This window comes from Tenrec ecaudatus, chromosome 5 (genome assembly GCF_050624435.1).
Source record: "Tenrec ecaudatus isolate mTenEca1 chromosome 5, mTenEca1.hap1, whole genome shotgun sequence".
NCBI classification, from domain to species: Eukaryota; Metazoa; Chordata; class Mammalia; order Afrosoricida; family Tenrecidae; genus Tenrec; species Tenrec ecaudatus.
The window spans coordinates 19,897,642-19,969,730 of record NC_134534.1 but is presented as its reverse complement, the minus strand read 5'-3'; the positions used below and the strand labels follow the sequence as shown (position 1 = coordinate 19,969,730).

General features: G+C 41.6%; 1 protein-coding gene across 1 annotated transcript; it reads left to right on the top strand.

Moving 5' to 3' along the window:
- Positions 1–15,090: 15,090 nt before the first annotated feature.
- COLEC10 (collectin subfamily member 10) lies at positions 15,091–64,545 on the top strand. Its single transcript, XM_075550582.1, has 6 exons — positions 15,091–15,238; positions 49,177–49,248; positions 52,349–52,420; positions 58,807–58,860; positions 60,649–60,744; positions 64,154–64,545. The coding sequence occupies exons 1-6, from the start codon at positions 15,091–15,093 to the stop codon at positions 64,543–64,545; spliced, it is 834 nt and encodes a 277-aa protein (XP_075406697.1).
- Positions 64,546–72,089: the final 7,544 nt, after the last annotated feature.

Sequence of the window (72,089 nt, the reverse complement as noted above, 5' to 3'; positions counted from 1 at the left end):
TGTGGGAGAGTGACACAGCAAGAAGGCACTTCCTCCAAGTGTTCAGTAACCCGAGTGAGGGATCCAGGCTACTGAAGTTGATCAAATGAAAGCTCCTTACAATTTTATTTCAGGATTAAAGGGGATTGTGATCCCTCTTGAGACCCTCATGGGCCAACCGCTCTAGCATGAAAGACAAAATTATTTTTGAGAAAGTATGGCTGAAGTCTGACCCAATAACTTTCCATAAGACGTTAGGTAAGTACTGACACCTACCTTTCAGTATTACAAGCCAACTCACTGCCATCGAGCAATCCCATCAAAACAACCCTAGATTTGAGAGTAGACTGTTACAGTGGATTTTCAAGACTGCACCTCCTTACGGGAGTAGAAAGCTTCCTCTTTCTCCAAAGGAGTGTCTGGGGTTTTGAACTACTGACCTGGTGCTTAGCAGCCCGCCTCATAATTTCTGTACCGCCAGGGTCTCTGCCTCAGGGTTACAAGCAATACATGAAACAGTAGCCCCTAGAATGGGAGGGTGCACATATTTTCACACACAGAATGACATCTTTCCTTCATTCAATCCATCTACTTGACATCATTATTTTAGTGGTGCAACTTGTGAGTGTGTTGATTCATCAAGGGAATTCTTCCTATCCACAAAGAGGTCATGAGAGCATTTTTAAATGAGAGACGCTGAAGACGTGGGTATAGGAAATATGTGGTGGATATCAGAAGCCCCTAACCAGAGATATCAGGAACTTGAAAGTGGTCTGAGTGGAACACAACACAAGAATGGAATGGGTTGTCCTAAGATCCTAAAACATGACTTTCTGTACCTTAGGATTTCCAAACTCCTCCACTGAATTTTTGCATAGATTCCAGCTTCCAACTTCTGTGTGATGTATTCTTGGCTCTGAAAATAACTTATTTGGGCAAAAAATACTTTAGCAACAGACAGCTCATTATTAAACAAAATTCTTCCCCAGAATTGGATAGAGTGTGGCATGTTCTTGGAAGCTTCTAGAACCTTTGAAAGAGAAAGCAATTACTCGAGTCAAAGAGGCCTGTGCCTGTGCGTGCCATGAAGTAGATATTGGAGGGTCCTTTATGGGAACTTAGAAAATAATGGCTATTTCCCTGATTATGATGCTTAGGATTTCTCAAAAGCATCTCAAGGAAATATGTTTTGAGAGTTATATAGGATGTTAGCAACCCAGATTCCTGTCTTGAACCCTCTAAAAGATAAACAGGCCATTAAAAGGGGGAATACATCATTTATTAGGCACATGCTTCCCGGCACAGTTGAAATAAATATTTATATCTCCATAAAGCAGGAAATATTTTCCCAGGAATGGGTCAGATTCTGTGTTTCATCAGGTCAGCAAAAGGCCTGCAGGCTTCTCTTCACGCCTTTGCTTTGCAGGGCAAACAAATGCAGCAGCGTGTCAATCTCACGGAAACCCCCGAGGCGTCCCGTTTTCCAGAAGCAGTGAGTAAGGGGGCCGTGGGCAGGAGTGATTGTCCTGAACACACTCATTGCATAACTCTGTACAAGCGAAGAGACAAATTACCGTCCAGCTGATGCAACCCTCTCCCGTCTGGCTCCTCTCTCGCAAGAGCCCACGTCCTGTACACTCAACCCACCTCCACTTGGAGACCATGGGGCCAATTTCCACATGTGCAACATGGAAAGCAGGGATGGAGACGGGGCGTATGGTTTTCCCAGAGGTGAAATCTGTAATAGACTTGAGAGCTGGGCCCAGACCTCTTGACTATTGAGGTACAGTGACAGTTTCACATAGTTTCTATTAACCATATTCAATTTAATCATCTATTTGTCCTAGAGAGCATAAAGCAATTTAAAAAGAGATCATGTCTTTGAGCTGACTACAAAGAATAAAAATGCTGTGTCAAAAAGGGGAAAAAAAGTGGCATAAAGTATTCATTTCACCTCTGTGCTGCCAAAAGCATCAAAGAATCTCTCAGTTATAAAGCCTGCGCGTGCTTCCTGTCTCCCAGTGTGAGGAGCTACCGATCCTGCGGCTGCTTCCTTGAACTCCTGTGTTCCCCCTCTCCATTCTCAACCTCTCACACACTCCAATGGCGTTCATTACAATCTGTGTGCAGTCGGCTTTCGACTCTCTGATGAGCACTGCTTTTGAACCGTGTATATGCTAGAGCAGTGTAACTCAACCTATCCAAAACTTAATTCATCACTTCTGCCCACGATTTCCATTCCCGATCTCAGTCCATGGCACCACATCTGCAAGTGACTGTGGCGGCCTTTCCTTCTGTGTCCGAATAATCAGCAAGTTTGAACAACGCCACTTAGTATCTTTGAGTTCATCCGTTTCTCCTCCGCCTTACATTTATTACTGCTGAGCATCACCCCACTCTCACAGATCCAGGCACTGCGGGTTCCCTACCCAGTCTCCATTGTTCCTCCAGTGCCCTGGTTTGTCTTACTGAAACTTCAAATCCCTTCATGTGTCTTGATTCTACTCCTGGTTGTAATTCTGGCCAAAGAGATGTAAGTGAAGTTTACTCCCAGAAGGCTTCAGGCAAAGTTCTTTTAAAAATTGCCCAACTTATCCATCCTATTTCCTCGACTGTCCCCTTTCCTTCAGCTTGCCTAGAATGATGATCCAACGTTTGAAATTGTAACAACCACTTTGTGATGTTATGGGGGAAATGTCTATGTGTCCAAAATAGGTAAAGCCATCAAGGTGGAAGAAATCTCAGACCTAGATGAGAACATGGTCCTACCGTGTCAAGATTTTCTTCCTCCAAATTTCTTATCTGCACCACAAAAACAAAAAATACCTCTTACTTAATGAAGCCATGATATCACGATTGTTGGGTTTCCATGGAAGCCAATGGCAATTTACTCTTACTACCACATTCTGTTTTACATTTACAATAGTGACAGCCCCTTACTGAAAGTTCTTCCTGGACTTGTATTCTTAGCACATTTTCAAACTCTGGAGATGTGCACACAACACTGTTCAGGAGCTAGTCGTTGAAAGAAGTATTTGCCTCATCTACTCATGGGTGAACTACATTCAGGTCCCCTCACACATCTGGATTTCTTAACCTAATTATCGGCATATTCTATTCTGTATGTGTGGGAAAGTGGCCTTTTATTCCTCCCTTGACAGGTTCTCCCAAATCCTGCTTAGGAACCTTCTCCTAGAAGAAGTCTTCTTTGGATGTTGAAGACGAGGGCAGGTGCCTCAGCAGTGTTAGCTCTGTTGTACACAGTGTCCGTCTGAGTCAGGACACACACGATGGCACCTAAGAGCAACAACAGCCCTCTCAGGGTCATAATAAAATGGTAAAGGCAAGGCTATGTCCACTTATTGTGAAAACTCCAGAGTTTAGCACAATATCTGATAAGTAAAAACCCCACTGCTGTCAAATTGATTCTAATGCCATGTGAACCAGTAAGAATGGAGCTGCCCCATAGAGTGTCCAAGACTTTAATCTTTACAGAAGGCCTATTATGTGAAAATTTAAAGGTACATACACACCGTGGTTTATAGAAAGAAACCAACTCTAATTTGGGATGTATATCAAAACATGATTACTGTTACCGTCGTGTGAGGTTAAATATGTTTGAGTGTGTTTGAAAGCCTTTCTTTAATGTACCCTATGCATAGAAATGTACACTACATGCTAAGACAAACGTGTCCTTACTGGCCTTGGAGATAAACTGTACTTAACTTTCTAATTTAAAGACAGAATTAGGAACACAACCAATTCATAAGCCAAGAGCTACCTGCATTTGCAGTTCCAACTCCAGAAGAGTTCCTCTGGAAGAAAGGCAATCTGATTCCCCAAAGTGATGACTTTGAAACCCCAATGCAGTAGTTGTACTTTGCACACCTGGGACCGCCAGGAGTGAGTCTATGGGATGATAACAGCAACATCAAAAGCAACCAAACTACTCCTTACTTATACACATTTCTAGAGTTCTGCGATTGCATGACAGATTTTTCAGTATAGTTTTATCAAGGTAGAAATTATATACCATGCAGCCAAGTAATTATAAATAAAGAGTTGGTTTCTTTTAGGACAGCAGTGATGACAACTGTCCAGTGTTTGAACAGGTCATCACCCCTAAAAGTTAGTTGAAATCTGCTTCCCATTTGATCCTCACTGATCTGTCTTTAGAGTCAGAACTTTATTTAAAATTCCATATAAAATAAGACATATGATCCATAGTCACACGTATTTGGTTTCTTTCATTTAGAATAATTTGGAGTAGATGAGAGTATATGGACCCTGTTGTTTTTGTATCAGTGGTCTGTTTCTTCTTATTGCTGAATGATATCCCTGTATGAATACATTACATTCTGTCCACTCACTGGCTCTGATGGATATTTGCATGACTTGCAATTTAAGGATATCAATCATAATGCTGCTGTAAACGTTCTTGTGCAAGTAGTTTGTGGGCATAGGTTTTAACTTCCCATGGATCAATATCTAGGGGTAGAATTGTCAGGACAGTTCAATTTTATGTTTTAACTTTTCTGTTTGTTTGTTTTAACTTTTTAAGAAACCCCTGAAGTGCTTTCAAAAGTGACTTAATCATTTAATATTCCTGCCAACAATGTATGAGGGTTTCAAGTTATTCATCCCAGTCAAGACATAGTATCTGAAGATGTTTTAATTATTATCGGTAGACTTGCCTCTGTGTATAATTATCTCATTATAGTCTAGTGAATAATAATGTTGGGCATTTTTTCATATAGGTATTAGCTATTTGTATAAGTTCTTTGATGAAATGTCTACTCACATATTTCCCCCACTTTTTCCATTTGGTTATATTTCTCCTTACTTAATTGGAAACAAGGTCTTTATCACATGTATTTTCTGCGTACAGCCTGTTCATTTTCTACTTGTATTATTTTAATCTTTTGGAAGCACACATATACAATTAATGTCTTTATAGCCACTCAGTGTCATATATATTTATATATATATTTGCTTTATTCAAGTTTACTATGAGTTTTTTCTGAGGTTTCTTTCTGTAAGTTTTATAGTTTTACCATTTACATTAATCTCTATTCACTTTGAATTGCATTGTGTTCATAGTAAACCAACTCACTGCCATTGAGTCCTTTCCAAGGTTGTGAAGCTTTATGGGAGCAGAGCTGCATCTTTCTTCACCAGAGTAGCTGGTAAGTTTGAACTTCTGACTTTGAAGTTAGTAGCCCAATTTATAACCCACTAGGCTACCAGGGCTCCTTTTGTATATAGTTTTAAAAACAAAAGAAAACTCAAACTCACTGACTTTGAGTTATTCTGACTGACAGGAACGCTAAAGCAAGTTTATACGTATATGATCATAGGTATCAAAATAAGTTCATTTCTTTGCATGATATCATATTTTCCAAGTTTTGTTTATTGGAAAGACTATTATTAATCCTCCTAAGTACATGGTGGCCAACAATCAGCTAATGATTAATGTATTTACTTTTGTGCTCTAGTGTTTTACATTAATCTATATGCCTATCTTTGTCTCAGTTCAACACTGTCTGTATTATTATGATGGTTTAATCATACATTTTGAGATCAGATAATACAGGCTTTCTGACATTTCACTTAAAAAAGCATTTTGATGTTTAGGTCATTTATATACACCAATAAATTTTAATATCAGCTTGTTAGTTTTTTGCCAGTACAAAAAAAATGCCTGCTTAGCACTTGATAGCTACTACATTAAATCTATGGATACATTTGGAGAGAATTGCCAGCTTAATGTTGTCCTCCATTCTGTGTCCCTGATATATGAGGGGTCCCTCTCCACAAAGCAGGATTTTTTTTCAAAAGCTATTTAAATTTTTTATAAAACAATCTTATCACCTTCAAGGTGCTCTCCATCGCACTTAATACATTTGTCAAATCTGTGATTTCATTTTTGGAAACATTTTTCATACTCTTCTGTTTGGATGGCTGACAGTACCCCCCCCCTTTTTTTCCCTTCACCTCTTCAACTTCATCAAATCTATGTTCTTTCATGTCCTTCTTCATCCATGGACACAAAAAGAAGTCACACGGAGCAAGGTCAGGTGAGTAAGATGCATGGGGCAAGAGAGACATGCTGGTTTTTGGCAAAAACTGACATGCAGAGATGGCTGTGTGAACAGGGGCATTGGCAGAGTGGCATAACCAGTCCCCTGTCTGCCACGAATCAGGCCTTTTTTGTCTTGTTGTTATGCTCAGGACGTCTAAATGCTCATAGAATGCTTGAACAGTGTAACCTGCTGGGATGAACTCCAAATGCACTGCAAGTCACATTTTCATCTCTTCAGGAAGTTGACAGACATCCAGAAGGAGATTTGTCATCAACTGACATTTCACCTTATTTGAAATGAAAACCAGTCATACTCTTGGGCTTTTCCCATAGTGCTGTCCTTTTAAGCTCTGTTCAATATCATAACAGTTGCTGCTGGCATATTTCCAAGCAGGAAACAATTTCACAGCCGGACACTGTTCTCTTAAACTGGTCATCACAAGAAATGAAGTTTGAGCAAAACTGCTTCTATGAAAAAAATTCACTCTGACCAGAGAAACTTCCCAGGCAATGCCACTAGGTGCACAAACTCAAAGCAAATGCAAGATGCTTGCTGTGTTAGACAGGGTTCTCTAGAGAAACTAGAATTCTAATAATTTTTATATATTTATACAGATACATAGATATATAACATAAGAAATAAACAGTTAATTAAATTATAAAGCAGTACAAATGGCTCAGTGCAACTCACTCCCACGAGACAGTTGTGAGACACTGGCAGTCCTTCAAGTCTTGAGGGCCACTGGGTAGTCCTCTGTAGAGCAATTCAGGCTATCTGGGCACAGGCAGCAAGCAACAAGACAGGTCACCAACAGTCAGCCAGATGACAGTGTCTGACAGTCCCCAGCTCAAGAGATGTACATTCCAGTAGTGTGGTGAAGCAGGTCTTGAAAGAACCTCAAATTACAGTGACACAATCCATGGCTTAGGTGTCCCACAGGTAGTGTAGCTTGCAAATCGAGGCAAAGAACAAACAAGGAAGCTGCACACGGGCCCAATGATCAAAGAGCAAGAGACAAAAAAGGCAAGGCTCGCCAAGCCATTTATCTCTCTGCCTTTCAATTAATCCCACATGTGTCTATCTGCTTAGTTGGCACAATAAACTAACTACCTCACCTGCCTAGCAGGAAAAATGTGTACTATGAAAGCTCCTCCAAGTGGAGCTGTTTATCGTTTTGGGGGGATTTCTCCATTTTTTAACCTTATTATAATGTTACTCAAAAATACTTTGTATTTTGCATTATTGTTAGTTGCGCTACAGTCAATTCCAGTTCATGGTAACCTTATGTGTGCCAGGATAAAACCGTGCTCACAGGGTTTTTAAATGTGTGCTTTCAGAAGCAGCTTGCCACGCTTGTCTTTGTCTTCAGGGTGTCTCTGAGTGTATCGGAACCACCTACCTTTTGGTTATGATTACAGTGCTTGATCCTTTGTGTCTCTCGGTGACTCTTAGTTTCCAGTATACAAAGTTTACATTAAACTAATCATTTTATTGGGAGCTCCTACAGCTCTTATCACAATCCATACATACAGCCCTTGTGTCAACCACATTTGTACATAGGTTGCCATCATCATTTTCAAAACATCTTCTTTCTATTTGAGCTCTTGGTATCAATTTATTCCCACCCACCCACCCACCCCTTTCCCTACCCTCCCTCTCTGTGTTAGTCTGGGTGGAAACTGGGAGAAACAAATTTATAGACCCACATATGTGTATAAGGAAGAGGTTTATATACAAGAGCAATTGTACATTAAGAACCCATTCCAACTCAGTCCAGTTCAAAGTCATAAGTCTGTTATTAGCCCATATGGCTGATACCAATCTATAAAGTCCTTTTCAGGCTCATGAAACACATGCAATGAAGTCAAATGCAGAATGATCACAAGCCAGTGGGTAAAAAGTCTTTGGGTCCAGTGGCGTTGTAAGCATCTCAGCACTGGCAGAGGTCTCTCTGTGGCTTCTCTGGCTTCTGAGGTCTGGTGCATCCATGTGGCTTGTCTTCTGCAATGTTTCCCAGGGAGCAGCAGCAGAGAGAGGTGTCTATTGCTTCCAAGGAGGAAGTACCAGATTTCCCAGAATTCTCAGGAGAAGGCCATGCCCACATAGAAGTCTCATTGGCTGTTTCCAGATTGACCATGTAGACTCCACCCATACACTCTTAATCCTTAAATTGACACCAGATTAGGTGACTACCACAGACCACTCCTTATCAATTTAGCACTTTCACATAACTCTTTAGCCATATATAATTTTCAAACAATAATAAAATCATATCTGTACCTAATAGTATAAAACTAAAAAGCACGCAATTCAATATGTGCCACAGTCACTTAAACATAACATTCTATAGGTGAACAAAACCAAAAATATCCTATACCTAACAATTGCAGTTATGTAACACCTACACCTTAATCGTATAATCTTATGAATATATATTCCCCCGCCTAGGAAAATTTGTAAGCCAATCATTTCATGCTTTTATCCCCACAAATTTGGGTATCCAATTTCTATACTGCTCACTTACATCAACCCAGTGCTCTCAGGAAACAATCATATTCAGTGGCGTGAAGAATCTTCATTCCAGGTTGAACCTTGTGAAGTCCACATCCATAAGCAAAGTCAAATCAGGACAGGTCATCCATAAAGTCAGCAATAATATGCACCAGTTCACAGGCTCAAAAATCTTCTCTTCATCTGGTCGGGTTCTAGTCAACTCAATGTGGGCTGCCTCTCTTAGCCTCACCAGGGTGTCCATTGGTCACCTTTCCTTAGATCATGGCACCATCACATATTTTCAACAACCCCAGCCCCTTGTGCTAGGTCATGAACTTCAGACCAGTCAACCCACTCTCATCTTCTCCTCTAGTTCCTATAAACCAGGTCCACAGGTGTCAATTGCCAAACTCAACCCAGCTCTTTCTTGCTGCATTTCTCCCACTTCCACTCAACAAGTCAATCCAGGTGGTCACGTAACAAGCATCTCAGCCTCATGAACCCTTGATAATTTAGAAAATATTATTTTTTTCATGTCTTACACCAACTACGGTCTCCCTTCACCCACTTTTCTGTTGTCCGTCCATCTGGAAGGAGCTTATATGGAAATCATTGTGATTGGTACCCCTTTTCTCCCCACCAGCCCCATTCCTCTTCCCCTCCTGGTATCGCCCGCTACTCTCATTATTGGTCCTGAGGAGTTTATCTGTCCTGGATTCCCTGTGTTTCCAGCTCTTATCTGTACCAATGTAAAAGCTCTGGTTTAGCCAGATTTGTAAGGTAAAATTGGGGTCATTATAATGGTGGTGAGGGGGAACACTAAAGAGTTAGAGAGAAGTTATATGTTTCATTGGTGCTATACTGCACCCTGACTGGCTCATCTCTTCTTTGTGACATTTCTAATTGTCTACAGATGGGCTTTGGGTCTCCACTCTGCCTTCCCCTCATTCAATTCAATATAATTTTTTGTTCTGGGTCTTTGATGTCTCATATCTGATCCTATCGACACCTCATGATCACACAGGCTGGTGTGTTTCTTCCATGTGGGCTTTGTTGGTTCTCAGCTAGATGGCTGCTTTTTTATCTTCAAGCCTTTAAGACCCCAGATCCTTTATCTTTTGATAGCTGGGCACCATCAGATATCTTCACCACATTTACTTATGCACCCATTTTGTCTTAAGCAATTGTGTCAGGAAGGTAAGCTTCATGGAATGCCAGGTTAATAGAACAATGTGTTCTTCTGCTGAGGGAGTACTTGAGTCGAAGCTCAATGTCCATCTGCTGCCTTAATACTTAACAAATAAATATATGTATTTTTAAAATATCTCTGTCTTATTTTTTCTACTGTGAATAAAATTGCTTCATTTCATTTTTATAGATTCACTAAGACTATTTTCAAACAAGATCATGTTGTCTGTTAGTAATGATAGTTTTACCTCTTTTTTCCTTTCCAATGTGTATGCCTTATTTTCCCTGCCCGATTGTACTGGCTAAAACACCAAGTATAGCATTTCATAGAAGTGTCACGAGTGAACATCCTTGCCTTGTCTCTTACCTAGGGCTAAAGTCTGTCATCATGAAGGATCATGTTAATCTATGCTGCTGCTGAATGGAGTGCTTACTATAAATCAATCACTTTAGTTTTGTAGATAGGGCCAGTCATGTGTCCTCTATATCTTTATCTAATCCATGCAAGAGTTAAACTTCACTATTGTAAGACCCAAAACAGGGGTTCTCAACCTTCCTCATGCCACAACCATTTAATACAGCTCCTCATGTGGTGGTGACCCCAAACCATAAAATCATTTCCATTGCTACTTCATCACTGTAACTTTGCTACTGTTATGAATTGGGTGACTCCTGTGTAAGGGTCATTTGACCCCCCCAAAGGGGTCGTGACCCACAGGTTGAGAACCGCTGCCTTCAGGCCTCCATCCTCTACCAACTTGGGGATGGTTTGATAACTTTGTTCAAAGTTGAGCTAGTTTCAAGCTGTCCTTGCTTTTATTTTCTTCCACAGACGCTTAGGTTTCTCTACGTGTGCATTATTTTCCCGCACATTAGAACTGCATCGAGGGTTTATCTAACCCTTTTGTGCCTCTCTCATTTCTGAGGTTTTCCCATGAACTGGCTAATGTCCCAGTTAATGTCTGAACTGAGATGAATAAATCTAGCAAAGAGTTGGTTTTCCCCATTCATTTCCTACCAAATTCACTACTTTTAGTTGAAATATTAGTATACTTTCGCACATTAATCCATAGTGAGTCACCTCAATGGAAGCTAACAGTATGTTCTACAACTTCCACATAACTGACAATTCTCAAAGAACTGGTAGTTATTATTGGAACATGGGAAATTAAGTAGATGCATAACTACTGACTTACAGAAGACAAAATTAGTACAAAATGTAATCATAGTGTGCCAGGTGGCTCAGGGGTGACATATTGCTACCAAGTCATTATAATATGAACAATGGATGGTACATGAAGCTGATATTATTGTTCAATTGCAAAGACAGAAGGAAGGGAAAGTACACAGGAAACCTAGCAATGAAAGAGAGACACATTTCCATCCTCCATATTGAGAAATCAATAAACACACAAATAGAAAAAAATCAGTGTTACTTTAAAATATTACAGAAGTTAAAAAAGCACTAAGAATATTAAAATAGATTACTCAGGGCAGTAGGGGGGAAACAGCAGGAAGTTACAGTTTTATCTCTGAGCCTCCTAAAGCCATTTGCTTTTGAAAGCTTGTTGTTATAAATAGGAAAATGAAATGAGGGGGGGAAACCTTTGTGTGTGTTACCATGTTGCTTTCTCAACAAGTCATCTTAAAAAGCCATTCCGGAAACCTTCGTTCCTTACTAATGACATTACATTTAAAATAAATTAAGATCTTTATTAAACGCACAAGAGAGAACTTTAATCCAGTGAGGTACCAGGTAAATGAAACAATCAAAACCAAGCCCAAGGTGGGATTCTATCACTTTGTAAGAAATCATTTTAGGCAATGGGACAGTGATTGTGCTGCTGTTCTGTTTTGATCAGTTAAATACGTCTGCCTTAGGATGGGTTTGCTTCATACCCTGGATTTTTATTTTCCCTCTAGATGTCTTTCAGGCTGGATGAAGCCATGACAATCGAAATTCATGAGGACAGATGTTGCTAGGCCTTTGTCAGACAGATGTTTAGATGTGTCATTACTTCCAGTAACTTTGAATGAATCTCAAAATAATGGTACGTTCCTTCCCTAGGGCTGTGGTTGTAGATTACTTCAGACTTGCTAGCTTGAAACAGGAAAAATGTATTCTCTCAAAGTCCTGGAGGCCAGACTTCAGGTGTCTGTAGGCTTGGGTTCCCTTTGTAAGCTCCAGGAGAGAATCCACCTTGTCCTCTTCCAGCGTCTAATCACTGGCTCCAGGCGTTTCTAGGATGTGACTGCAAGACTGCAATCTCTACCTCCATTTTCACAGATTCCCTCCACCACTCCTTCCCCTTTGGCATCTCTTAGAGGGACACTGGCTTTAGGGCCCTCCCTGACGATCCAGAATAAACGCATCCTAAGAGCTTTGATGACTTAAGCAGATGTGCAAAGATGCTGTATGTAAATAAACTCGCATGTACAGGGTCCAGGAGGGTAGGATATGGACCTTGTTATATGTATCATTAAATTTAAAAAAAGTTGGAAAGAGCAGGAAGATAATATCTCAATGAAAAATACTACAGGTAATCATTTGCTTCAAACTCTTATCAATGGATTTCCCTGTCTGTATTTGCTGGTTTCATTTCCCTGTCTGTATTTGCTGGGTTCAATCAGTGCATGCCAAGGAATGTGTAAAAAATAATGAAAAGCGAGAGGATTTAGAATAGTCTAAACAACATCAAGCATGCTGATTTACAAAGAATCATAGAGTTTGGAAAGTTCACTAAATCTAAGTCACTGTCACATTGTGTGCCTTGTGGAAACTGAAGTTGAATGACTTACGTGATGTCTGATTGGCTTATGACAGATATGGAATTTGAGGCTTGTAACACCAGTCAATTAATTCCCACTGTGCTCCTCTCACTGTGAACATACAAACGCCCTCGCTTGGGTGTCTTAAGCATGGGTAAAACAAACGCCTCCTCAAATCTTGAGAATATTTACCTTTGTCAAAACTAAATATTTTAAAATCAAGACTTTCTAAAATAATGTGGCTGTGAGTTTTATTCTCTTATTTTTCATCTTTAAAAAAAATCAGGGCATCCCTTTTACAGTAGACAATCTTAGGACATCTGCTTAAAATTCTCTTCAAAGAGCATCAGTTTCTTTGTCTCCAGAAAGAGGGACTCTTATCTCTGTTATAAATTATTATTACTTTGTCATATTTTACAATGTCCAACGTCTCCCTTCACCCACTTTCTGTTGTCCATCAACCAGGGAAGGGTTATATTTAGATCCTTGTAATAGGTTCCCCCTTTGCACCCCACCTTCTCTCTACCCTCCCGTATCACTACTCTCACCACTGGTCCTGAAAGGATAATCTTTCCTGGATTCCCTGTGTTTCCAGTTCCTATCTATATCAGTGTACATCCTTTCATCTAGCCAGATTTGTAATGTAGAATTGGGATTATGATAGTGGGGGTGGGGGAGCATTTACGAACTAGAAGAAAGTTGTATGTTTCATCATTGCTACTCTGCACCCTGACTGGCTTGTCTGCCCCCACCCCAAGACCCTTCTGTAAGGGGATGTCCAGTTGCCTACAGATGAGCTTTGGGTCTCCACTCTTCACTCCCCGTCATTTACAATGATATGATTTTTTTTTTTGTTCTTTGATGCCTGATAACTGATCCCTTCGATATTTTGTGGTCACACTGACTGGTGTGCTTCTTCCATGTGGGCTTTGTTACTTCTGAGCTAGATGGTTGCTTGTTTATCTTCAAGCCTTTAAGACCCCAGACACTATATCTTTTGATAGCTGGGCACCATCAGCTTTCTTCACCACATTTACTTGTGCACACATTTGTCTTCAGTGATCATATTGGGAAGGTGGGCGCACAATGATATGTTTTTTGTTCTTTGATGCCTGATACCTGGTTCCTTTTACGCCTTGTGGTCACACAGGCTGGTGTGCTTCTTCCATATGGGCTTTGTTACTTCTGGGCGAGATGGCTGCTTTCAAAGCCCCCTTGTATAAGTCTCTATTTCTTACTTTGCCTATTACTTGTAAAAGTATAAAGATCACATCTCATCAGTATTTATCAGATGCACTGACCCACCCAGGACAGACTACCAGGCATGGGATGCTGGGACAAAGGATTAGGACAAGGAAAGTTAGTATCCCCAGAGCCAGACTCCTTCCCCAAACTGCTGTTGCAGTCACATGGCACCAGCCATCTGTGTTGTTGGCTATCGCCCTACATTAAGCTTGTGTCAAATGTTAGGGTTCTGTAAAGCCCTTCTCTTCCAATTTCAAGGAAACTAGGTCTCAAACCCCTACTGGTCCACCACTTACTGAGCATCTTCTTTCAACAATGGGAAAGTAAGGAGTCTTTCCTGGGATGTGATTCTGGAACTAGATCATTATTCTCTTCCTAAGGCCAGCTGGGCTTTCAGGTTATGAGTAGATGAGGCAGAAAGATAAAAGAGACAGATGAGAAGAGAGAGGTGTCGCTATATATCTAGATTTCTCCTGTGATTTTAGAAATGTACTATCACAAGATTTCCCCCATTTTATCAGAAACTTGCTACTCACATCAACTTAATCAACTTCTCTCGTCTTACTTTCTCATTTGTTCATAGTTACCATAATTCACCCATCATTCACATACACCTAGTCAATGGATATCCTCTTCCCATTAAGCCACCTATTTTAAAAACAAAGCTTTGCCCACATTTCAGAACATTCCCTTATGAGAGTGCCCCAACCCGGCAATTAGGAGGCCAAAGGCTATAAACAGTTTTAATATTCTTGACACTTGACTGTCAAATTGCTTTGCAAAGATGTCCGCGCGCTTTCCCCATGAGTTTAATCCCAAGACGCTTGTATGGAGCAAGAGGAGGAAATGAAGGTCAGCATTAGTGTTTGCCTCTCACGGGCAGGCGTGAATAATTCCAGGGGAAAAGCTCAGCGCCATGTTTATACTTTCACAGAACAGGGAGTTGAAGCTGACCCACGACCTTCTTTGGACTCGGCATTTCAATGCAAGGTAAGGTATGAGGTTGTCAGCTCAAGTCCTGAGTAGAAGGCAGCTCTGTCCTTTGCTCTTGGGGATATATCTGTTGACCCGACTGCTTAGCTCAGAGATCACTTACAATAAACTCCTGTCATTTGCATGTAAACAGTCTGGTTAGTGTGCGGTGCATTTGGAGGACTGGGAAAATAAACAATCTGGGACACACTTCCTGCTCGTCTTTGCAGGCCACTTGGGAACGTATGCTCCAAATACTTCACTTTCTCCCCCCCCCTTCCCACCAAGTAGAAGGTTTTATTTAAAATAAAGCTGTTTCTTAGGCACTTCTGGGTGACCCTTTTTGAAAGAAACCACAGCAATGGGTGGCTTCAAAGCGCTCTTTCGAAGACACCAGTTCAACCTCCTGCTGCTCCTTCTTATGCACATTCAGCATCTGGGCCTGGGCACCGATAGTCATTCTACCTCTGATGTCTGTGCGACACACACAATTTCCGCAGGAGCCAAAGGTGAGAAAGGAGATCTAAGATTTCTATCTATAATTAATCCGCTCTCTTCTCTCAGCCCGCGTCCCCACCTTAGTCTCTCTCTTCCTTTCTGTAGCCTTCTCCCATTTTTCTTTCAGTTGGAAAAGACAATAGCTTGTTGCTTATTTAAAGCTTTCCCTTGTGTTTGATCAGAGAATATTGGTCTGGGCAGGGGTAGGAAGCAACCCACCTAGGGCAGGGGACAGTCCCTCTTCTGTAGCATGCTAAGGAAGACACACAATGAAGGCTTTAGTCTTTAGATGTCTTTCTTGAAAGGAATCTCTATTTTTGAGCTATTTTTATTCCAACTCATTTCCCTTACTGATTCTGGTAAAGCTATTCGGTGACAGGCTAACAGGGTAAAAATTAAATCTTTGTTAGGTTTCATAGCATAATGGGCTCCTGACTGCCAATGAAGATGCTGGGAAATTTTGTGGAGGGCTCGAAGGTAGTATATAAATGAATATTTCTTTATTTGGGACTGGAGTCTTTAGGGTCAAGTGCCTTCAGCTGAAGGATGATAAAATATTGCATTTTTTTTTTCAAGTAGAGCCAAGGTCTAAATCTGCTTCAAGCAACTGCTTGATTAGAAAAGAGACCGTTGTTTTTCTTACTTCAGCCCTTACCCTTTTGTTCTGAAAGCGGCCACCGCAGTGCAGATTGGTGTGCCCTTATTAGTGATCCATGCTTTTTCTCCAGGCTATGGGGTGGAAAGATGGAAGCTGCTTCAATTTTTAAGTAGAGAAAAGGGTCTTTCCAAAAAAACATCAGAACCATCTCACCCCATGTATGTCAGTTATTTAAATGCGTATTGCTTAAAGTGCATTTTTTAAAATCGGTGAATTAATTTCCTCCTAAGATTGCAATCCATGTTTTAACCTTTGATACCATAAAATAAATGCAAGGAGGAACAATGAGACCTCAGGGCTTCCAAATAATTTCTTGGGTGAATAAATGAATAATCTGAGGGCAAATGTTCAGAAAAGAAAGTTTTGATTAGAAGTAAAGTATTTACTTAAAACCATGATGACTTTCTGAGAGTACAGCAAATTCTAAGATCCTTGGAGTGTTGGAGGAATGGGGAGGTATGAGAGGGAAGAGGTCTTGAAATTTATGTTTCTTTGTCCCTGTGGATGGGAAAATCCATTTGAGAATGACACTGTTAGATATTTTTCCTTGCATAAAAATGGCAACTTTCAAACTTGGGGGGAAAATAAGGCTCCAAACGCCATGCATTCTGCTTCAATAGTTACATCCATTCCAATGCAACCAACTTAGTGAATCCCGATGGAAAGCCAAGCACCGCTTTAGGCTCTAGAGGTACAAGCTTGAGGCACAAGAGAGTGAGACATGTAGGGAAACACCTGCACAACAACAATATATAAAATATATGTATTCGTGCATAGGGCAATGGAGAGAGAAGTCAACTTAGCAGAGAGCAGAGTGCAGAGGAGATTTCCTGGGAAGGGGATTAATTCTTTTAGGCAAATGGGATGGGGGAGGTAAGGCCTTTGGGGGAATGAGTAGAGTTATTAGACATAAGAAGAAAAAAATCTGAAGTATGCGCTTAGAGGGGGAAAATATCCCATTAATCCTAGCTTTAGAGAGTTTAGAAAGTGAAGATAAAAATCTTAAATCCTTCCAGGAATCAAGGAAGATATGTGCTTTTAAAGGTTGTTTTCAAAGCCGCTTTATCTCCTTTTATCGCTGTGCACTACACATTTCTAGAATACCAGTGAGGTGACCCTGTGAGACTTTCTAGCAGGTAACCTGGCTCCTGCTAAAAGCTCTGACCATTGGAACCTCCTCAGGCCTCTTCCTGGGACTTTGTAGAAATGATGAAGTGATTGCAAGTCAGACAAGTGACAGAATGAAGATGTGAGCAGTCCCAGGGTAGAGGCCTGTGGGAAAGGATGTTCTAGAACTTTGTGTTTGACAACTAAGTCTACAATGGAACCCAGTGTGACCTTCAGCTCTTCACGCAAAACCTGGAGACTTTGGATCAAATCCATGATAAGTTTCCTTCTCATATGAACATTCCATGATTCCGGAATATTATGAACCTGTACTAAGTCCCAAGCATCATGTTAGAGGTTAAGGATATGAAACTAAGGAAAACATAGCCCTTGTCCTCAATCGTGTGTCTGCATTGCAAGCTTAGTATTCATTGCAAACTCCTGAGGATCAGGGCCCAGTCAACTCTTTGGTTGTTTTTTTGTTATTGGTTTACTTTGCAAATTGCCTACCTACTCATGTCCTTCTTCTCGCTGCTCCAGACCCAGTGAGTATACCAAATAACAAAATATGGCACCTTCTACCAAGATGTCGATCTCAACCCAATTGCCATCAAGTTAGCCTTGACTCAAGGCAACTGAAAGAGTGTGCAAGTAGAACTGATCTCTGTAGGAATTTCAATGGCCGATTTTCCAAAAGTAGGTCACTAAATCTTCCTTCCTTTGGTGCTTCTGGGTGGACTCAAACCTCTGATCTTTCAGCGACAATGCAAACCCATGAACTGCTGTACCACCCAGGGACTCTAGATTTCATCCACCTTACTCTATTTCCTTGTAAATGAGATGACATGCATTCCCCACCCCAAACAAAGCATATTTGTATTTGTTTAGTTCTGCAAAAGTGTAGTGCCTACATAATGATTTTAAAGACCTGAATTATTGTTTCTGTTCATCAAACTTTTCCTAAGACCAAGTGGAATCGGTCTCTCTTGTTTCCTTTATGTTGAATCATCTCAATACTGTATTCGCTAGTACTGCTGCTCTCAGAAACTTCCAGATCATTTGAAAAATGTACAGGGAAAGTTTTCCCCCAGTTGATATCCGATACTGGACCTAAGTAAATAAGAGATACTATTAAGAGTGGCATGTGACAAAGCAGTCATGCTGACCAGTTGTGTCATTCGCTGTCCCGGGCACACACACCAGTTTCACTGTATTAGCTAGTTCCATAGCATATCATCATGGAAGGAAACAGACATTTGATTTAATCGGTATGATCTTGAGCATATTATTATACTTATTTATGCCTCAAGTTCCTTATTTACAAAATGGACTTTCATAGGTTTGTTTACCTGTAAACAGTATAAGCTATTCAGGCATCTCAATAGATATTGAATACAGTCTTTCCTCCTCTATTTATCTGAGTCTACCGAGTAACGATTTGGAGAATTCCAGTTATGGAAACTTCTTTGTTGAAAGCCATCTTTATTGTTCTTTGTACACTGTCAATGTATTGCTGCATGCTGCTTAGTAGGAAAGAATTTCTCTCTCTTCCTTCCGGTTGTTTTTTAAAAAAACAATTTATGTGAAATTCTGACCTCTAGTGGTTTTACTTGAAAACAACCCTGATGAGAAATTGTAACAAATATTTCAAAGAATTTTAAGATCAATAAGCAACATCAGAGTCATGCTTTAGGATTCTCTGCGTTCTCACATATGTTTCATGGGACTGAATCTTCACTGTGGCTCACAAGTGGTGGCAGGGTCTTTCAACTTAGACAACGAAAGATGGTAGAACTCTCTTTAAATTCAAACATCTCCTGACGCCACCTAGGTTATCTGAAGGTTGTGTGGGGTGTAGTCCCTTCATGCAATTTGAACTTGGCCTCTGCTGTTTGGCTGGTCTAGACCAGTGTCCTCGCCCATTATCTACTCATTTATATTAGGGTCCAATTTGACAATACCATTTAGCAGCCCCAGTGATGTGATAGGAAATGGGCAGCATGATGCCTAGGCAGATGGTCACGTTTTGAATTTGCCATGCCTTGCTTTTACTTTTACTTTTCTGTGTCTGGGAGAGATCAGAGGCCGTGCAACCTCACCGCCTGACACTGCTCAATATTATGTCGAAAATGTTAACATGTCTCACCTGGGTTACTTAATTCCATGATTTCTTTGGGTTATTTTGGAAGTCAACACTATTTCACCTTATTCTTTATTTTGAAGTTGGCTTGCTGCCTCTGATTGTGCTCCTACCACAACCATCCTGCCACCTCTGCGTGGGTTGCCCAGGATGAAATCACAGGATGGGAAATGGCTGTCTCCTCTTTAGCATCACTAATGGCAGCTCCGACCCCCAAAAAGAGTTACCGGCTCAGAAACCCACAGGGGCAGGTCTCCTGGTCTGATAGGGCAGCTATGAGTCAGCACCGATTCCACGGCAATGCGTGAGAATGGCAGGGTGGGAGTACCTGGGTGGTGGCCAAAGACCAATGCCCGTCGCTGATAACTGAAAGAGTGGAGTCTACCCAGAGACACCTCGCAAGAATGCTTTGGTGAGCTACTTTGGGAAAATCCACCGCTGCAAACCCTAGGGTGTGCAGCTCTTCTTTAACAACCAGGGGTCACCCCTGGACTTGGAACAAGCAAGTGGCTTTGTGTTTCATGACAACGTTTCTTCGCCACGGCTGCGGTGGGAGCAGTAATGGTAACACCTGTTGGGCCATTGTCATTCCCCAGGCCTGGCAGGAATGCTGTCTCAGCATTCTTACATTTAATGATCTCAGGAAACTTTGAAGAATAACACATTAAACGTAGAGGAATAATACATTATCGTTTTTATCTGACAAGAGGAAAAACCTGAGGGTCAAACTAGGAAGTCATTAGCCCAAGACCTCACAGCAAGGAGGAAGTAGATTTGAGCTCTGGCTAACTATTAGGACAATGGGCTCCCCGTGGGTGCTCCCCGGAGTCTGTTCAAGGGCAGAGTAATGTGCGGAGTGAATGAAGTCGCTCTGTTAGATTTAGCTACAGCTCCCACAGGTCCCCCTGGATGGGACACAGCATCCTTCAGACAAAAGGAGGCGTGCACAGCTACCTCTTCTTGACAGAGGCTCTGCCCTGGGACACCTTGGACAACTCACCTCTAGCATGTGGGATACATATTTGCTCAGTAAACCCCTTAGCCTCTAGTAAATGGACTTCTGTTTGGCCGCCTACTATTTTACTGGATACGGCTAGGACCCCAGTGATTAAATGACTTGAGCTCTTGCCCAGCTGTCCCCTCAGCTCCCAGTGCAAACAAGACTTTCCGTGACTTGACCAAACAGAAGACCAGAAATGCCCAGGAATATCAGGCCCTTTGTCAACACTCAATTTAGAAGCTTCATTTCTTATCCCAGAGAAAACTTAGTTCAACCCCAGTTATTTCACTTCTTCCTCCCAAAGAGGTAAAATACCTGGTTCTAGGTCATTCACCTTCTGCCTCGGGGCGGGGCTGAACTAGAACCAAGTCTTAGCCCGGCTCATTCATTTTACCATCTCTGGGTGTCACACCATTGTCCTCACTTTCTGTCACTCTCATTAAGTGGCTTTCCCTTCAGTTTTAGAAATTAACATTAGAACAGGAGTTCAGTGAGGTCAATTTATAAACACGGTGCATGATTATTTTAATGGAATCCCCTTGATGTGAATTAAGCTGTTAGGCTCTCTCTGATGACTTCATCATAGAGGCTAAGCAAGTAGGGTATTTTCCTAATCCTCTGTATTAACTGCACGGATTCACTGGTTCTTTCCTTATGCTTCTTAACAAGGAATGTAGGCATAAGGACAGTCTAACATTTTAGGTCACTCGGATGTTTTAATGTTTACATTTCAGTGCGTGGATGTTCTGCGCTGCTTGTCCTCTCTTTCCTCTTTGACGACAAAGAAGAAAAGGAAAAGGAAACATGTGTCGCCATTGGATCCCTTCCAATTTATGATGACTCTTGATGGGACAGAGAGCAACTGTTCCACAGGGTTGTTGTCTTGTTTGGTGTTGCTGTAATCTTTGCAGAAACAGGCAGCCTGACCTTTCTTCCTCAGTGCCACTGGCTGAGTTCCAACCGCCAACCTTGAGGTGAGTGGTAGGGGACAAACCGTGTGAGCCAAATTTTGATGATTTGCACACAAGCGTTTCAAGGCTATCTAGGAGAGGAAGATGGAAATTCAAGTCCGTGAAAAAGTAGCGAAAGACCAAAAAATTTGTTTGCATCATTTTAATAAAGCTATTAGAAATGATGTCATTTCTCTCTCCACTTCTCTTATGTAACTTGGGCCTGTATCATTTGATACTGGGCATCATCGCAATAAGCACTGGTGTTTCGGCAAACATCACGGGTTGTGAAGACATACATACGGTACAGTTTGAGCTCTACCACTGACCAAGTTAAGCGGCCTTAAATGTCTGAGTCCTCTTTTATTATTTTTTTTGGTGTTTTGTTTACAGTTTTATTGGCACCGAATCCATATATCATATAATTCAATAGTTCAATCATATTAAGAAGAATTCAATAATCATTACCACAATCAATTTTAGAACAACCCCCCCACCTCCCACCCCCATGGTTAAATCACTTCTAAAATGAGTTCTGTAATCACAGTCAGTCCTAGTGTTCCCTCCCCACTCCCATCTTCATTGTTTACTACTAAAATCCCCTGATCCTCCATCCCCTAGAAAGCCTTGCACCCTTATTATCTTTATGCATTTACTCCTGTGCTTCACAAACTGGGAAACCCAAAAGATAGAATAGGAAAAAAAATCTAAGAAAGAAAAACCTGTAAATAGATAAAGATCTGATTTTCATCTCTAGGTGTGTCCTTCAGTCAGGGCCAATGGGGTGCCAGGTGTAGAAGAGACCGGTTGACAGACATCAAAGAGCTAAAAACCATAGCAGTGGGTGCTCACCTTCCTGACACAACCACTAAAGACAAACGTGTGCATACGCAAATGTGGTGAAGAAAGCTAATGGTGCCCGGCTATCCAAAGACACAGTGTCTAGGGTCTTAAAAGCTTGAAGATAAACAAGTATCCATCTAGCTGAGAAGCATCAAAGGCCACAAGGAAGATGCAAATGAGCCTGTCTGACCACAAGGTGCAGAAGGGACCAGTTATCAGACATCAAAGAGCTGAAAACCATATCGGTGGGTGCCCACCTCCCTGATGCAATCAATGCAGCCAAACATGTGCATAAGCAGATGTGGTGAAGAAAGCACATGGTGCCCAGCTATCAAAAGATATAGCATCTGGGGTCTTAAAGGCTCAAAAATGAACAAGTGGCCATATAGATCAGAAGCAACAAAGCCCACATGGAAGAAACACACCAGCCTGTGTGACCATGAGCTATCGAAGGATCAGGTATCAAGCATCAAGGAACATAAAGTCATATCAATGAAAATGTGGGTGAGTGCAGAGTGGAGACTCAAAGCCCAATGGTAACCAACCGGACACCCCTTGCTGAGGGCTTGTGGGGAGGAGATGAACCAGGCAGGGTGCAGGGTAGCAACGATGAAACATATAACTTTCCTCTAATTCTTGAAGGCTTCCTCCTCCCCCACTATCATGATCCCAATACTACCTTGCAAATCTGGCTAGACCAGAGGATGTACATTGGTACAGAGAGCAACTGGAAACACAGGGAATCCAGGACAGATGACTCCTCCAGAACCAGTGATGAGAGTGGCGATGCCTGGAGGGTGGAGAGAATGTGGGGTAGAAAGCGGGAACTGATTACAGGAATCTACATATAGCCTCCTCCCTGGGGGAGGGGCAGCAGAGAAGAGGACAGGGGGAGACATCAGACAGTGTAATATATGACAAAATAATAATAAAATATGAATGGTGAAGGGTTTATAGGGTGGGGGAGTGGGGAGGGAGGGGGAAATGGGCAGCAGATATTAAGGGCTCAAGTAGAAGGCAAATGTTTTGAGAATGATGATGGCAACAAATGTACATACGTTCTTGACACAATGGATATATGTATGGATTGTGATAAGAATTGTATGAGCCCCCAATAAAATGATTTAAAAAAAGAAAAAATTGAAATAAAGTGGTAAGGATTAAATTATAATAAAATTAAAATGCCAGCAATGAGTAAGGAAGAGAAGAGCACCATCAGTATTTTAAAAGCCAGGGAAGAAAGTTTTGTCATGAAACACACAAGCGATATTTTCACTTAGAATAAATTCAGGTTGGGTCAATAGGGAGGTCAACTGATCAAGTATCAAGTTCAAGCCAGCACGATCAAAATAGCAATGATCTCTGTCTGATAGGAAGGCTATCCGAGACCCTTGCCTATGACTAGTGGGGATCTGCTGGTGCCTCGGTCTGAGTAAATACTCTGCAAATGGGGTTTGGGCTCCCAATTGGGTGTTCAAAGTTTTAGCTCTTCCACTTTTCCCTTCACCATATTTGAATCATGTTATTGTCATCTTTGTCACACAAGCCAGTGTGCTTCCTCCATGTGAACTTAGTTGACACCTCACTTACATGACTGTTTGTTTGAATACAAATCTTTAAAAGCCCAGACACTATTCCCATTGATAGCCAGGATGCCATCATTTTTCAAAGGAAGGTAAAGTTATCACCCCATCCCAAGTGCATACCATGTAAATTAAAATATTTTTTGCTTATGGTTTCTCTATCCCTATGTCTTGCACCCGCTCCAGGTTCCAATAGAAAGACTCCAGGATTGTGGGGTGGGCCCCTCCGATAGAAATCACTGGGCCACACCCCAGCTATTTCCTCTTGCTGCAACCTCCGGCCCACTTCTAGTCCCACACCAAAGTGGACTTTTATTAAAGACTGCCTTGTCCTCTCCCTGTTGTCTCTGCATTCCAAGGCAGGAGCCGTGACGGTGTAGTGTTGACGTGTAGAGTTGCTAGCCACAATGTCAGCAGAACTCACAATTCTGGAAGCATATTAGGGAAGTTACGGTAACAGGCTACCACCAGTCAAGATGAGCAAGCCCAAAGGAGACATTAAATGGTCCACATCGAGACTTCCCCTCAGGCAGCAGCTACGTCTCTTTCCATCCCTCAGTGTCAGCCACGTGGACTCTTAGATTCTTCTCTGTTGACCAGGAAGCCAGCCTGTCTCTCTACCTCACCGTCCAATTGTCTCAGCACTGCTCCCGATTCTGTCGCATAGTCTCTGTGCCAGTCTCAGGTCTCTGGTCCACTTCCATCACTTCAGAGAGAAATCTGAAACATTTTCCTCCAATCATCTTGGGATTTCTCTCTGGGACCATTATAGGTTTTATAAATGAGGAATGATTCAGAGTGTGGCTTTTGTCTTTCAGCAGCCCCTAGCCCCAGGAACCCCAAGCTAATTGAAGGAGGTCACCCCCTCTACTAAAGTCAGGGCTTAATCCCACCTTAATCCTGTCCATTAGTATAACAGAGAAAGCCTCCAAATGGGATTCTAGCCAGAGGCATAGAGTCCAGAATTATAATTCTTCACAAAAGGATTATGACTAGAAGGGACATATTAATTGACCACATCTCAAGGAGAAAATAAGTGTTATCTTACCTACTTTTAGGTGAGTAGGATTGATCTTTTAATAAGATAGAGCAAAAATTTATTTATTTTTCCTCCACAAGCTCCAATGGTTTCAATGTAAATAAAGCAATTATGGCTTGTTTTTTTAATCTAATTTCTTTTTAGTGAACCATGCAAGGCTTTGTTTTGTTTTTCAGTTTTCATAGTCCTTCTGTAAAAATTGAAATATTTTCACATCACATTCTACCAGACAAATGATAGTTTCAATCAAAAGAGCCGATGCAAAATTTTGAATAAGAAAATAAGATAATTAGATTTGTCTTTCAGGCAGATAAATCTCTTGGCAGCCTTCAAGCTAGACTGAAAAATGTTAGAAGCTCCTGGTGGGACATGAATTGAAAACAAGACTGTAAGGATGGTGAGAACGGGATGTAAAATAGAGAGGCTTTTTGAAAGCAAAATTAGTAGATTATGAGTTCTAAAGTGTGTTTGAGCTGCCTGTGGAGATATAAATGGGAAAATCCAGCAGAAACCCTCAAATAAAATATGTCTCAAATAACTATGTCTCAGCCATTCCTTCTCCACAAAAGCTCTTTGCACCCCCCACTTTCTCCCCCCCTCCCCGAGTTCCGAGTTCCTATGTCTTGTCTCCCTTAGCCATGGTCATCTGAGAGAAAAGACTTCCTCACTTAAACTTGCAGAGTCCACGAATTGGGATGTTAGTGTGATATCACAGTTATGACATGCTTTAAACAATCATAATGTTCATTTAGAAAGCTATGTCGGTCCCAAAGAAATGGGAGACAAAATATTGCAGAACACATCCATTTGGTTGTTAGGTGCTGTTAAATGATTTCTGACTCCTAGTCACGCTGGGGTAGCGGCTGGAACCCTGCCCGGCCTGGGCCACCTTCACAATTGCTGTTTTGCTTGAGCCATCGCTGCAGCCTGAGGAGGATCTTCCTCTTCCTGGGAAACTTCTACCTTAAACCAGCATGATCTCTGTTTCCAGGGATTGGTTTCTCCTGGTGACATGTCCAAAGTTCATGAGAAAAAGTGTCACCCACCTGGCTTTGAAGGCGCCTCCTGGCTGCGCGTCCTGCAAGACCCATGTGTCTGTTGTCCTCGTAGTCCGGGGTCATTCCAACACTCTTTATCAACACCGTGATCCAAATGCATCGATTCTTCTTTGATCTTCCTTATGCATTGTCCAGCTTTTACACGCTTATGAAGCAATTGAAAAGACCAGGGCTTGGGTTGGGTGTGCCTTAGTCCTCCAAGTGACATCTTTGACTTTGAACACTTTGAAGAATTTTTTTTGCCCAATGAATTACCTTGTTTAATTTCCTGAACATGGCTTCTGGGAGCAGTGATGGTTGATTCGAGCAAAATTAAATCCTGAACAAAACTTGAATATTTTCTCTACGTATCATGATGTTTATTAGTTCAGCTGTAGTTTCGTTTTATGTTAAGGTGTAATCCAAACTGAAGGCTGCAGGCTTAGATTTTCATCCGCAAATGCGTCAAGTCCTCCTTGCTTTCAGCAAACAAACTCATGTCATCTGCACATCCGCACAGGTTACAAATGAGTCTTCCTCTAGTCCTGATGCTGTGTTTTTCAGATAGTCCAGACTCGGGGAATTTTCCCTTAGCATGTAGACTAAATAAGTCTAATGAAAAAATACAACCCTGATGTACATATTTTCTCATTTTAAACCATTCGGCATCTCCTTGTTCTGTTACATCCATAAAGTGTTGTATATTTTCTAATATCAGAAGCACAAACCTTCTAAATACAAAAATAAACATCAGCTAGACTGTTAAAAATCAGCATAGCAGTAGATGTACTAAAATGAGGTATACTTTGTCTCTTCTTTTTTATTCCTCTAACTCATGACCAGTGTAGCAGTTAACACTCAGTTGTGGTCCCAAACATCAGAGATTCAAGCCCTCCACCTGCTCCTCTGGAGAAAGGCATGACAGCCCATGTCCTCAAAGATGCTATTGTGGACATGGATCAGATTGTGAACCGGAAGGACCATGCTACTCTACCCTTTAGGGTTGCAATGAGCAACCCAGGAATCAACTCAGGAGCAACTGATAATTTCTGAACACTTGAGTAATACAATCCCAGGCAATATGTAGAATGTTCACTATATTCCAAGCACTTTTTTATATTCACATTATCATACTTATGTGGGAAGCATTGCATTGTTCTGAGTTCTGATGAAGAGATGGAAACTTAGAGAATTGAAGAGAGTTGTTATCCCACAGCCAAACTTGAACCCCACACTTTGACTCTACAGCCCACTCTCTTAGCCGTTGCATTGCATCGCCTTGTATGGCACCACATTGTGGGCCATTCAGTACTAGATTGATGGAATTCTCCCCTTCTATTTGTTCTAGTTAGTAGCTGAAACTGCGTTTTAATAATGAACGACATATGAAGGCATTGAAAACCTACCTAATCTTGTTGTTGTTGTTGCTAGATTCCCCTGAATTTTATCAACTCGTAGCAAATCCATGTACAGAAGAATGAAATACTTGCAGGGCGGGCGGAGAAGCCAGGCAGTGTAACATATAACAAAATAATAATAATTTATGAATGATGAAGTGTTCGTGAGGTAGAGGAGAGTGGGGAAGGAGGGGGGAAATGAGCAGCGGATATTAAGGGCTCAAGTAGAAGGTAAATGTCTTGAGAATGATGCTGGCAATGGATGTATGTGTGGATAGTGATAAGAATTATATGAGCCCCCAATAAAATGATTTTTTTAAAAGAATGAAATACTGCCAAGTCCTGTGCCACCTTCACAATTGTTGCTGTCTGTGACCATTGTTGCACCCACTGGGTCAATCCATCTTGTTGAGGGTCTTTTTCTTTTTGCCGATTCTCCATTTTCCCAGCATGTTGTCCTTTTCCATGAACGGTCCCTTCCGATCACCTTCCAAGTATGTGAGACAGAGTCTCGCTATGTTCACTACTAAGGAGCATCCTGGTTGAACTTCTCCCAAGACAGATCTGTTTGTTTTTCTGGAAGACCACAATATAATTAATATTCTGTGCTCACACGATAATTCATATGCAGTGATTATCCTTCATCTTCCTTATTTGTTGTCCAGCTTTTGCATGCTTATGAGGTGCTTGAAAATACTTTCATGTCATATTTTTTTCACTAAGCAAAATGTTAGTGTCTTTGGCTCTCTCTCTCTCTTTGGTATTCAAACATGTCATGACTGCAAAAAAACTTTGGGCCTCCAAGTGGTAATTCATTTTAAGCCAAATAAGCTTGAGAACAAAAATCATAACTGTTTTGTCATTGAAGTAGGAGAGTTGTTGGGTTCTTGAAAGCCCCAGGGTTCCTTGTTGCTCAGCCCCAGGGTTCCTAGTTGGGCAGGCACCAGCTGCAGGGAGAACGAAGCTCCTCAAACCCTGGAATTGGTGAAATGCCATTCAGATATTGGTCAAGAGCCTAGTCATTCTCATGAAGGACTTGGTAAATGGTGGGACCATCTCAAAACCAGTTTCTGTGAAGTCAGTCCCAGCTCATGGGCCCTGGGTTGCAGAGTTCTTTATGCAGTGTCAATGGCTGACCTTGAGCAACAGGTCTTTCTTCAAAGTACATCTAGGGAAGTCGAACCTCCAACTTTTTGAGAAGACCAAGGGGCTACTCTATGGTTGAATATAGGCAAGGTAGGTGCCACAGGTATATTTTCCCACCGTTTTTAAGCTGTATGCTAAGCAGTTATCTGAGAAACTGAACAGGCTGAAGAAAAATGCCAAATGTAGCTGACACAACCTTGCTTCCTGAGAGTGAAGAGAACTTGAAGCACCTCCTGATGAAGATCAGAGACTACAGCCTTCCGTGTGGGTTACACGTCAAGGAAAAGAAATAAAAAATTCCCCTCTGATGCCATGACCCTGAGATCAGAAGACCAAAATGATGCCCAGCTACCACTGCCAACTTCTCTGAACTGAATCACGTTAGAAGGTCCTGAACAGAAGAGGAGAGAAAAATGTGGAAGAAAACTCAAAACCATAGAAGAGACAAGACTGAATGGTTGGAGAAAAATTGGTGGAACCCCTGTCACTGTGGTCTTTATTTGCCCTTCAGACCTCCAATGGAACTCACTCCTATGACTCAATTTTCAGCTAGACAATAAACAGTTCAACAAAATGAGCAATAACCCTAGGTAGAAACACCCTCCTTAGAAACATTAACTACTCAAGATCAATGAGCAGCATTTGTTCTAGGACATAGTTCAGAAGGCAGGAAGGATTAGGCTAGAGGGAGCAATGAAAGTCCAGGGAGGAAGTGGGATTGGAGATACAACATTTTGGAGATTGCAATTAAGGATGTAAAATAAAATGTGTATAAATTGTTAAGTGAAAAACTGTTGAGTTCAATAAATCTTCACTGAATTCACACATAAAAATGGTTAATAAAAAGGAAACAAAAAATTGTTATAATTAGACCAATAAGCAATATCATGATAAATGGAGAAAAGATTGAAACTATCAAGGATATTATTTTACTACAATCCATAATCAATGCCTATAGTAGACATCAAATTACATAGTGCATGGGGCAAATTTGCTGCAAAGTGCATCTTTCAAGTGTGAATCCATCAAAGGTGTCACCTTGAGGACTAAGGTGCCCCTGACCCAAGCCCTAGTATTTTCTGTGTCCTCCTATGCCAAAAAGAGTCTCAAACAAGCCACAGAGGAAGCTCTACTCCATCCTATAAAGTTTCTTTGAGTCGGTGTCGATGCGATGGCAGTGAATATTTTTTCAAATGTGTAAAAAAGTTGGGTGAGAAGAACAAAGAAGAATTGATCATTTAAATCATGGTGTTGGCAAAGAATAATGCATATGCCAAGGACTGCCAGAAGAACCAAATCTGTCATGAAAGATGTATAGCAGAAATGGTGAGATTTTGTCTCGGGTAGCTTGGTCATGTTATCCAAGTACCAGTCTCTAGAGAAGGACCTCGTAGTTGTGGGACCCTATTTAGTAAAGTGAGAGGCCTTCAATAAGTTAGATTGACACAGTGGCTACAGTAGTGGGTTCCAATAGCAATGAATGTGAGCACGGTTCAATGCTGGGTAGTGTTTTGTTTTATTGTACATTGAGTACTATGAATTGGAACTGACTTGACAGCACCTGACAGTAACATGGGTTTTGGAAATGCATAATGACATATGTCTACCATCACAGTCGTACGATCTGAATTGCACTGGGCTGAGGGAGCTTTGCAGTAAGCATTTTTCCACACTAGGTGAGCATCACAACTCCCTCTGAGTTAGGGAACCCAGTGGCGTTGCCTGCGGAGGTTTTCTCTGGTCACAACGAATTGTGTCATAAAAGGAATTTTGCTTGAACCTCATTTTTTGTGATGGCTGGTTTAAAAGAACAGCTTTGAAATTTTGTTTCCTGCTCAGGAAAAGTGCTGCAGAAACTTTTGTGATGTTGAACACAACTTACAAAGACAGCACTGTGGGAAAAACTGAAGTGTACGCGTGGTTTTCTCATTTCAAAAGAGGTGGAACATCGATTGATGACAAACCTTGTTTTGAATGTCTATCAACTTCCCAAAGAGATAAAAATGTCAACTCATAGTGCATTTGGAGTTCCCTCCACCAGGTCAGACTGTTAATCATGCTTCCTATTCAGAGGGTCTGAAAAGATTGCGTAACACTGTGTGACAAAAAATGGCCTGATTTGTGGCAGACACAGGACAGGTTTTGCTACTAGGACACTGCACTGGCTCACACAGTCATCTCCCTGCACTAATTTTGAGCAAAAAACAGCATGCCCCTCTTGACCCTCCCCCCCCCCACCTGACTCACCTGACCGCACTCTGATCCATGCAACTTCTTTTTGTTTCTATAAATGAAGAGGACAAAGAAAGGACAGTGATTTGACAACTTAGAAGAGGTGAAGAAAAAGAGGAGGGAGGTGCTGTCAGCCATCCAAAGAGATGAGTTTGAAAAATATTTCCAAGAATGGAATCACAGATTTGTCAAATGTATTATGTGTAATGCCAAGTACTTTGAAGGTGATAAGGTTGTTTTATTTTTTTAATTAAATACATAGCTTTGAAAAAAAATCCTCTGGGGAGGGGGGTAATCCCTCGTATGAAGAGTAATTTCAGTACCCTAAAAATACTCTATGTTCTAGCTGTTTATCCTTCTTCACTGGTCCCCAGACCATCAGTGATCACTGACCTATTTGCAACCTCAGTACTTTTGCCTCTTTGGAATATCCTATAGTTGGAATCATACTGCATATGTCTGTTTCAGGCACCATTCTTTCACTTAACAATATGAATGTAAGACTCCTCTTTATGTTTTTTTATTCAACTTCATGATGGTAAACTTTCAGATTATTCACAGGGGTTTTTTGTTTTGTTTTGCCACTAGAAACAAATGTTCTCTTATTTATCTATTTATATATTTATTATTAGGGGCTCATACAACTTCTATCACAGTCCATACATATATCAATTGTGTAAAGCACATTTGTACATTCATTGCCCTCATCATTCTCAAAGCATTTGCTCTCCTCCTAAGCCCCTGGCATCAGGTCCTCATTTTTTCCCCTCCTTCCCCACTCCCTGCTCCCTCATGAACCCTTGATCATTTATAAATTATTACTTCATCATATCTTGACCTGTCCGACGTAGCCCTTCACCCACTTTTCTGTTGCCTGTCCTCCAGGGAGGAGGTCATATGTAGATCCTAGTAATCGGTTACCCCTTTCCAATTCACCCTCCCTTTACCCTCCAAGTATCACCACTTACACCACTGGTCCTGAAGGGATCATTCGTCCTGGATTCCCTGTGTTTCCAGTTCCTACCTGTAGCAGTGTATATCCTCGGGTCTAGCCAGACTTGCAAGGGAGAATTGGGATCATGATAGTGGCGGGGGTGGGGGGGGTCCCAGGGTGGAGGGGGAGGAAGCCTTTACTAGAGGAAAGTTGTATTTTTCATCATTGCTACATCGCACCCTGACTGGCTCCTCTCCTACCTGAAACCCTTCTGTAAGGGGATGTCCAGTGGCCTACAAATGGACTTTGGGTCTCCACTGTGCACTCGCCCCATCATTCACTATGGTAAGATTTTTTGTTCTGATGATGCCTGATGCCCGATCCTTTTGACACCTCGTGATCACACAGGCTGGTGTGTTTCTTCTATGTGGGCTTTGTTGCTCCTGAGCTAGATGGCTACTTGTACAAACACACTTTTTTGTATATACATTTGTTTTTTATGTGAGGCTCCCTAAGGTAAAATGGAGTATGTGCACTATTTCGATAATTACTTACAAATTCTTTTCGAGAAACATAGTACAATTTACCTTGCCAAGAGCAGTGGTTGAGAATATCCTGATCACTGCATCTACAGTGTTCTGGGGTATTATTTGTCTTTGTAAATTATTACTACATCCTGAGGGTGATATAGGATATAGATACTTACATACATATTTCCCTCACTAATAATGAGATTCACTCCTTTTTCATCTATTATTTCTTATTTATATCTTAGACTACTTTTATTTTTTAAACATTTTTTGTCTTTTGTACAACAATTTGCAAGAAGTCTTGTACATTAAGAATATGGATTATATTTTGACTCATGCACCATGTATTGTTTATAAATACTGTGTTTGAGGATGGATCTTTCCACCTTATATAAAAAATTTTACTTGTCATATAGTCATGTAGGTTTATGGCTTCTTGTTTCTTCTCTGAGAAAAGAAATGTGAGATGGGGAAATGACCTTTCAACAGAGGCAAGAATTAAATGACGGTTTCATTGATTGTGAAATTAACAGGGCACGAATAGAAGGTGGTACAGGTCAATAGTAGACAACAACTCTGGAAGTTGCACTGATACCGCCCTGTGAGAGTCCAAGTGTAGTGAATTCATTTGTACCGTTGAATTGTTTTGAATGGAGAAATAGCATGAAGAAAAGGTGATTTATGAATATAATTTTTCCAGATGAATTAAAATATTTCAAGACATGAGTAAACCAATAGTTCAACAAATACTGCTTCAGCAGACAGTATTTAAGCTTCTGGGTGCACATCAAGAAGACCATTGAGATACCTCCAGAAAGTTACAGGGATTACAGGGTAAGAACAGAAAGTAGTACAATAATGGCAGGGGAGATGGTCTAAGGTCTCTGGGGAGTACCAATTATTTGCACTCAACTCCTAAATGGCCTCTGGTAGTTCAAACCTACCCGGGGCAGAAAGAGAGAGAGAGAGAGAGAGAGAGAGAGAGAGAGAGAGAGAGAGAGAGAGAGAGAGAGAGAGAAAGCCTGGCTAACTGCTTTCACAAAGATTCCAGGCAAGAAACCCCCAAGCAATAATTTGTCTCTATACCATATTGGGGAACCATGAGCTATAATTGACTAAGCAGAAAACAGATGAATTTTGAGCTTTTTGGCAGTTGTTTTTTTTTTTTTTTTTTAGGAGTGAGAAGGGAAATAAAGGATGATGTGAGAAAATTTAAGACTCGAGACGGGAGTGAGAAAGAGGGAGGCATCAGGCTGACATCAGTATTGAGCCTGAGAAACCAGAGCATGGCAGAAACACTAGGCGCCCCTGGGAAATTAGCAGGGAGTGGGGAAGAAGGGTAACAGTAGGGGCAGCAGTTTGTGCGTTTTCCTGGTCCGCTACTTCCCAGAAGATTGAAGTCAACTCATTAATCAAGCCTCCTGGAGAATGCCATTTCAGTCAATTAGTAATCTATGAACTCTATTGTACTTAAGCTCAAATTTATCCATGTTGCCTTTCAGGATGCTGTTCATTTATTTTGAAAACATTTATTGAGCAAGCACCTATTACATTGCAGACTCGGTGTCAAGTGCTAGGAACACAAAGAAAGCAATGCACATTCCTATTCTCTCCCATCTTCTCTGACACAATACTTACTGGACATGCTCTGAAGGGCAAGGTAAGAATCCTTCTGGAAGTGACATTAATTCTGACTCGTGAAGGAGATGGGGACAAAATAGACCGCTGTGCACAGAATCTGTAACAGAGGAAGTGACAAAGAAGATGGATTTATAAGTCACACAGGAATTTGATAGAAAATAGAAAGTTACTTTTTTTTAATTAGTAAGAATGTTTTAGCAGTCATCTAAAATAATGTCACATTTGTCTTTTCCCTTATTTTGGCTTGTGAGGTACACTAGTGAGGTGAGTTTATTGATGTGGAACTCAGAGAAAGAACATCATTTACTTCTTACTGATGCAGAAGGAAGGAAAATTTTGAGATATGGGCAGGTAGATTGATATGGTTCCCCCTTTAAGCTCTCATAAAAACCATTGTGCCAGTGTCTTTCATAGGAATTGTCAGCATACATGATAATTTCTCCCAGGACTGTGACCTCCAACTGAACAAGGATTTGATTTCCTGATTAACATCTAACAATTGTATCAGGAAAATGTTATGGTTCAATAAGGACAAAAAACGAACTGCCATTTACTCAATGCCAACTCATAGCAATCCTGTAGGACAGAGAGTAATTGCCTGTGTGAGTTGCAGACACTGTAACTGTTCATCGGAGTAGAGAGCCCTGTCTTTCTCCTGACTAGTGGCCGGTAGTTTCTAACTGTGGGTGTTGCTTATCACAGCCTAGCACATGGCCGCTATGCAACCAGGACCCCTTAATAGCTCAGAAGTGCCCCCAAAAGGATATGTTGCAGCCCCAACCCCTGGTACCTGTGAGTATGATCTTGTTTGGGAGTGGACCTGGAAGATGTTATTGCTGTTGTTGTTGTTGTTAGATGCCACTGAGTTGTTAGGCTCTAACCTTTAGTGATACTATGCACAACAGAATGAAAACACTGTATGGTCCTTGGCCATCCTCACAATTGTTCCTATGCTTGAACCCTTGGATGCAGCCATTGTGTCAATCCATCTCTCCAGGCCTTTCTCTATTTACCATTCCTCCACTTTACCAACATGATGGCCTTCTTCAGAGGCTGGTCTCTCCTCATAATTTCTCCAACGTATGTAAGATGAAGTCTTGCCATCTGGCCTTACTTCTTCCAGTACAGATTGATTTGTCCTTTTAGCAGTCCATGGTACTTTCAACATTCCTCTCCAGCCTACAATTCAAATACATCTTTTCATCTATGGTCTTCCTCATTCAATGTCCAACTTTCACATGCATATGATGCAATGGAGAATACTATGGCTTGGGTCGGGTGCACCTTAGTCCTCAAAGAAACACCCTTGCTCTTCAATATTCTAAAGAGGTCTTATGCTGCAGATTTACCTAATGCATGACTTCTATTGATATCTAGACTGCGGCTTTCATGCACACTGATTGTAGATCCAACTAAGACAAAATCCTTGACAACGTCAACCTTTTCTCCATTTATCATGATGTTACCTACTAGTCCAGTTGCGAGGATTTTGGTCTTCCTTACATTGTGTTGTAATCCATATGGAAGGCTACAGTTATTTCCTTTTTTTAAAAAAAATAATTTTACCGGGGCTCTTGCAGCCCTTATAACAATCCATCCATCCATTTCATCAAACATATTTGTACATATATTGACATCATCCAGGGCTACAATTGTTGCTCTTCATCAGCAAGTGCTTAAATTCCTCCTCACTGTCAGCAAACAATTTGTGTCATCTGAATATCACAGGTTATTAATAAGCCTTCCTCCAATCCTGATGCTACACCTTTATTCATAAATTCAGTTTCTCGGATTTCTTCTTCAGCATAGAGATTGGACAAGTATGTTAAGAGTACCCTGATGCACACCTTTTCTGATTTTAAATCATGTAGCATTCCCTTGCTCTGTTCACACAAGTTCTGAGTGAGCACAATGAAGTGTTTTGGAATTCCCAATCTTCTCAAGGTTGTCCACAGTTTATTCTGGTCCACACAGCCTAGGGCCTTTGCACAGTCAATAAACACAAGTAAACATCTTTCTGGAATTTTCTGCTTTCATCCAAGATCTATCTGACATCACAATGGTATTTCTGTCTCACATCCTCCTCTGAATCTTTCCTGAGCGTCTGACAGTTCTCTGTGTCTTTGTTGGATATTTTAAGTAAAATTTTACTTGTGTGTGTTGTCAATGATATGTTCTATAGTTTGAGCTCTCGGTTGGGTCACCTTTCTCTGGAATAGGCACAAATATGGATCCTCCAGTCAGTTGGCCAGGTAGCTGTCATCCAAATTTCCTGGCCTTGATTATTGAGTGTTTCCGGTACTTCTTCAGCTTTTGGTAACATTTTAAAGGGTATTCTGTCAATTCCTGGAGCCAAATTTTTGGCTGATGCTTTCAGTGCACCTTAAACTTCTTCCTTCAGCACCATTGGTTCTCGTTCATATGCTACCTCCTGAAATGGTAGGCAGTCTGCTAGTTCTTTCTGGTACAGTGACTGTGTAATCTTTCCATCTCTTGATGCTTTGTGAATCATTCAATAATTTGTTTATAGAATCTTTCAAAATTGTAATTTGAGGCTTGAATACTTGTTTTGAGTTTTCTCAGTTGCAGGTATGCTGAGCACATTCTTCCCTTTCGGTTTGTTTACTCCTAGGTTCTTGCACATTTTAATATACTATTTGGCTTTGTCTTCTTGAGCTGCCCTTTGAAATTTTCCATGTAGCTTCTTGACTTCATCCATTCCCCATTTCCTTTAGCGACTCTATAATTAATTGCAAGTCTTCCAGTATCCACTCTGATCTTTTCTTTCTTTCCTATCTTTTTAATGGCCTTTTGCTTTCCTCATGAATTATGTATGTGATGTCCTCCCACACACCATCTGGTCTTCTGTCATTTGTGTTCAAAGCTTCAAATCTGTTCTTGAGATGTTCTGAAAATTCAGGTAGGCTAGACTCAGGGTTGTATTTTGGCTCCTGTGGATGCTTTCATTTTCCTCAGCTTTTTCTTGAACCTACATATGAGCAATTGACAGTCTGTTCCACAGTCATCCCCTCATCTGATTTTAGCTGCTAATATTGAACTCATCCATCGTGTCTTCCCACAGATGTAGTCAATTCAACTTCCATGTATTTCAGCTGAAGAAAGCCCATGTATATAGTAAACTTTTCTGTTGTTGAGAATTGGGTTTTGCTAGGACACTTTTATAAAATACCTCCAGTTTGTTGTACCATGGTGGTTTGTGGGTTGCTGTGATGCCGGAAGCTATGTCACTGGTATTTAAGATGCCAGCAAGGTCACCCAAAGTGAACGGGTGTCAGTGGAACTTCCAGACTAAGAACAGACAACGAAGAAGGACTAGGCTCCCCACTTCGGATGAAGAAGCCACTGAAAACTTTATACATAGCTTTGGAGCATTTTCAATCACTCAAACCTAAACAAAGGAAACAGAACCCTGTCACTGTCGCGGATACTGCTAGAAAATCCGAGGACGCTTGCAAAGTGACTGAAGAGGAGATGATTTCTTGGAGGGGGAATGACCACGGTGACATGAGCCTGGTAAAGCCTCGGGGGAGTGGAGCCTTCAGATCATCATTTGCTGATGGGGCACAACTCAAGGTAAAGAGAAACCGCTGCAAGAATCTTCTACTGATTGGAATTTGGAATGTATAAAGTATGAATTTAGGAAAATTGGAAGTGGTCAAAGTGAAATGGAATGCATGAAGGTATCAGTGAGTAAAATGGACTGGTATTGACCAATCTGAATCAGAAAATCATATGCCTTATTATTCTGGGAATAACACACTCAAGAGGAATGGCGTGCCAAGCATTGTCAGAAAGGATCTTGCTAAATCCTTCATGAAGCACCGTGTTATCTGTGATCAGATTATATATAAATCCGCCTTCAAGGAAATACAATAAATATAACTATTATTCAAATTTAGACACCAAACACAAATGCTAGTGATAAAGAAATTGAAGAATTCTACCCAACAACTTCAGTCAGAAATTGATCACACATGTAGTCAAGGTGCATTATTACTGACTGGTGATTGGAATACAGAAGTTGGAAGCAAAGAGGAAGGAACAGTAATTGGAAAATATGGACTTGATGATAGAAATGAAGTTGGAGATCACATGATAGGAGGTGTTATTAGTTAACATGAAGTCATGCCAGAATAAGGTAAGAGCTAATCCAATATTAGTGTTGTCTTTGTAAAAGAGAGCAGGCACAAAGCGACACGGACGGGGAGATAACTACCTGAATTTGTGTCTCCAAAGCCAATGGACATGAAGGAACATATGGGGCTACTGGGATGTTAAAGAGAAAAGGAAAAATCGTTCCCTAGAGCAGACAAATAGAAGATAGTGCTGATATTTGTTTAATTCAAATTCCTGGACCCCAAATCCTTAGGACAGTAATAGATTTTTGTTCTGATAAGCCATCTAACTTTCCTTAGGATAACCCTTGTTGTTTTCAGGTGCCATTGAGTCAGTTCCAACCCATAGTGACCTTATGCATAATAGAAGGAAAAACGCCCTGCTCTGCACAGCACTCACAACTGTTCCTTGTCTTAAATCCTTTGTTGCAGCCTCTGCATCAGTCCGCGTCACTGAGAGCCTTCTTCTTTGTTGTTACCACTCCCCTTGACCAAGCATGATGTCCTTCTCCAGGGAATGGTCACTTCTGACAATATGTCCAAAGTATGTAAGACAAAGTCCCTTCATTCTTGCCTCTGAGAAGCACTCTGACCTAAATTCTTCCAAAAGAGATAATTTTGTCCTTTTAGCAGTTCGTGGTTCCTTCAATATTCTTCTCCAGCACAATTCATATGCATCAATTCTTCTGAAGTCTTCCTTATTCAATGTCCAACTTTCACATGCACATAAGGTGATTGAAAATACCATGGGTTGAGTCAGGTGCATCTCAGTCCTCAAAGTAACACTGCTGCTTTTCAACATTTTAAAGATGTCATGTGCAGCAGATTTGCCCACTGCAGTCCATCCTTTGATCTCATGCCAGCTGCTTCCATGAGCCTTCCTTGCGAGTCCAGCAAAATAAAATGCTCAGCAGCTTTAAATTTTTCTCTGTGATGATGTAGCTATTGGTCCAGTTGTGAGGATTTGCATCTCCTTTACTTTGACTTGTAATCCACACTGAAGGCTGCAACCCTTGATCTTCATCAACAAGTGCCCCAAGATCTATGGAAACCCTAGGAAACTCATCAATAAGGAAATGTGTGTGCTCAAGTGGAGGTAATAAAAATAAAAGCCCATGCTCTGCTTAATCCAAGGCATATCTGAAACAGTTATTATAATGGCTACTTCAAAAGTAAGAGGAGCGAAATCAAAACCAATCGCACAGCTATCAAGTCAATTCCAAACCACAGCAGTCCCTCATAGCAGAGAACTGCCCATAGGATTGTCTAGATTGCAGTCTTTACTGGAGTAAACCCCCAGATCTTCCCTTCCACAGAACCACTGAGTAGAATTTTTAGCAGTCAAGTGCTCAGCCAATGAGACATGGGGCCCCTCCATATGTAGGACTGAGAAGACTATTATTTTTGGACAGAGGGCCTTTCTTTACTGATAAAGAACACCATGTTATTTCTCCCACTTAATTATAAGACTATTAATTAAAGGATTTCTAACAACTCCCCCCCACCATCCCCTTAAAGCTGTTTTAATCATGGAAAAAGTACAGCTTCCTGTGATGTTTTGTTCCCCCAGCTTTTCCAAAATCCGAATGCCAGTTTTAAATAATGGCTTTTGTTGAGCATGGGGCACTGACCTACTTTTTTTCAAACTAGCTTTTAATTTTAAAGGAGTTTTTGCTTTGGGGGGAAAAGGGGGAGGTGAGGGAGCCTCCCTATGGAAGATTGGTCAAAAGGTACTCTCAGCTGGAACCCTGCTGCAGATTGTCACAGCAAGCTGCCCGCCTGGGGGAGTGCACACAAATCACTTTGTAAAATTGAAATCAGTGCATTTCAGTTAGCGCTATCCATTTAATTTTGCAATAGAAATGGCTATTTTTAAGTGAAAGGGAAAAGTCTAAATTACCCTAAGAATCCAATGAAAGATTGTCAAGAGAATCAAAGTAGATAATGTTAAACCACCTGGGCATCCTTTCCAAAGCTCGCTTTGATACCGTCCTCTGTTCTCATTCAAACAAGCCCCAAAGAGCAACTGAACGCAGACTTCAGCTGAAGGCAAGGGTGCAAGCTGTTTATTGCCTCTCTGCCACTAGGTTGGGTTGCAGGCATATAGGTCAGTCACATCATCATCCTGTATTCACCTTGCCAGGTCTCCCCAGGAGCCACTAGGGAGCAGCAGATGGCTAAGTCACTCACCCTTACCCGCTGCCTTCCTTAGACACTTACTTAAAATGAACCGACAAGCTCAAAGGAAAGGAAACATAATCACAGAAGTGATCATGCAAAATCTTGTAGTTTTCGGATTTAGAGAGTGCTACACACACACACACACACACACACACACACACACACACACACACACACACACACACCTGGATTCTACCAGCATGAGCAAGACAAGAATTTTTCATCTTATTTTGCATCATCAAGATGCATGCATGTCAGCACACACACAGAGATGGAGGGAAAGCAGGTACCAGGAGGCGAAGATCATCAAGGAACACCCATGCTACCAATAAGGAATGAAGTGACACAGAGGAGAATCTGCTTTGGATTTCCAACTTCTGGAATCACGAAAAAAATACATTTTTATTCTTTATGACCACCCACTTCTGTATTTCTGCGAGTGCAGCACTGACAAACCAAGGCAACGGACTTTGAAGATAGATGCTCGGGTTTGTAGCCTGACTTTACCCTTGTGCGTTGTGTCATCCTGGGCAAATTCTTAGATGTTTTTAACCCATTTCCTTATGTGTAAAAGGGAGCTGAGAATAGTGTCCGTCTCAAAGACTGTCGTGAGGATCAAATGGTAGAATAGCTATCAAGTAGAAAAATGATGGTGCTTAATGAAGACTATGATTACAGTGATAAACTATTTTAAGGTCTCAAAATAGATAAAGTTCAATTATATTTAGTAAGCACCAGGATTGGGCAGGCTGCTAAGTTTTTGAGGATGCAAGAATGACTAAATCATGGTCCTTGCCTTTCAGAATGTTACAGACGAGGCTAAGGAAGGAGTGTGGATCAATTGAGCTTTATAAATTCAATATAAAGTGGTATTTTAGAGAACAAGGGCAATTAGAGAATTTACGTCAGCCTGAGAGTGCAAAAGGAGGCTTCCTGAAGTAAAACCATTTTCCTAATTGCTGTCATTGGGTGCTATGCATCGAGACAATTCTGACTCCTGGTGACTGCATGTGACTATCCCACAGGATTTTCAAGGCTGTACACCCAATGCCTCAGAGCCCATTCCAGCTCATAGTGACCCTTAGGACAGAATGGAGCTGCTCCCTGGAGTTTCTGAGCCTGATGATTTTTACAGATGTGGATGGCTTTGAACCTAGAACACTGAGGTTAGGAGGCTTTTTCCAGCTGTCTTTTTTTTTCTTCAACATTTTATTGGGGGCTCTTACAGATATTATAAAAATCTGTAAATCACTTATATCAAGTGAACTTGTACAAATGCTGCCATCATGATTTTCAAAACATTAATCTTCTAATTGAGCCCTTTGATGTCAGGTCCTCTCTTTTTAAGTCATTTTATTAGGGGCTCACAAACTCGTATCACAATCCATACATACATCAATTGTGTAAAGCACATTTGTACATTCATTGCCCTCATCATTCTCAAAACATTTGCTCTGGCATCAAGTCCTCATTTTTCCCCTCCTTCCTTCTCCCCCCTCCCTCATGAACCCTTGATAATTTATAAATTACTATTTTGTCATATCATGCCCTGTCCCACGTCTCCCTTCACCAACTTTTCTGTTGTCTGTCCCCCAGGGAGGAAGCCACATGTAGATTCTTGAAATCGGTTCCCCCTTTCCAAACCACCCTCCCTATGTTCTACCAGAATCGCTACTCACACCACTGGTCCTGAGGGGATCATCCGCCCTGGATTCCATATGTTTCCAGTTCCTATCTGTACCAGTGTATATCCTCTGGTACAACCAGACTTTCAAGGTAGGATTGCTATCATGATAGTGGGTGAGGGGGAACCAGTTAGGAACTAGAGGAAAGGTGTATTTTTCATCGTTGCTACATTGCACCCTGACTGTCTCATCTCCTCCCTAGACCCTTTTGTAAAGGGATGTCCAGTGGCCTACAAATGGGCTTTGGGCCTCCATTGCACACTCCCCCACCGTATTCACTCTGGTAAAATTTTTTGTTCTGATGATGCCTGATACCTGATCCCTTCAACACCTCGTGATTACATGGGCTGATGTGCTTCTTCCATGTGGGCTTTGTTGCTTCTGAGCTAGATGGCCGCTTGTTTACCTTTAAGCCTTTAAAACCCCAGATGCAATATCTTTTGATAGCTGGGCAACATCCGTTTTCTTCGACACATTTGCTTATGCACCCATTTGTCTTCAGTAGTTGTGTCAGGAAGATGAGCATCATAGAATGCCAATTTAATAGAAAAAAAAAGTATTCCTGCATTAAGGAAGTACTTGAGTGGAGGCCCAATGTCCTTCTGCTACATTAATACTTACTATAAATATATTCACATAGATCTATTTCCCCATCCTCATATATAAATATATTTTCATATGTACATGTCTTTATCTAGACCTCTATAAATGCCCTTTTCCTTCCAGCTCTTTCCTTTATTTCCTTTGACTTTCCTCTTGTCCCACTGTCATGTTCAGTCACCATCATGGTTTCAGTAATTCCTCTTGGTTACATTACCCTTGATCATGCCCTACCAGGTCTCCTACACCCTCCTCACCACCAATTTGGGTCACTTGTCGTTCCCTTGACCCTGGGTTTGTTAACACCACTTCCTTTTCCCCTACCTCCCCCTATTCCATATCCCCCTGGAACTGTCAGTCCTGTTGTTTTCTCTGCCAGATAGTTCATCCAGCCTATGTTATTTAGACAGACCTGTGGAGATAATAACATGCACAAAACCAAGACAGAGAAAAATCAAGCAACAATATACAGCAAAACAACAACAACAATAAAACAAAACACCACAAGAAAGAAAATCTTGTAGTTAGTTCAAGGGCTGTTTGTTGGCTTTTATGAGTGTTTTCTAGTCCATTCTGTTGGGGCACCATGCCCTTGCCCCAAAGTCCACCTTCACCATTCCCTCAGGACTTCACCGCTCTCTTCCCTTGTTGTTCTGTTGCACCTCCGTAATGCTTTTGCCTCAGTGTGGCAGGATCAGATCTGGTGCAATTCCCACACTGTGTCTCTGGTATTGTCCCCTATAGGGCTATGGGTCAGTGAGGGGCATCATGTCTCATAGTGAGCCCGGCCATATGGTCCTCTCCTCTCTATTTTCCAGGGAGTCGAAGAGCGCTGGCTCTCTCTGGGAGACTTTTAGGAATGCTTCTTCAAACTGCTTACAGATAATTTCACTATGGAATTAACCTACCACTTTATCGTCCTGTGGCTTCCCTATCAGGGGAGTGCCCCCAGAAGACTGGTGGGATTCCTGCTTTCGTGTTGTGGAGATTGGGCAGAGGTTCCGGCAGCAGCTTGGAACGTTGCGGGTGTTCGCTGCCAACCTCTCAGCAGCCAAGTGCTTACTCACGTGTGCTACCCCGCGGGGCTCCTTACCTTTCCAAACATCAAGACTCACTGCCATGGAGCTGATTTCAACTCATTAGGACCGAATAGGACAGCACAGAACTGCCCCTGTGTGTTTGGGAGACTGTAACTCTTTACCAGAGTAGAAAGCCTCATCTCCCTCCTGCAGAGTGGCTAATGGTTTAGAACTGTTGACCTTGTGGTTAGCAGAACACAAATAAATACACCATAAATACATAAATACACCACCAGGACTCTTTACCTTTGCCTTACCCTATTTTATCCATTCCACAGGTGAGTGACACATGGCTCAGAACTGAAGGCTTTCTTGAGTTTCTCAGCTAGTGAATAGCAAAACCAGGTCCCCATTATACTAAAATACTCTAGTGATACATTCTCTATGAATTAAGTCATTGAAATCATAAACTGTATTGACCATTTCTTTTCTTTCCCCCCAACTTTCTTATTTAAACAGGAACAATAACTACAGTTTTTTTCTTTGTATTTCCTTTATGTCCTGAAAAATTTGGCAAAGTTCCAAGTGTTTGAGAACCCACAATTCATTCAGAGTGATGGATGGAAGGGATAGTGGTATCTGATTAAATATCTGGAGTAGAAGAGACTTCCATGGTTCTGGATTCTTGTTCTACCAGCTCTCATGTTCTATGGCAATAGGCTAGCAACTTAAGCTCTTTGAGTCTCCATTTTTTCCCTTCATAAAATGGAGTGATGTGGTTTCCACCTTGTGGAACTGCTGTGATGAATGCATGTCTAATCCTTAGCCTGGCACACATTATAAGTGCCCAAGAAACATCATCTATTGACTTTAGTTAGAAGGAATCTGGAGACTACCCACTGGGCACACAAATATCTTCTAATTCTTTATCTTTTAAATAGATTTGCTGTGATATAGTTCATAAACCATTTAAAGTATATAATTCAAAGATTTGTAGTCTTTTTAGCATATACATCACACCAAAACCAGACTCACTGTCATCTAGTGGATGCTAACTCATTGCGACCCTATAGGACAGGTAGAACTGGCCCAGGGAGTTCCTGAGACTAATTATTTACAGGAGCAGGAAGCCCTGTTTTCCTCCTGTAGAGTGGCTGAAGGGTTTTAAATATTTGCTTTGCCGTTCAAGGCCCAACTTGTATGTACTACACCACCAGGGCCCCTGGTATAAGCACCAAGCTCACACTCATGGTCATTGAGTCATTTGAAACTCCTAGTAACCATGTAGGACAGGATAGAACTACTCCTGTGAGTTCCCAAGACTGTTTATGGGAGTAGAAAGCTTCATCTTTCTCCCTGGAGCAGTTGTTGATTTTGAACTGTGAATCCTTGCAGACCACAGACCAACGTGTATCCACTACACCACCCATCACTTCAAAAAGGAGTCCTGTACTCTTTGGCTATCAGTCTCCAATTCCTTCAGCCAACTCCCTATCAAACCTTAGGTAACTATGGGTTGGTTTTTTTTCATACCTCAACTAGATTGATTTAAGATTCTATACCTTACACTACTGCTGCTTCATTAACATGATAAACCCATTTCCACATAGGATTATAACCATAGGCTCAGGATTTACAATACATATTTATTGGAGACCTATATGATCTCTAACATATCCTCAGTATGAAAATGAAAATGGTGAGTCATAGTTTATTGTTTTTATTTATAGATTAAGTAGATGAACACTCCAATTTTCCTTCCTCAAATTTTTTAATCCCAAGAACATCATTTTTTCTCTTTGGAATTCTTTGTATCCTCTTTATTCTTTGCCTTTAGATGTTGTTATTGTTGTTGTCAGGGGTCATCAGTCATCTTCAACCCATAGCAACTTTATGGAAACAGAACAAAACCCTCCATGGGCCTGCACCATCCTCAAAATTACTTGTTCTATGTTTGAGCCCATGATTGTAGCCACTGTGTCAATCCATCTCCTTGAGGTCCGGCCTCTTTTTCATGGCCCCTCTACTTGACCAACCATGATGTCCCTTTCCAGGGACTGGTCTTTCCTGGCTTTAGATAGGACTCCTTTATATCCTGAGATTGTACAGATGATAATGTGCACATCAGATCATAATATTGTGTGTGTAGAGTGTACTATTTTCAAAGCACATTTACGAGCTTGGCTTGTTGATCCTGAAACAAGTGTGAGAGGTTGGAAGGGCAGATTCCCTCCTTAAGGAGGAGAACACTGAAGCAAAAAGTGGAACAAGCGAGCACAGCCACCTTTGGCAAGCACTGACTATGTTTCAGGTCTTTTATTTGCACTATCTCACTTCATAAACCCTCTTCTAAAACCCTCTGTTGTGGGTCTTCTAAAACCCTCTGTTGTGGGTCTCCAGTTTATAGGAGAGAAAACGCAGATGCAGAAGGAGCGCTGAAGTAGCTAAGTCTCTCCTGCTACTGAGTGGTAGATCTGGGACATAAATCCAGGGCGGTTTTACTTCAAAGCTATTAACTTCAATCGCTGAAGTATTGCAACCTTTCTCCATCCATCTGCCATTGGCATGTCATTAAAATCAAAGACTCCGGATTCAGTGTGTGGGTCCCTCTCATTAAATCTTCCATACATTTGTTCATCCTTATGTGAGGTGGGGGACCTAGAAACACCTATGACTATATGACACTGTGAATCTAGCACTGTTTTGAAGCTGTTTCCCCGCTCTGTTCACTCACTGCCATTGAGTCAATTCCGACTCACAGCAACTGCACTGAACAGAGTAGAATTACCATGCAAGACTGTAAATCTTCACAGAAGTAAAAAGCCTCATCTTTCTTCCTAGGAGTGACTGGGGGTTTCAATCTGCTGACCTTCGGGTTAGCATCCTAACTCATAACCTACTCTGCAACAAAGGCTCACTGGTGTTTTCAGGTACGGCGAAATCAGCTCAAGCATTTCTAGTCTTCTGTTGATAGCCGCCATGTCTGCACCAACATTTTTAGTTTCCAAGCATCTTGCTGTTCCAGGCTGTCAAGTCAGTTCTGATGCACAGCAACACAATGTAGAACAGAATAAAACACTGGCTGGTCCTCACGAGCCTCACGATTGCTGTTACATTTCAGCCCATTGCTATAGCTACTGGGCCAATCCATCTTGCTGAAGGTCTTCCTCTTTTGTATTGATCCTCTACTTTAACAAGTACGATGTCCTTCTCCAAGGACTGGTTCCTTCTAATAAAACGTCAACATGTTTGTAAGACAAAGTCTCGCTCTCCTCCTTTCTAAGGAATAATCTGGCTGTACTTCTTTCCACATTGATTTGTAGGTTCTGCTGGAAGTCAATAATAATTTTGATGTTCTTCCACAACACTATAATTCAAGTGCATCGATTCTTCTCATCGGTCTTCTTTATTCAATGTCCAGCTTTCACATACATATCAAGGCAATTGAAAATATCATAGCTTGTGTCATATGCACTTTAGTCCTCAAGGATAACTTTGATTTTTAGACACTTTCAAAAGACCTTTTAACACCTCATTGTCCCAGTGCAAAAATCCTTTAATTTCTTAACTGCTACTTCTGTGAGTGCTGATAATCAATTCAACTAAAATGAAACCCACCTTGCTGTTTATCATAGCACTCATTGATACAGTTGTGATGTTTTTCTACATAAAATATGTAATTAATATTTAAGGCCATATTATTTGATCCTAATCATAAAGTGCATAAGGTCCTCTTCATTTTCAGGCACCATCTGCAAATAGCTGGTTGTTAATTCCTCCAATCCTGATGCCGTGTTCTTCTTCACATACGCTGACTTCTCAGATTGTTTTCTAAGCCCACAAATTAAGGGAGCTTGCTATTCATAAGGTTTTCACTGGCTAGCTTTTAAAAAGTGAAGCCCCTCTTCCTTCATCCTAGACTGTCATAGTCAGCAAGCTCCTCTAAAACCTACTCACTTTGGGTGACCCTGCTGGCCTTTGAAATGCCGGTGGCATAGCTTCCAGTATCACAGCAACACCCAATCCACTCCCACACCACAAACAGAGTGACAACTGCTGGTACCAGCATTTCAAATACTCACTGCCACCACAAGGTGCAGAAGGGACCAGGTATCAGACATCAAAGAACAAAATCATATCAGTGGGTGCCCACCTTCCTGAAATGATCACTGAAGACAAATGGGTGCATAAGCAAATGTGGTGAAGAAAGCTGATGGTGCCTGGCTATCAAAAGGTATAGCATCTGGGGTAAAAAGGCTTGAAGATAAACAAGTAGCCATCTAGCTCAGAAGCAACAAAGCCCACATGAAAGAAGCACACCAGCCTGTGTTACCACAAAGTGTCAAATGAATCAGTTATCAGGCATCAAAGAATAAAAAAGCATGTCATTGTAAATGAGGGGGAGTGCAGAGTGGAGACCCAAAGCCCATCTGTAAGCAACTGGACACCCCCTTACTGAAGGATTGTGGGGAGGAGATGACCCAGTCAGGGTGCAGTGTAGCATTTCATCGTTGGATGAAACATACAACTTTCCTCTAGTTCTTAAATGCTACCTTCTCCCACTATCATGATCCAAATTCTATCTTACAAATCTGGCTAGACCAGAGGATGCACATTGGTACAAGTAGGAACTGGAAACACAGGGAATCCAGGACAGATGACCCTTTCAGGGCCAGTGGTGAGAATGGCAATACTGGGAGGGTGGAGGGAAGGTAGAGTAGAAAGGGGGAACCGATTATAAGGATCTACATATAACCTCCTCCCTGGGGGATGGACAACAGAAAAGTGGGTGAAGGGAGATGTTGGACAGTGTAAGATATGACAAAATAATAATAATTTATGAATTAGGAAGGTTTCATGAGGGAGGAGGTGGTGAGGAGGGAGGGAGGGATGCGTATCTGATATAAGGACTCAAGTAGAAAGCAAATGTTTTGAGAATGATGATGGCAACAAATGTATAAATGTGCTCCACACAATGGATGGATGGATGAATTGTGATAAGAATTGTACAAGCCCCTAATAAAATGATTTTTTTAAAAACCTCACTGCCATTGAGTCAGTTCCAACACATGGAAACCCTCTAGGACAGAATAGAAACTGCCCCTGTGGGTTTCAGAGGCTATACATTTTTATGGGAATGGAAAGCCTCATCTCACAGACTGGGGGTGCATTCAACAGTCGACCTTATGATCAGAAACCACCATGACACGGGGGCTCTTTGTTCCAAGAATGGTCAGGGAATAATAATTATATCTACACAGAGGAGGAGTCTTCAAAGGCATTGTGGGAAATTGGACATTTTTTCCTGAGCTTTTCGAATGTCTATGTATATCTGTTGCTGTTGTTTGTTGTTGTGGAACTGGAACACACTTATGGTGTCACACTTCCATGTACAAAACAACGAAGGGGGCCCAACACACTATGCCCTTTTCACAATCATCGGAAGGCTCAAGCCAATTGTTGCAACACTGTGCATTTAGACAGAACAGTTCCAATCTACGAGGACTCATCTTCCAGAACTTAAGTGGACAGCGTTCTGATGAACAAGGTTTTATTGCCCAAGTTCTGGAAGTGGATTACTATGATTACTTCCTAGTCTGGCTTAATCTAGAAACTCTACTGACACCTGTCCACCTGCAGGTATTGGAAATATAGGTGAGGTAGCTTCTGGTATCATAGCAAATGTAAGTCATCATGGTATGACAGGTTGGCAGATAAGTGGTGGGTATATAGTTATGTTTCTATTTATGGATTCATGTACGTGATGACTCCAGCACACTGCAGATTCCCTAGCAAGAATAAATTTGTCCAGTTAACAGGCATGTCAATTTCATCATCAAGGATCTGCCTTTAAACATAAAGTTGAAGGGGAGAGAAGTGAGAGAGAGGATGCTGGAAAGTTCTTCTCTGTGCCCTGGTTACAGCCCCTGTGAGTTGCTGGGACGCACACTAGCAGTTTCTTTTGGAGGCAAGCATGGAGCCCAGGGGATGTGGAATTATCCCACCATGCCCACTGCATGCTGGGAATCGTGTGCTGCTGAGCCTAGTAAGCTACCGTACTCATTCCCGCCCTCGTTTCCTGTTTCCAAAGGAGACGGTGGTGAAAAAGGAGACCTTGGAGAGGAGGGGAAGCATGGCAAGGTGGGACGTGTGGGACCGAAAGGTGGGTAAAACGAGAAGACATTCATACTGGTAGGTCCGCATTGCTTGTCTCTCTCTCCTAACGTTTGCACAGGAAAATGATCCGCTTTCCTGAAGCCCTCTTCCCTGGAGACGCAGGAAAGCTGCTGCAGCCGTGAATGAACTCACCACCTGGGTGCTCCTATGAGACCCCTTGTCAGCAGATGTTCCCTCATTTCTCAGGCTGCATCCAGGATGCTCCAGGAACCCAGGGAACAGCAGCCTCTGGGCACGTGCCAACAGTCCTGCGAGTTTCAGAAACACAGCTGTGTTTATAACCTCCCTTCCGAAGCCACTGCTTAGCAGCCTCGTGGTGGCTGGCCCAGACCTGAAGAAGGAAGTTGATTCATTGGTTTCCTCACCTTTCTACCAGGGGCTTTTATTTCTGCACATCCCTCTCCTCCAACAGAGGAGTAACCTGGAGGGGTCAACGACAGGTTACAGGGGGAGGCCGAACAAAGGAGAAGAGAACAGAAACCAAGGCTCTTTGGGAGAGATTTACTCAATGCCAAGTTTACTTCCTTAGCCCCCTCCCAGGGGGACAGCCCCCTGAAAGGGAGCGGAAGGGAGACATCGGTCAGTGGAAGACATAAAAAAATAATAACAATTTATAAATTGTCAAGGGTTCATGAGGGAGAGAGAGCAAGGGAGAGAGGGAAAAAATGAGGAGCTGATACCAAGGGCTCAAATAGAAAGAAAATGATGATGGCAACTTATGTACAAGTGTGCTGGACACCATGGATGGATGTGTAGATTGTGATAAGAGCTGCAGGAGCCCCCAATAAAATGAAGAAAAATAAATTAAAAGCACACACGCAAATATCCCTGACCAACTGCTACCAAGTGGTTACACTGGACCACGATTAGAAACTCTTGAGCCATTCGGAAGGGGGAAAAAGACTCACAGACTCTTGAGACCAAAGTTTGAAAGATGCTGATTTAAGCTTTTTTACTGTTTACACAAATGGACCAATAGCCGAATCATTATTACTAAAGTCTGGCTTTATGACAGGTGAATATTTTCTAGATCATCATTGAAAACAGACACCAATAATGACAATGTTGCAGAGGCTCAGTGCCCCCCCCCCCAGTCACAGCGTTTGGGAGAAGAATGGGGCTGCCAGTGTCCCTTTGATATAATATAGGTTTCATGACTGCAGATCTGCCTCTCCTACTTAAAAGTGGGTAACACTGACAAACTTGATTCAAAAATAGAAGGGCAAATGGAATCCCAAGGTGAGCCAAAATAAATAGGAGGCTGAGGAGATCTAGACTGGAGCACCCAGACTCCTTTCACACAACCCCTTCCCTGGACCTCTAGAATAAATATCCGCTGCTGCTGTCATTCTCAAAATGCAACTTACACCCATAGCACTCTGGTGTCATCATTGTCCATGGCTGTCATGCTCACCCACATTTTAGTACATAATCACTCCATTCCGGTAGACCAAATAGCTCAGGGTACAATATTATATGTCACAGGTAGCAGACCACACATCTCCCTCAAGAGAGGCATCATAGAGGAGGTTAAGTCAAAAAGTATTGCAACTAGACCTCCAGGTTATAATCACATCGTTTATTTTCAAGCACAATGTGGTAAGCATGCCTTTGCGAGCTGTTTACAGTGAATGACTACAAACAAGTTGTCCCAGTAATGCATCTGCTTTGCTGCATAGGGTGCCTTAAAAAAATGCCCCATACAAGCTGTGAGTCTTGGAGGAATCTGCCAGAGAGGTCAGCTCAGAAGGTTATGGGGAACATTTTTTTTATATTCTAGAGGTGTAATTTTGATAGATTTTTGAATAGGTATAATTCCAAACATGGAACAATCAGAGGGGCTTGTTAGGAGGGAGTTTAAGAAACTTGAAAACTACATTCCTGAGAAAAAGGTCAGGAAAGTTATGCTAATGAATTGTTTTCCATCACAAAATGCATCGCCTTATTCTTTCAGGGCAATAATGAGGATTGTCTTGTGCAAATTTTCTTTTTTTTTTTTTTTACCCCATTCACTCTTTTGCCTGATGTTGCCCCTTCATCTTCTTGTTCCCCAAACTTGAAGAAGACTTCAAAGGAATATGGCTGAACTCCCCTGAGGAGGCCCAAACTGCTGCTTTGATGTGATGTAAATGGAAAGGTGCAGACTTCCTCAGGGAAGATTAGAGAGACACGGAAGCACTTATTCGAAGAGGAGCATAGCCCTTCATGGAAGATCTATCAAAATCAGTATTTTGGCGCTCTGATATTTGGGCTCATGAAAGATTTGTATAATTTTGACTTACCCTCGTGTTAACTACAACTTTAAGAAGAAGTGAGTTAAGATGAAGCAAAGTAGGTTGAGATAGTTTTTTGTGCCAACCTGGTCAATAAACACATGGGGGTGGGGGGAGGTAATGAAGGGCGGAGAGATAAATGGCTCGGTGAGCCTCGCCTTTCTAGTTTTTGGGTCTCTTGCTTTTTGATGGTCGGATCATGGTGCAGCTGCCTTAGCCAGTTCCCTGCTTCAGATGGCAAGGCTCTCTTTCTGCAAGACATCCCTGAGGAGAAGACACATGGACCTATCCCGATGCAGCCCTGGGTGCTGGAGCAGCCGTGTGGAGACCCCTGGCAGCACTGAGATTCTTACACATTCACTGGTTTGGCTTTCTTCCTGCAGTCAGCATCATAGTGTGTGTTTTTTTAGGTGGAGGAGGACTTTGTGGATTGGTGTATTATTCTGGGTACTTTAGAGAAACAAATCCACAGAAACATATATATAAGAGAGAGTTTTATATAAAGAGTAAGTGTACATCAAGAAAACATCCCAACCCAGTGCTGCCCAAGCCCACAAGTCCAACAGTAACCCATATGTCCAACACCCTGATCCAACCATCACAAAGCAAGAGACCCCAAAACTAGAAAGGCGAGGCTCACCGAGCCATTTATCCCTCTGCCCTTCAATTAATCCCACACGTTTATCGGCCAGATTGGCACAATAAACTTTAACTGAGTTGGTGTTGGACAAATGGGCTAATGCTGGACTTGTGGGCTTGAGCACACAAAGGTGTACCATACAGGATCTAGAGATGGCGTGTTTTGTTTTTCAGGGATTAAAGGAGAACTGGGTGATATAGGAGACCTGGGCAATCTTGGTAAGACTGGACCAATTGGCAAGAAGGGTAAGCTGAAGTTTACAATTCTACAGTAGTATTTTAAAGCAAATTGAGCATACACTTATTATATACATTAGGTTTTAGAATCCCAAGAAATAATTTATTTCTTCCTTTTAAAACATGATTTCTTTTCTTTATATTTTAGCTATTTCTTCCATGTTTAAGTATTGTTCCTCATAGATCAAGATAATAAAAGCTTCTAGCAAATTTAAAGATAAATGAAGGAATAAAATTGAGCATAAAATTCTACTAGTCTCTATATTATGTTGTCTCCTGTTTGACTACTAATCCTTGAGACAATCCGCATGAGTGCCATGGACCATGAGTCATGTTCGGTAGTGGAAAACAATTATCCATAAAACTCAAGGTAGACAGAGGACAGTGTAATTGCCTTTCCTAATTTGAGTGTAGTAACTAAAATTTCTGCATGCCTGGTCTATGAACAGGATAAGGAACTTGAAGCATCTGTGTGCATATTCTTTGGTTGCCAGGCATGCCCTGGTTTTTCATACAATTACAAGCCAATGTGATAAATGATAGGCAGCCTTCTGTGTGTGGTCCGTTTCTCAGACAGCCCTGCAATGGCAGCATAATTGTTTGTGTCTGATATTCACTGGCACTGTCTCACTTGGTTTGGAGATAGAGAACTTAGTGGGACCCAAACTTTTTGTTGCAAATGACTCACAAACTATTTAGGAAGATGATACTCCCTCGTAAAGAATGGTCATACAGAATAGCACAACTACTGTACAAACCATATATATATATATATATTTATATTCCTCTGGAGGTCATAAAAGAAAGATAACTCTGACTGAGAGAGTAAGACTAAATTGATATAGGTTAGACTAGGAAGAACTGACATATATCTCAAAGATTAAAAACTGTATGGAAATGGGGAGATGATACTCATGCATAAGAAAAACTTGCACAAAGATGCAAATAGGAGGGAGCTCAGAGCCATGGAAATGCATTTGAATATTATGATTTTCAATATGAATTCTATGATGCTGTAGTATTGGTTTATTTCAGCACAGAGTAATGCATTTCTTATTTCTATTCTCAGAATAACTAACTGTTCAATTTTATTGTGCTAAAATACACATCAACAAAATACGTGCTGTTTCAAGCAGCATTCAGTGTGCAATTCAGTAACATTTTAGACCCAGGAGCCATACTCTGCAACCATCACCACTATCCAATAAAACAGAAATGATAACTCTGAATTGAAGTGCATTACACCTTAAACAGAAACTCCACCTTTCTACCACACATGCCTTTAATAACCGCAATAAACTTCATCTCTATACATTTCCTGTTCCAGGCCCAATAGGCCCATCCACTTATCCCCATTTTTAGTCTGACTTATTTCAGTTAGCATAATACTTTTAAGATTCTATCCCCAAAGTATCAGAACTTCATTTCTATTTATGGCTAAATAATATTCCTTTGTATGTTGCCATAATTTGTCTATCATGCATGTGTTGGTGGACACTGGGCTTGTTTGTGTGTGTGAGCTATTGTAAATAGTACTGAAAGCATGAAGATCGACATTCAAGTGTCCGCTTGGCTCTCCATATTCGAGTTCTTTGAGTATATACCCAGATGTGGAATTGCAGTTATGTGATAATCCTATGGAATCTACATGGAATCACTACAAATCAGAGTCCGAGTTGACTAGATGGTAACTGCTTTTTTTTAAATGCTGTAGTTAATTTTGTATATCATTTCTAAGGAATTGGCTGAACCATTTTACATTCCCACCAGTAATTAAGAAGTTTTCTGATTTCTCTATATCTTCACCATTCATTTTTGAAGTTTCCATTTCTTTGATAAGAGCTACCCTACCAATTGCCATCCAGTCAATTTCTGACTCAGTGAGATTACGGGGGGCAAATTAGCACCTCCTTGTCATTTTCATTTGTATTTCCTACGTGACACATGGTGCTGAATATTTCTTTATATGCTTCTATGTTTTAGTTAGTTCTTTTAGTTAATTTTTATATATTGCATAGGTATGGGTACAAACTTACTCTTTTGTGTGCCGAGATTCAGCTGTGTCAGGACATTAAATATTCCTTTTAATAATGTCTTTTTTATTTTTAGTTTTTTAGTATTTTTCTCAAAGAGGGCTCCACAAATGGTCTAAGGTTCAAAACAACCTCATCAAAGGATAGATCTGCTTCTGTCTATATCAGCTTTATATAAGAATTGGTTTAAGGAATGGAAAGTTATAGCCAGAAATTGGAGTGTTGAAACTAAAGATTTCTGAACTGCAGCTGTGTGGGAGGAGGTGAAGCATCTGGGTATTGCTGTCGAGAGGAGGAGGAATATGAGGAGGAGGAGGAATGTGAGTTGCTGCCGTGAACGATGCCAAAGCGAAAGGACTTCAGTCCATTGTCTCTTTCTAGATGGTTCACTTTCGTGGATTCAGTGGTGTCATTTCTGGCTGTGACCCCAATTGGAAGAGGCAGAGTTTGTGATCATGAAATAGGTTGTAACCCTTTTTTATAATTAGACTATATTACGGGACTGGTTGAGACTAGAAGACTCCCTGTGACAATCACTTTAGAACCTTGCTCATAAACCTTGAACCAAACTATTCCGTGAGGTTATCTGGATAACAGATTGATTTGTAAAATAGGCAACGTCATCTGGGACGACTGTGGTTCTTAAAAAGTCATCTAGGTGAGACCAAACAGTCAACACTTACTCAAAAGCAAAGATGTGACTTCACAGGGGCAGTAAAGCTAGATGGTTAGAAACAGAACAATCAGCATGGAATGAATGAGAAGGTTGACACACTGTGAAAAAATGGAGCCAATGTCACTGAACAAACTGGGGAAACTGTTAAAAAAGAATCTAATTTGTTGTGTAAACTTGCACCGAAAACAATAAAATATTGTCATTTAAAAAGTGGTGGGGAGTGTCCCACTGGAGGGTGGAGGCAAGGAAACATCAAGATTTCTTAGCACAATTGTTTGATCTTAAAGTAGATGAACTTCCAAAAATGTGGAATACCTGCAGCAGAGTTAGCTTTCTGTATGACCTTCAAGTCAACTCATCCTTCAAGTAGCCTCTATTCCAGGACCCCTAACACTCTCCTCATTGCCATGGCTGATTAATTTGTATATTTCCCTCGAGGCAGGGAGCATCCAGTGGGAACAATAAATGGAGGATTGACTGGGTCTATCTGCTTAAATGAACTTGGTGTGAATGCTGTCTTTCTATCCATTTTATCCTAGAAATCTTTTTATAATAGAAACTTTTAAATGTTTGTGAATTAAAGGCGAATGAATGAATGATCAAAACACTATTTCTTATAACGTAGACCTTTTATTGCCTACTTTTTATTCCTTTATATACCCCTTTGCTCCACCATCCACTTTCATCATTGGGTCCTAAGAATTCCTTCTCCAAGATGTCCCAGCACAATTTATGAGCGTGTCATGGAACTTGTAAAAAATGGAGGCACAATGTTCCAGCTCCCCGGGATTCATTTCACTTCTAATCTGTGCTTTGAAATGCTCTGTCCCCATCTTGTCAAGGGCCCTTTCAAATCTTTCATCGATTCAGATCAATCTCAACTTTGGGGGCTGACCTTAGTGTTGTCACTTGCATGGATGAAGTAGCTTTCTGGATGTCAATATTTCATTTTTAGGGATAAGAAAGCAGAATGATTTAGGATAGGTAAATCCAATCTCATAGCATAATAACTGTTTTTACTGAAAGGTAATAGTCCTTTGACACTCAAAGCATTGTGATTTTGTCTTTCTTTGTTTATAGGCACGCTCTAATCTTTCAACCTAAGACAGTTATTACCGGTATGTTCCCACTAGTGTGCCAAAATAAGTTTTTGTGGGTAAATTTAAACCAGAATTGGTTTCCAAGAAAAGGCTATTCTAAGTGCAAATCTTCCATGCACTGGCTAAGCCTTTGTATGAATTCCCTTACTGTAGGTGTGATTTAAGGAGGAGAGGCTGCATTAACTGAGCCTCCGCTACCAGTTGAGTCCTGTGCCAATCCCTTGATATAAGATAACATTATCTGATATATATTCTATAGTGATTTTATGTATTATTTTTTCCATTTAAAAATGTACATGCAGAAGCTTTCAGAGATTAAGTGCTATCTGCTGAAGATTTTCAAGGCCAAGTTCAAATCCCATCTTCACAGAAGTGTCATAAGGAAGCCCTCTGACTGGAACACAAGCTCTTCTGGCTCCCTCCTAAAATGGTATCTCTGTTCAATGTCCTCCACATTCATCACAGACCATTGTCACATGTTTCATCGTTGTCTTGTTCCAATGAAGTGCAAATTCTGGGCCTCCCCCATGCACATTTGAACTCCACTCTGCATTCCAAGGACCCTCTTCTGTGTTTGGGGAACTCAAGGATGCCTGGCATGTCTGTAAGGAAAGATGCCCACATAAATCTTTTTAAGACATCTTGGGAAATTCTTGAAGCCTAGTACATATCTTTCTTTTTTTTTGGTTGAGAGCACTGAGCAACAGTGAGCAGAGATGAAATAGCTAAGGGATCTCCTTAGTACAGGACTTTAGAGTATCTTCCAAGTTTTTGGTACAGGACTAAGTATCTTCCTGTTTTTGGTATAGGACTAAGTATCTTCCTGTTTTTGGTATAGGACTAAGTTTGGCAGAACCTCAATTCTTACTCTATCCCCTCCACATGGTCTCTTCAAGGTCATCCTGAACTCCCTGCCTACACCAACTTCCGTCAAGGTTATGTCCTATACCTCTTTCTAGCTCAGATGACCTTGATCCTGTAGTCAGCCCTCAGAAGTTTGTTCTGTATTCTTTTTCTAGATCATAGTTGAAGCATGAATTCGGGTTTACTTCCTCAGGGTATTATGCCATTTTGCATCGGCAGAACTTCAGCCAAACGTTTCCTCTTGTGAATCCAAATTTTTGTTCTCAATGATTGTGTCTGATATGAGTTTCAAGGACTTATTTTAAAGTTGAAAAAAACATCTTTTTTTCCCTTTTCTTTCTCTTTGCTTTAACAATCTTAATTCTGCTCCAGTTGTTTTGTGGGTTCCTCTGACTAAGGAAATGATCACATCCCAGAAAAAGCAAAAGTCGATATTTCAGAAGGCTATGGGCGATGGCGTCTTGTATTACCAATATTTGCATACATCACATCTCTTCTAAAAAGTATAACCCCTATCAAGACAGAAGTTAAATTGGTTTCTTTTAGAGCCTGTCAAAGTCCGTAGCCCTTTGTTTTACAAGGAGTAACTAAATAGTAAATATTTGTTAAATTGAGTTGGAAACTGTAATATTTGTTGTTGTTCCTTTTGAATCCAAGGGCAAAGGATGACAGAATAACTTGGAGCCTCATACATATACTGACACTGATATGCTAATCATTTGATCCAGATTTGTAAGACAAAACTAACTTTAAAATAAAAAACAAGCTGAGGATTGCATTACCTATGTACTCGAGGATATGCCGATCTGCATATCAGCCGAGGCACCTAATTTGACTCCACAAAACTGTATTAAAAAGTGCTGAAAAACTCGGCTTGAACACGAGCATAGAGGGATCCTGTTGAGAAGGCCACATCACGCACACATGTTAGGGCAGGCAAAGAGCTCTGGTGGCCAGCAGTTACGCAGCAGCCTGTAACCAAAGAACAGCAATGTGAGCCCAGCAGCCCCTTCACAGGAGAAAATAACTTAGGGACCTGCTTCAGTGACGATTACAGCCTGGGGTGGAGCCCTGTGAGGTAGTTGGGCCCTGGCCTGCAGTGTCACTGTGGGTCACTATAAGGATGCCATTGATCAGGTCCAGCTCGCGGAGAAGCTTTGGGACAGAGCAGAACTTCCTCGTAAGATTCCAACCCTGCGATTGTCATCCAAGCCTCTCATTTTTATGCAAGCATGCTGCCACGTCTCTCTCCAGCAGCGTGGCCGGCGTGTTCAAACAACTGTTCTTTTTGTATGTCCTTTACAACACGGATACACAAAGTAAATACACGGTCCCTTCTCTATCAATCTAGAGTTCTTCAGCGCCTCCGCATAAATGATGATAACTCAGTTGTCTTCCTTACTTCAGCGCTTACATCGAATCCCTGGCATGAAACCACAGGATGCAGGTTGGGAATATTTCCAATGAAACGTCAGTATTGTTTCCTGAATTCTAAATGTAAAAGATGTTGTCTGTCCTCCGTGAGACCAGTTGGCCCAGTGGCTCCATCAATGGGCTCACACATCACCACGGAGCGTGCCACAGGCCTGGGCAGTGTTTCCTTCTGTTTCCCATCGGGTCGCTGTGGGTCAAACTTGACTGGACAGCACGTAACAAGAACAACAACCTGAAAGAATGCACCCTCGTGCTTCATTGTTCATTTTGTCCCTGCTGTCTCCTCAGGTGACAAAGGGGACAGGGGCGTGCCTGGCATCGCTGGAGGAAAGGGCAAGGCAGGTATGATCTGACCCCTCTTCTCTTGATTTCTGTCTAGCACCATTCCATTTGTCTTCAAAGTGAGCAGTCCCATACATGCCTATTCTGGGCAAACGGTGTACCTGGCCCCTCTCCCAAAGGCTGGAGGTTCAAATCCCCCATAGGAACCTTTCGAGAAAGACTTGGGAAGCAAGTTCTGAAATGTCAGCCACTGACAACATCCGCGAGCACAGAGTTCCTCTGACACACCGAGGGTTGCCGTGACCCAGCATGGGCTCACCCACCCTTGCTATTGTTCTAGAGTACAGTGACAGGGAGAGTCCTCGCAGGGCAGTCTGATACCCTGGAGGTTCATTTACTAACCTGAGGGCAAGGAGGGAACTTTCCTCCCCATCCACCCAGGGATATTTCACATTCCACCCTCTCAAGCTTCCTGGGAGGAAGCAAACCCACTTCTAGCAGGGAGTAGCCCTCATTCTTCTGATCCAAGAGAAAGTGCAAGAGGGCTGAGCAGAGGGCTTGCATCAGCATGCCTTACATTCCAGTGACACCTCAACCCAACACAGGCCAGCTGTTTCGCCAGCAGCAAACCAACCGACCAGATCCAGAAAGTCTCCCACCATCATCACAGAGCATGTTCCAGCAATGTTCTCCCTGATTCCTGAAGATGTGTCCTTGTCATTTCAGGGCTACATGGCATAGTATCACTTGTTTCCATCCACTGCGGTGGCGTGGGGGTTCATTCGAAAGACTCTTTCCGATTCTTTATGTTGAACAGAGGTTAAAATAGTCGAGGAACCCCTGAGCGGTGCAAATGGTTAAGGCACTCAGCTGCTGGCTGAAAAGTTGGAGGTCCAAGCCCCCCTTGGGAAGCACAGCCAAGCAGTCCACTTCAAAGAAATCAGTCACTAACAGCCCTACAGAGAACACTTCTACTCTGACACACGTGGGGGCCCCCTGGGCATGGGGCCCAAGTGACAACTAGCTGGTGACCAGGGATACATAAAGCCACAGGCATATTTATATGTTTGTTCATTGGCGCGGAGCTTATTTTCACTCTCATGTTGCCAATCAAAACAGCAAGCAGAAGTGTTTGCATAAAGCAGTTATTCAGCAGAAAAAGAGAGGGCCGTTTGAATATCCTAACAACTCCTTCTCAGTCAAGTTAATGCTAGCAGGTGGTTCAAAAGGCGGGTGAGCACAGGAAAACAGAAGGAATTAGCATCCTGGCCAATCCATAGATGGGAATAAAGAGCTACTGACATTATAATTTGCATCTCCTCATCCGATTTGACTTCAGCCCTTGAATCATACAAGCATGCTCCCAATGGACAGCCAGAATTGGTATTTGATTTAAATCATGTCAGGTTTCTCTATCTTGGGAGAATTGGACAAGCCAGAATGACGCAGCAAGAGAAGAGAGGACAGGTGAGAAGTGTCGTTGAAGCAAACTGGAAAGACTTGTTCCTGAGATTAGGCAACATGTTCCAAGTTCAACAAAACATGGTAGCTGGTTTGTACCATGTTTGCAGTGCTGGGCCATATTCACTCCCCCTTTTCCAAGTGCGGTTTATTACTGTCCTTTAACTCCTTCAACACACATGTGAAGGTATCCCTCAAGTTTCTCAAGAAAATGTACATTGGAAACCTCGTTTCAAACAAAAGACAGAAAAATGGTAGCCATGCATAGAGAGATGTAGCCAGGCAGCATTTGGGGGAAAGATAATGCTCTTAGTAAGTTGTCTGTCTGCATGTGTTTCGTTATAAACGTATAGTTTTTTCAGTTGTTTTTTTACAACCATTGAAAAGGCACTGTCTGTGACTGTGGAAGGTACCGAAAAGTTGTTGGACAGCTCGACATTAGTGTGGCTAGACTAAAGACGTCCATGAAGTTCGTCAAGAATGGTGAGCGTCCTCCAGTTTCCTTCGTGCTCTGTCTACCTCTTTGGGTCTTTCGACGCTAGACATTCCGCATCCTTAGCAAGATGCACCCAGCCTTGATCGTGTCACCAGTTCAAAGGTTTTTCAACATGCAGAGTAGACACTGATACTCTGGAGGAACGTCAAGGTCACTATTTAGAAGGCGCTGGGATATGTGCTCTGTGACACACTGATTAAACTCTCAGTAGTCAATCAACAGTGCAAACCCACAAGCTGCTCCTTGGGAGAAAGATGTAGCATCTGCTTCAGTACGGATCATAGCCTTGGAAACTCTTTAAAGCAGTGTCCTCAACTTGTGGGTCATGACCCTCTTGGGGGTCACATGACCCTTTCACAGGGGTCGCCCGTTTCATAACAGTAGCAAAATTACAGTGTGTTAGCCAGGGTTCTCTAGCGAGACAAAACCATACAGTTATGAAGTAGCAACCAAAATAATTTTATGGTTAGTGTGGGCGGCGTCACCACAACATGAGGAACTCTATTAACGGATCGTGGCATTAGAAAAGTTGAGAGCCATTGCTATAAAGCCAAACATTAAACCCACTACCGTCAAGTCAATTATGACTTATAGTGATTTATCTATAAGGGCTTTGAGACCGTAACTCTTTATGGGACCAGGTAGTCTCATTTGTCTGCTGCAGAGTGACCAGTGGGTCTGAACCACTGCCCTTGTGGTTAGTAACCAAACACCTAACCCAACAGCACCGCCAAGGCCTATGGGGCAGTCCTGCTTTGTCCTATAGGTTCGCTATGAGTCCAAACCAGCTCAAGGGCCATATTGTTTTGTTTCAGTGCTTATTTTTGTTTTGATTTAATTATATGTGCACTGCTATGAGACAGTGGATGGGAGAAATGAACAGAGTTTGGTGATCTGTGGAAGAGCCCCGGGGTTGTGTGTTGAACTGCTAACCACCAAGTCAGCAGTTCAAAGCTCCCAGTAGCTCCATGAGAGAACGATGAGGTTTTATGTTCACATATAAATTTACAGCCTCAGAAATGCTAGGGAGCAATTCTACTCAATCCTACAGGGTTACTGTGGTTTGGAATGGACTCAATCGCAGTGAATGTTCTGTGCCTAAAGAATGGAAAGGGGCAGCAAGAATTCAGCAGGGTTCGCATTTCAGAATAATGAAGAGGTAATGGTAATCATAGCATATTTCCTAAGCATTCAGAAGAATCCGTGGCTCCGAGCACAATCTCACCGAATTTTCAACCTCCTGTCAAGGGCCATTATTCAGACTCTGAATGTGTGAATTCACCTCCTAGCTGGCATTTGTAACTCCCAAACCGATACTTGAGCTACTTAGACTATTTCTGGACAAGCACAGAGGGTGAAACTTGGAGTGTTCAATGCATGCCACATAGCTGAATGAGGCTGCAGTCTGCCTTCTAGTTTCCGCTCTCCTCACATCAATAAATATCTTTCCCACAGTCTGCTTAGTGCTGCGTGCTGCTTACTTGCATTTTTCACATTTCTGTGTGTGTTTTCTGTTTGGGTTGGTGGTTTTGTTTTCTCAAGATGGCCCCAAAGAGTAATGTTGAAGGTCTGTCTAGTATATGTAAGCACATGAAAGTTATGATATGCTCTGTTGGGGAAAGTAGTTGTGTTTTATATCCCTCATCCAGCCATGAGTTACGATTCTGTTTATAGCAATGAGCTCAATGTTAGTGAATCAACAATGTGTGGTCAATTAAATGTTGATCAGTACCACATACATTCACATACATAAACAAAAACTGATTTATATTTGTATATTGATTTGTTGGCGAAAACAAAGTAAACAAAGGCTCATAGGAACCTGACTAGGGGCAATGGTTCAGTATTCGTTAATTGAATGTCTGTGACATTTTAATAGAACATATCTACTATGAAGAGTAATCTACTGTATTTTCTATGATTAAATTGAAATTTCAGAGATTAAGCTGCCCAGATACAGAACTAATGAGCAGGGGAACAAGGATATGAATATGTTTTTTTAACTTTTCTGTCCATAATACAAATCAGTATTAATTTGAAGTATTTCCCTCGTTTTGCAACTTCCCCATATTGGTTACTATTATCTCTTATCTCTCAAAACCCAAACTTACTGTCCTCGAGTCAATGCTGACTCATAGCACCCCAATTTAGGTTTTCTCGACTGTAACTGTTTACATGGATAGAAAGCCGTCTTTCTCCCAAGAAGCTGTTGATGGTTTTGAACTGCCAACCATGCTGATCACAGCCCAACAACCACCCTACTACCAGGGCTTGTAGTCCAGCCATCTTTGCTGTTAGTTATTGGAAGGCCACAGATGCCATCTTGTGTTCATCCTCATCTTGTAATATAAGAAGCGTAGGGAACACTGGGTGTTAATTAGCTTCCTATTTATAGCTCCAATTCTGGCCCATGCCTAAGATATCTTCTCTGAAATGCCTTGGAATGTCATGAATAAATTAGACTCCAAAGGTTTAGTGAGGAGCAATCATCCTTAAATGCTATAGTGGCCCCAGATTTCTTTGTGAGTTTAATTAAAGTTATGGCCCATAAAATGTCTCTGTAGAGGCTCCGAAGCCCCACATGTAGATCCCATATCGTGAGTGCAGGACGATTCCGAGTGCTCAGTTCTGCCTGAAGCTTACTCTGAACCTCATCTTCCTCTTGTACTTGCAAAGATGTGCCAATGACCTCAATCTATAGACATCATTGCAGCCAGGAGTTGACCCTAAAGGGGACCCTACTCTGTGTGATCCATCTGTCAGTTCACTGAGCTCTTATCATTCCCTGAAATGTTCCTGAAAGTAAGGCTACAGAGTTGAAAAGGTCCTTTCAAGACCGTTATAGCTTATTAGGAGAGAGGCAGAAACACGGGGTTAGGTAAGACCACGATGGTTGATAACAAGGGGGAGGTAGAAGAGACAACAGCAATGTAGGAAAAGAGTGTACAGTAGCCCCATTTCTGTCCAGGAGCATTGGGAAGGTTTCCTATAACATTGAAGGAGTCTGAGCTCTGATGGAAAACCAGACATTTTTAAGATAAAGAATCTGCAAGAATACTTTCCTGGCCTGGAAATAAGGAGGTGGGAGAGAGGAAGACATGCTCAGGGAAGTACAAGTATGGCTGCGGCATAGCCTAGGATGGAAAAAGAAAGAGATGAGTTGTGTGGTTGTTTGTGCAACAAATTTGTATCATAATAGCTCTCTGCTAGACAGCTGCTTTGGAAGTTGAAGGCAGGCAAGAACGATATATTGTAGAAGAAATTAGGCCAATACCTACCTCCTAATAAGATCTTGCAAAGTAATTGTTGAATGCGAAGTGATTTGAAACCAAACACTATTATTTCTTTTCATTTTTCGTGATATGTAATCATGTCCTTTCTTTTTTCTATGCCAAGTCATAGCAGGGATTAGGGAAACAGAAGAGAAATTCTATTACATCGTGCAGGAGGAGAAGAACTACAGGGAATCTCTGACCCACTGCCGGATCCGGGGTGGAATGCTGGCCATGCCAAAGGATGAGGCTGCCAACACGCTCATTGCTGACTATGTGGCCAAGAGTGGCTTCTTCCGGGTGTTCATCGGAGTCAATGACCTTGAGAGAGAGGGGCAGTATGTGTTCACAGACAACACTCCACTGCAGAACTACAGCAACTGGAAGGAGGGGGAGCCCAGTGACCCCCATGGCCATGAGGACTGTGTGGAAATGCTGAGCTCGGGCAGGTGGAATGACACCGAGTGTCATCTGACCATGTACTTTGTGTGTGAGTTTGTCAAGAAGAAAAATTAGTGCACCGCCTTCATGCTCCATGTTTTATTATTGTCCCGTCCCATTACAGGAATGGGCTCAACCCAATGACGACAATGGGGATGGGCAACATTCGTTCTGTTGTACTAACTTGGCCCGGCACTCATGACAGCAACAATAATCATTGTAGTGTTGGTTTTTCCCCTTTTCTCTCTCCATTCATTTCTAATGACACTAAATTATTTCTGGCATGTGATAAGTAAGAAATGCTAAAATGTGACTAGGAATCTCCATCATCGTGTTCTTCCGTGACAAGCCTGAGCCAGTAGGTTGCCGGGTGCCCTGGAAGGAGAGTGGAATCACCAGTGGGAGAAGGCAATTGCCTGGATGAATGATATCAAACGCCATGCTCTCCTGCTTCTCCCCAGAGCCCTACAGCACTCTCACTGGGACCCACGGATGGTGGACAGCTCACTGGTGACCCTCAGGCTAACCCAAGCAGGCCCAGAGCGTAACACATAGGAGCGCCTTGTGTTAGGAAAGTGTCCATAGGTAATACAAATATATAACCTGCGTGGCTGCTATCCAAAAGGTTGGAAGTTCAAGCCTACTCAGAGGTTCCATGAAAGAAAATTGATCTTCTGAGAAATCAACCTCTAGCATCTTAAGGCACACAGTTCTACTCTGACACCCACCGGGCTGCCGGGAGTCAAAACTGACTCTCCAGCTACTGGTTTTCAGCCGGGGGTTTTATCAGACATGTCAGAATGACTGTATTTGAACCCATGCTTCCCCGTTCTGTGACCAATCATCTACCATAATCCTGTGACAGGATTTCCTTGTGTGCATAAAGAAATGCTTTCCAATGAAATCATGAGATGGAGAACTTCTAGCCTAGTGACTATTGAAGTCCATTTGGACAAGCAGGCGCTCACATACTTCTGGTCTACAGCGTTCACTAAAAGAAGGCCAATCTATTGCTCTGGTCTCTTTCCGAGAGTCCCAAGCTGAATCTCAGTCTCATAGGTAGTACCATTTGGATTTTAGAAAGTGAGAAATCTAGAAATTGAAGGGAGAATAATATTTGTTTTCAATAATATTTGTTTTCTTACTAAATTGTACCTTAACCCCAATATTCACATAGCTCTATTTTATCATTGTCTTCATTTCACTGATATGAACTTTCCTCTCTTTACATTTGGAGGTATATAAAAAGAGTGTAGGAGGGGTATAGAAAAGGCATAGGAAGGTATAGGAGATGTAGGAAGACTATAGGATAAGTATAGGAGGGGTGCAGGAAGGGTTTAGGAAGGGTATAGGAGGGGTATAGGAAATTTCAAAAAGTTCTAGAAACTGGTCAGTGTCACTAATATTAACAAGTCTCTATGTATTCTGTTCTGCGCTCTAACCTGTCTCGCAGTGTGACATTTCACAGAAGACAATTTTCCTTTCACAAATTTTTGCCAAAATAAAACCACACACACATACCGAATGTCCTTTCCAGTCTTGTCCCACCTCAAGAGGACATCAGATTTTAGTTTGGAACATGCCTGGAAGTCAGATTTTTTAAGATAGAAAATGGTACCTCAGACTGCAGATCAAACATAAATGTAACTTTTACTTGGAATTTAAAAATAATTCAAGAAATCTCTAGGTTGCCCCTTTATATGGTGTAGTTCCAGTTGTGGCCCATGGCGTATGACCTGACTGGTTAAAACACTGACAGAATGGCTAATAAAAAAAGGAGAAACAGCTCAACACCTCTGTTCACATTAAACCATCCCTCCATGAGCTTACCTAGGGCAAACTATTTAGCAAATTGAACTTTTAATTAGATGATTTCTGTGACGCCAGGAAGGTTCACACACTTGCATCCTTTAGGGCCCGCAAGGGGAACGTAAGTCAATCAAGTGGTGCAAGCAGGGATTTTGGTGCCCTGGACACAGAGTCCCCTCTAGAGTTGCCACTTGTTCCTGGCTGTTCCCATTTCACTCTGCTTCGTGCTGTATACAGAATGTCCAGAGCTAGAATTGTATCTCTTCATCTTTCGAAATGTTGGCAACCGATCAACTTCTAATACCCATTTTAGGCCACACAAAACTGTCCACAAGCCTAAGCCATCAGGTCTCCAGTTCTCACCTCTGGGGGGAAATCCTGACCATTGTGAACACATCAGCGTCATTTTGTATGAATAGCAGTCAAGATGTCCCTTCAGCACCTTATTCCGTTCAGCTCCATTACAGGAATGGGTTTTGTGTTTGCCCTTCTTCTGGTTACTAAGCCAGTTACCTTGTCTTGTGCCACTCGTTGATTCCAACGCAGACAGTACCCACACAACTGCCTGATAGGTCTTGTTGGTGGCAATCATTATGGAAGCGACCACTGGCTCTCTCTCTCCCACATAGCTACTAGGTCAGTTTGAACTGCCTTCCTTTGGCTAACAGCCAAGTGCTTCACCACGGTGCCAACAGGGTGGCAAGGAAGGCCAGGCACCTACAATTTGATAGGCGAGGCAGTGGATTAATTCCAGAATAGGACACTATCACAGTCAGAATCTGCAGCTAGAATGCCAACCAAGAATGTAAACAGGAGGCCAGAAACATTTGGGGGGAAAAAGGGGGACACCGGGAGGTAGGGATAAGGAAGGAAAACGGAGGGAGGAAAATAAACACAAACATTGCCTGGCTTCCGTCCACGTTGGGATCACTGTTTCGATTTGATCTAAGCCCTGGAAAGTACTGATTTTTGTGTACACCCTAAGATCTGTTATTATTTCTATTATGAGCATTTTAGTAATAACAATGACAATACGAATGACAAAAGATTTCTCAGTGATGTGTCTCTGCTGAGGATCCTTCCAACAGAGTGTGACAGAGCTGCAAAGGATAGGAGTCATCCTGCAAGCTGGCCTGGAAGAAATTGTGAAACCACCGTGCACTTAATGAGAGAGGCCAAATCCAATAAATTCAGTTTCCTGGTGAGGTCTAAGAGGCGCAGGTATAGAGTGTGAACACTATTAAAAGTCATGTGAATATTAACATCAATTTATTAGAACGGGTACATGGTAGACGGGATTCAACCACCTGGTGAGAAAGTTAGTAAGGGGTAAATAATTTGTTAAGGCCACGTCGGGAAGACTGGAGGTAGATTTGCAATGTCAGTAGAGGACGAAATAAAAACCAGAGTCCCACATATGATAAGTCAAGCTGATATGGTGGGCTATTGGGAAGATTGTGTTTTGGTAAAGCATAAACTGCATGCATGCAGTACACAGTCTATGAAACATCTAATACATGTTAGGTGGCACTGTGAAGGGCAGGGGACACAGTGGAGAAAGCTGTAAGATTTCTAGCTTCAGAGCTTCATCCACCTCAGGGTCCTTCAATACCAAGTCCATGACAACTGAAGGCCAAAGCTCCCTCCATCGTCTGGGATTGAGTATATAAAATTATTCTATTTCTGTACCTACTTTCTCTTCAACATGAGAGTTGTAAAGATATACTGAAATCAATTGGACAGGATACTACATATTTTTAGAAATACAGCATCTTTTTTTTTTATTTTCCTTGAAGAGTAACATTGACACATTTCTTCTAACTCATTTCCATTTCCATTCCGGCTTAGTCATTTTGCTGTGAACAAAACGTTCCCTTGCCAGTACATGCGCTCACCCACACAGTCTTCGCACAACGTAGAACACGTCCTTGTGGATGAGCTTTGGCAAGCGCCAAATGACCCTTTGTCCCATTTTCTTTCCTGATGACCTGCAGCCAACATCCAGTGAAACTCGTTTGCCACCGATTACTTCTTTTATTATGAAATAAGGAGGGGTAGAGAGGAAGTGAGGAGAAGTGAATTGGACACTTGATACGTTATTAGAATGTCAGCACATCCCTCTTGAATTAATGTATCAGTAACTACAGTCATGCAAATGAACACCCATACAATGTAAAATCCATGTAACTCTTTTACTTTAGTATCCTTAAACAGGAGAATTTATCAGTAATTACTCCTTGCTCTTTGTGCAAGCATGGCTGGTGAATCTGGGGTGGGGTGGTGCAGGGTGCATAAAGATGAAACTGTCAAATCCTTCAATATATTGATAGAATGTCAGTCCAGGGAAGGGTATTCGTAAGTGCTGTCATCACTTGTAAAAAGACCAGTCAGCCACAGAAGCGTTTTCTAAGTCTTGAGGAAAAATCAAGTAATGGAGTAATGCAATTGTAAATGACATTCAATTTTAATCTAGTGAGGGACAGGTGAAGATGTTTCCCTGAGAAAATAAGCCCTAGTGATGCTGGCCCTAGTGATGCTGTTGAGTCAGCATTAGACTGCTAACCACATGTTCACAGGTTCAAACCTGCCAGCCACTCCTTTGGGGAAAGAGGAGACTGTCTGCTACTGTAAAGATTTACAAAGCCTTGGAAGCTCTGTAGGGTTGACTCAGAAGCAACTCAATGGTATTAGATTTGGGGGTATTTCTGAGCATGTCTTCTGCAGAAGATCACAAAATAATCAACTCAGAGAAGGTGGTTTTTAGAGGAAGTTTACCAGGAGAAACGGGTGTGATTCTAAAGCAAATTCTTCCTGAACTTTTTTAATATTTCAAAGCATTTTTCTAGTGTCTGCTGTCTTAAAGGCGTGTATTCAAACAAGCAGCCATCTAAGCGAGGAGTCAACTATGCCCACATGGAAGAAGCACACCAGCTGTGTGATCTGAAGGTGACAATTAAAACTCGAGTATGGTGAGGAGAAAGGCATCAAAGCAAAAATGATGAACACCTAATTTGTGGAGGGCTATGTGGGTATTGAGAGGCCCCAACCCATCTGCAGAGTGTGTGGTCAGACTCAGGCACCGGCACATCCGCTCTAGCCACAGGCAAGAATCACAGTCAGCCTTATTGCCAGGCAGAGACCATTGCAATCTTGATTGTGCTGGACTGAACTCAGTGCTTGGCCCGTTGACCACCCGATAGACATGACCTGGATTTGTTCTGGGTGCAGGTGTCTTTTACTGGTTCCACGACAGAAGTTTCTTCCCTGGATTTTCTAATATTGTTGGGAGTTTCTTTCTTCCACATTATTAGTATTTTTGTCTGTGTACTGTTATGTGTTTACCCTTATCACCTTAGCATGATTTTGTTTTCTATTGTTTGCTGTTGGGTCTCCCAGTTGTGAAGCACAAGAGGAGTGGACACATACTGATAATAATGGATGCAGGAGCATATGGAGAATACGGGGGGCGGGGAAGGTAGGGAGGGAAAGGAGATTTCAGGAGTAACTAATGAAGATGGGAGGGGCAAGGGAGCATTAGAACGGACTGTGGTTGCATGCATCATCTTTTATGTTTGTTTTTGTGTGTGTATAAGAAAGAGCTTTATATAAAGAGAAATTTCACATTGAGAAAACATCCCAGCACAGTCCAGATCAAGTCCATACGTCCACCATTAGCCCATATATCCAATACCAGTCTATAAATTCCTCTTCAGACTCATGCAACATGTGCAATGATGCCTAATGCAGGAAGATCATATACCAGTGGATGGAAAGTCGTGTGGATCCAGTGACAGTGGAAGCATCTCAGTGCTGGTGTGGGTCTCCACGTGGCTCCAGTTCCAGGGCTCTGACTCAATAAGTCACGTGAATCCTCTTAAGGTGACCATGAGTAAGGAGGAATGCTCAAAATAATAAAATTAATTTTTAAATGTGTATTAAAATACATAAGAAAAAAACCTTTTCCCTAAGTCTCCTGTTTTCTACCCCCTTGATATTTTTACTGTGGCCTGTCCTGGTACTTTTCAGGGACTCCATCGTCAGTATTGATAAAAGGTCATAGTACTGATACTTGAAAGTAGTTCACTTCTCTCATCCTCAGAAGAAAAACATCTTCCTTTCCCTCGAAGAGTTTAGACACAGAACAGAACCCAAAAAGGAGCTGATTTATCAAACAGTACATTTTGAGACACTGGACTTGAGTATCAAAAAGGACATCTTTGAAAAATAACTTGAAAAATATTTCCTCTGAATTTTCTAACACAAAATACCTTTGAACAGAGACTTTATAAAATAAATAAGTCAGGGGAGTACATATATATATCATGTGTCTCTACTTTTTTAAGTAAAAAAGAGAAATCTAAGCTCTTACTGCTAGTCATCTATCTTACGGAGGTGAGGGACATTACATTACTGTTTTTCTTTAAAATGGATTTTGTTCTAAGTTTCTCTCATTCTTACATTTCCTAACTTCAATAGCTGGGTGTGCACTAATGTTCTGGCCTCACCCATTCAAGTCCTTATAAATTATTAAGGAACTGTTTTCATGGTGAAATCATACATAAGTGAAGTGACTTATTCCTTTAATCCCCACAAATAAATACTCAGTATCATATGGACAGAGATAGCTTGATGTTCTCATTCGGTATGAAAATCTCCTTATATTAGAAATCTTTACTGATCAATTATCTGTAACTGCTCTTCAATAATTTGCAGAGGGAGAATGCTAAAGCTTCCTCGGTTCAAATTTCAGTGAGTGTATTCTGATTTCTAATGATAATTACTTGTATGCACCTGATTTTGGAATTTTTTCCTCATTCTTGTTTCATGAATGCTACTCTTGATTTTCTTTAGCCAATGTTAGGATCCCTGATGGTGTAGTGCATTACATGTTGGGCCGGTAACTGAAAAGTCATTAGTTTGAAACCACCAGTTGCTCCCTGGGAATGAGACGAGGCTGTCTACTCCTGTAAAAATATACAGACTTGGAAACCCACAGGGGCAGTTCTCTATCCTAGAGGGTCCCAATAAGTAGGAATAGCCTCAATGACAGTGCGTTTGAGTTTGAAGATATTGTTGTTAGTGGACAATGCCTGGAGTAACTTACCAATCAAGGTTTTAAAAGAGTGAAACAGCATCACTTCACAGCCTCCTCAGGACAAATAACTACAACTGCCCTGGTATTTATTGTGGATAATTAAAAGAAGATGGGTCCTGAAAGAAGGCTGATAATGTTTCAAGAGGAAGGCAATGGTCAACTTTATTGACTGTCCCTAGAGATTGCAAGCAAAGATAAACATGAAAGTAATATATGGAACTCATCAGCATGACATCATAAAGAAATTCCAAAGAAATCTCAGCTGAGGAATGTGAACAAAAGATGAGACAGAGGTAGGTTGAAAGAGAAACGAACTGACAAGAAGTGCAGACCTTGGATGTGGACCAGCACTTCCTCCAGAAACCTGCCTGTGACACAGTGGAAGCATCAAGGTCAACAGTGAAGACAGGACATAGAAGACCTGAATAATGATACTAATCGATAGTGCTTGAGAATTATGTGAATTGTGTTTCATGTGGTTTGAATTTAGTCTTAGAAAAACCCAATATGAGCCAGTCAGGGTGCAGTGTAGCAATGATGAAACATACAATTTTCCCTCTAGTTCTTGAATGCTTCCTCCCCGCCACTATCATGATCCTATTTCTACCTTACAAATCTGGCTGGACTGGAAGATGTACACTGGTACAGATAGGAACTGGAAACCCAGGGAATCCAGGACAGATAAACCCCTAAGGACCAGTGGTGAGAGTGGCAA

Excerpts from the sequence above, each read along its gene's own strand:
- COLEC10 (XM_075550582.1), top strand. The coding sequence starts at position 15,091 with ATGGGTGGCTTCAAAGCGCTCTTTCGAAGACACCAGTTCAACCTCCTG. Across the intron at positions 52,421-58,806 it reads TGGACCAATTGGCAAGAAGG|GTGACAAAGGGGACAGGGGC; the intron begins GTAAGCTGAAGT and ends CTGTCTCCTCAG. Across the intron at positions 58,861-60,648 it reads TGGAGGAAAGGGCAAGGCAG|GCACTGTCTGTGACTGTGGA; the intron begins GTATGATCTGAC and ends ACCATTGAAAAG.